Source organism: Brassica napus, chromosome A7 (assembly GCF_020379485.1).
Source record: "Brassica napus cultivar Da-Ae chromosome A7, Da-Ae, whole genome shotgun sequence".
Lineage (NCBI taxonomy): Eukaryota > Viridiplantae > Streptophyta > Magnoliopsida > Brassicales > Brassicaceae > Brassica > Brassica napus.
In genome coordinates, this window is record NC_063440.1 from 23,267,898 (window position 1) to 23,338,848 (window position 70,951).

The 70,951-nt window shown below is 31.4% G+C and overlaps 10 protein-coding genes across 13 annotated transcripts in view; 7 read left to right on the plus strand and 3 right to left on the minus strand.

Annotated features, from left to right (window-relative positions):
* The first annotated feature begins 1,046 nt into the window (after nucleotides 1-1,046).
* On the plus strand, nucleotides 1,047-3,189 carry LOC106357161 (putative two-component response regulator-like APRR6). 3 transcript variants are annotated; one of them, XM_013796840.3, is made up of 6 exons: nucleotides 1,047-1,373; nucleotides 1,903-2,049; nucleotides 2,133-2,456; nucleotides 2,538-2,614; nucleotides 2,703-2,841; nucleotides 2,934-3,189. In XM_013796840.3, exons 1-6 carry the CDS (start codon nucleotides 1,235-1,237, stop codon nucleotides 2,951-2,953), a joined length of 846 nt encoding a protein of 281 aa, XP_013652294.2. In that variant the 5' UTR covers nucleotides 1,047-1,234; the 3' UTR covers nucleotides 2,954-3,189. The 3 variants fall into 3 exon arrangements, with proteins under 3 accessions (XP_013652294.2, XP_013652292.2, XP_048591987.1); XM_013796838.3 differs by having other exon boundaries at nucleotides 1,050-1,373; nucleotides 2,133-2,465; XM_048736030.1 differs by having other exon boundaries at nucleotides 1,051-1,373; nucleotides 2,133-2,461; nucleotides 2,537-2,614.
* Nucleotides 3,190-5,240: 2,051 nt separating this feature from the next.
* LOC125576190 (putative two-component response regulator-like APRR6) lies at nucleotides 5,241-8,443 on the plus strand. Its single transcript, XM_048735608.1, has 7 exons — nucleotides 5,241-5,379; nucleotides 5,856-6,002; nucleotides 6,097-6,555; nucleotides 6,628-6,726; nucleotides 6,825-7,097; nucleotides 7,641-7,795; nucleotides 8,366-8,443. Exons 1-7 carry the CDS (start codon nucleotides 5,241-5,243, stop codon nucleotides 8,441-8,443), a joined length of 1,350 nt encoding a protein of 449 aa, XP_048591565.1.
* A 1,664-nt stretch (nucleotides 8,444-10,107) lies between these two features.
* LOC106357163 (nicotinamide adenine dinucleotide transporter 2, mitochondrial) lies at nucleotides 10,108-12,929 on the plus strand. Its single transcript, XM_048736031.1, has 9 exons — nucleotides 10,108-11,339; nucleotides 11,401-11,484; nucleotides 11,594-11,700; nucleotides 11,786-11,834; nucleotides 11,931-12,034; nucleotides 12,104-12,198; nucleotides 12,281-12,369; nucleotides 12,447-12,541; nucleotides 12,620-12,929. Exons 1-9 carry the CDS (start codon nucleotides 11,255-11,257, stop codon nucleotides 12,851-12,853), a joined length of 942 nt encoding a protein of 313 aa, XP_048591988.1. The 5' UTR covers nucleotides 10,108-11,254; the 3' UTR covers nucleotides 12,854-12,929.
* On the minus strand, nucleotides 12,880-13,681 carry BNAA07G27110D. Its single transcript, XM_013796841.3, has one exon. The coding sequence runs from the start codon at nucleotides 13,481-13,483 to the stop codon at nucleotides 13,055-13,057; it is 429 nt and encodes a 142-aa protein (XP_013652295.1). The 5' UTR covers nucleotides 13,484-13,681; the 3' UTR covers nucleotides 12,880-13,054.
* Nucleotides 13,682-18,779: 5,098 nt separating this feature from the next.
* Nucleotides 18,780-20,121, plus strand: LOC106354013. The gene has a single exon (XM_013793853.3). The coding sequence runs from the start codon at nucleotides 18,986-18,988 to the stop codon at nucleotides 19,892-19,894; it is 909 nt and encodes a 302-aa protein (XP_013649307.2). The 5' UTR covers nucleotides 18,780-18,985; the 3' UTR covers nucleotides 19,895-20,121.
* A 1,965-nt stretch (nucleotides 20,122-22,086) lies between these two features.
* LOC106354014 (probable xyloglucan galactosyltransferase GT17) lies at nucleotides 22,087-24,086 on the minus strand. Its single transcript, XM_013793854.3, has 2 exons — nucleotides 22,927-24,086; nucleotides 22,087-22,576 (listed from the first exon to the last, which is right to left on the minus strand). Exons 1-2 carry the CDS (start codon nucleotides 23,913-23,915, stop codon nucleotides 22,165-22,167), a joined length of 1,401 nt encoding a protein of 466 aa, XP_013649308.1. The 5' UTR covers nucleotides 23,916-24,086; the 3' UTR covers nucleotides 22,087-22,164.
* Nucleotides 24,087-34,690: 10,604 nt separating this feature from the next.
* LOC106357164 (zinc finger protein JAGGED) lies at nucleotides 34,691-37,093 on the minus strand. The gene is made up of 5 exons (XM_013796843.3): nucleotides 36,274-37,093; nucleotides 36,088-36,182; nucleotides 35,745-35,873; nucleotides 35,461-35,545; nucleotides 34,691-35,353 (listed from the first exon to the last, which is right to left on the minus strand). Coding segments are annotated over exons 1-5 (750 nt in total). The 5' UTR covers nucleotides 36,276-37,093; the 3' UTR covers nucleotides 34,691-34,914.
* A 10,937-nt stretch (nucleotides 37,094-48,030) lies between these two features.
* LOC106354015 lies at nucleotides 48,031-50,032 on the plus strand. 2 transcript variants are annotated; one of them, XM_013793855.3, is made up of 4 exons: nucleotides 48,031-48,234; nucleotides 48,437-48,616; nucleotides 48,690-48,756; nucleotides 49,289-50,032. In XM_013793855.3, the coding sequence occupies exons 2-4, from the start codon at nucleotides 48,483-48,485 to the stop codon at nucleotides 49,583-49,585; spliced, it is 498 nt and encodes a 165-aa protein (XP_013649309.2). In that variant the 5' UTR covers nucleotides 48,031-48,234; nucleotides 48,437-48,482; the 3' UTR covers nucleotides 49,586-50,032. The 2 variants fall into 2 exon arrangements, with proteins under 2 accessions (XP_013649309.2, XP_013649310.2); XM_013793856.3 differs by having other exon boundaries at nucleotides 48,091-48,234; nucleotides 48,470-48,616.
* A 10,953-nt stretch (nucleotides 50,033-60,985) lies between these two features.
* LOC106357165 lies at nucleotides 60,986-61,547 on the plus strand. Its single transcript, XM_013796844.3, has one exon. The coding sequence runs from the start codon at nucleotides 61,103-61,105 to the stop codon at nucleotides 61,364-61,366; it is 264 nt and encodes an 87-aa protein (XP_013652298.2). The 5' UTR covers nucleotides 60,986-61,102; the 3' UTR covers nucleotides 61,367-61,547.
* Nucleotides 61,548-69,825: 8,278 nt separating this feature from the next.
* Nucleotides 69,826-70,951, plus strand: part of LOC106357166 (LOB domain-containing protein 42) — a 1,250-nt gene continuing 124 nt past the window's right edge. The window contains exons 1-2 of the mRNA XM_013796845.3: nucleotides 69,826-70,186; nucleotides 70,380-70,951. The exon at nucleotides 70,380-70,951 is cut by the window's right edge and continues 124 nt beyond it. Coding sequence (XP_013652299.2) covers nucleotides 69,997-70,186; nucleotides 70,380-70,903 — 714 coding nt within the window. The 5' untranslated portion in view covers nucleotides 69,826-69,996 and the 3' untranslated portion in view covers nucleotides 70,904-70,951. The remainder of the gene's footprint in view (nucleotides 70,187-70,379) is intronic.

A 70,951-nucleotide genomic window follows, 5' to 3' on the forward strand; every position in this document is an offset into this window, starting at 1 on the left:
ATCCGGCAATGCTCGTTCGCTTTGAAAAACAGATTTTCACCCACATTGTTTTATAGTCTACATGATCATATGTTAGACTTTAGTCATTTAAGACGTAACCATGTGAGAAAACTTATTTGTAAATGTGAGTTGCATGAGATTAAATTTCTAGGTAATTTCCAAGCTAACTGTTTTTACCGTTATTTGAAAAAGCAAAGTTGGTATCATGTCTAAGCATAGCATACTATAAAAGTCGGGTAAATGAAATTCACATCTTTATCTATAAACATTAAAATTTAGTTGTTTGTATATACCAATCTGAAAAATCCTGCTTTTATGGCCAAGTCACTTTCACCCTTTGTAATGAATTCACTTCAACATCTATAAGCAATCCCAATTCAGGGTTAACTTACACTGCTAACTTCCATTTGTCTAAATTTAATCACAAACTCATTTTTATTTATACAACTGAGTTGTTGCAAGCGCCAAACAATATAAACTTGGACGTCTTACGAATGTGTTGTTGACGATTACCAGAAAATAATATCTTCGGGAAAGGCTATTAAATACATATACATCAATCACAGTATCTTATGGCAAAATAAGAGAGAAAGCAATCAATCATCTACATAGATGATACGTAAAAGCAATTAATTTAAACAACTATTAGTTACAAAAAGAAGAAATTAAACAACTATAAGTAAAACATTCAAATCACAATTAAAAATACATATCTGCTGATAGCAACTAAAGATGGTTTTGGGAAGACAAATTGAAAAATGATACGTAATTACGTATACCTCAAAGTGTGTATATATTTTTTCAAAGTGACCACGTAAGATCTAGAGAAAGGCAAAGATTGAGTAATTTTGGAACTTTGATGTACATTCGAACCTATGTTATATGGAATAAGACTTGGGTACGTAGAAGTGAAATCATATGGAAGTGTAGAAGCAAAACTTTGTAAAAAGTTAATAAATGGATATATCTTAGAAGCATATATCCATATATATATATATATTTATGAATAATTTTATAAAACATGTGACTAAGAAGTATATGATTTAAATTAAAAATTAAAATCACTTATTCATATGGTCAATTAATATGTTGCGATAAAATTAAGATACAAGTTTGGTTCATTATTTATATTTTGTTCTTCTATATATGTCCATGCAATTGTTTCTCTCTTCCTCATCTTGATCCTTCTCTGGAACTCTCTTATCATATATTTTTATAAAAAGTTCTACAGAAAATGGCTGAAAATTTTGCTTTTGTTTTGTTCGGAACCAAAATTTCTAAACACAATGGTGATACTCCCATTCTGCTAATCGACCATGATACTGCATCAATCGCTTCTCTCACTCCAATGCTTAAACAACATTCGTACAAGGGTAAAAATCTAATTACCTGCTTTAACTTTTCTTTTATTTATTTTTATATATATTGTAATTGTTATTATCTATTGATTTTTCGGTCATATTTTTTTTCATCTATAATGTTAACATTATGATTCAAAATGGTTGTGAGATAATACTTCAAAATATTTGAACTAATTTGATGAAAATATTTTGAAAAATAGAAAAAGTATGTAAAAATACAAATTTTCTTTATTTTACACTTACTGATTACTGATTTGTTTGAAAATACATATTTTCAAATTTTTATTCATGAAGATTTATGTTGGTCCATATTTTTTTTTTAATTTGTTGCTATATAAAAAAATTTCGAGTTTTGCTAAAACCTATCATTTATCTAACAATAAATATTTATATATCAAGTATCCTCTAATAAAAATCCATAAATTTTAATTATTTTCTAAATTTTGTAGAGGATTAAGAATTTTAAAAGAAAATTTTGATTTTTTATTCAACCCTTGGTTTTTAAAATTTTCCAACAACTAATATATAAATTGATATTTAGTGATAAGTGTGAATGTGGCAAGTGAGGCTGTATCAATGCTCGAAAAACAGAAGGACATCGTACTTGTCATCGCCAACAATGAAATGCCTCATATAGATTCGCATTCGTTTTACACTTCTTTGCTGACCAAAGATATTCCTTTGATATGTAAGGCGTCCTCTTTCTTATTACTATTTTGCTCATTTGCTTAAATTATAAATTAACTTTTTCATCTTGTACATGTTAAAAAGTGATCAGTTCAGAGGGGAAGAGAAACAAATCATCAAACTCTTTGGAAAAAAGAGCGTGTTATTTCCTAACAAGGCCTATTCATGAGAAAGATATCAATAACATGTTGCAACATGTCTTACCTAATAAGAGCCAGAAGTTAGAAAAAATAAGCATACCTAATAATGCTGAGGCCTTACTGCGTATAAATCAGATGAAAGCTTTCAGAGAAAATCTTAGGAGACAGAGAACAGAAGTAAATAATATAGAGAGTAAAGTTAGAAGACGCAGTAATTTATGGACTTGTGAGAATCACTTGAAGTTCTTGTCTGCTATCTCTAACTTGGGTGACGAAGGTACAGTTTTATTTCATTGTTGACCATTATTTTTTTGCTTCATTCATATTCTTCTACTCTTTTATTCTACAGATTCTCATCCCAAATCCATATTGAGTATTATGAATGTTCCAAATTTGACTCACCGGGAAGTCGCTCGCCACCTTCAGGTTCATATGTATACTTTTTTTATTCAACATGTTTAGTGTTTTTACTATGTTGATCTTATTATATTATTTTCTTCATATATTTCTCTAGTCTTACAAAGCTAAAGTTGATCGAATGAATGAAACACTATCGAGGAAAGAGTGGATACCAACAAATAAAACATTTGAATACCCTTCAGACTACAAATATCCTTTCACATTATCCAACATAGCAAAAAATTTATTTTCAGGTAACTCCATGCATGTGGTATTCTCTCAAAGGAAGAACTCTTTTTCATCATTCATCATTCAAAGTAAATACGTTTCTTTTTATCTGTTTCAGGTAAGAACCTTATTAGGTAAAGGGATACAAAGCTAAAGTTTTATCTAGGAGGGCAAATGGACTTAAGCAGTAGCCAGTGGCAGAGGTAGTGAAGCAGTGTGGGGTCATATGACCCCCCTATGAAATTAATATTTTCTCTATTGTTAATGTAATTTTGAATGAAGTTGGTGAAATATTCAGATAAAATTAATGTCCCCTATGTATGTGTTAAATCTTCCAAATGCACTTACTATTTTATTTATTTTGTTTTATGAGTTATAAGGAATTTGTCCGTGTTTCATTCGTAGATTTTAATTTTTGAAGTGTTTGAATTGACATTTGTTTTTAGTTTCAAAATCCTTATATATTAAATTAAAACAGAAAGACTTTTAAAAAATAACCTTAATTTTGTATGTTATTAACAAATTTTTTATTATGCTTATGTATCATCACCACGAGCCTTCTAATACTATATATATATTAACTAACCCTCTACTTATTAGAAATATTACGACATATGTCATCGACATAATTATCTATCATTTATTCTTTATATTAAGTGTTATGTATATTTGGTTCTACAGAAGGCGACAACATATGCAATAAATCAAAGTTATTTTCTAATATTTTTAAAAGCCAACCGTATGAACATCTACAAATATTTTTCCAGATGAATCATTTCAACAATAGACATATATACAACCTTTTATCAAATATATTATGATAAATAATTTAGAAAATTAGATTTCCGAACTCAATTTTCTTAGTCTATGGAAAGAAAAATCATTGCAGTAGATGATGAGTATATTATTTATTTTTATTATAATACATACAGACTTCATTAAAACCATATATGTAAGGAGTTGATGTAACCAATTTCAACCATTTAGTTTATTTGTTACATGATCAAAAAGTAATAATATAAAACATATTTAAAAATGTAACATGATTTTATTTATGCACATAATATTCACGTATAGAAATATTTTAGTTTAGATTTATAGTCATATAAAATTGTTAAATATAATTGTAATTTTAGTGCATTTCCAAAAAAATTTGCTGCGTATTAAACATATTAGCGCAGTAATATATCTATGTGATTTTTGTTAAATATGTTAACTCTACGATAACATCAATATTCTATATTACTTTCAAATGGAATACACATCAAAATTGCAAAATCATATTTTCATGTCAAACTGCAAAACCACATTTTTCCATCACTAAAATGAGTGTATTGATTCATTTGGAATAATAACGATTTAGCTACTATTTTCAGCCATGACGCTATAATCAAAGATGTTTTACTTTTGTGGCTACTTTTCTATAGCCACAGATTTTCGCTTTATAACCACAAAATCTTGATGGCTATGGCGTACATTTTTACCATAGTAATGAAAGCTATAATGGTTGAAGCTATCACTAGTGATACTTCAGTAACACTTCTTTTAACTCCATCAAAAGATTTTAAGTACTTTTTTGCATTGATGATCATATCACTAAAATAAGTAGATTGTTGCATTTCAGCATTTGGAATATGAGAAATTGAGAATGCAGATTAAAACAATATTAATTTATGGATAGAGAGATCTGGGTTTAAGAAGAATGGCTGAATGGAAAAATGAAGTTTTAAAGTAAGCTGTTAATCAACCCCTGGTCACGAGGTACAAATCAACATTCATTCAGAAGAATCGTGTTAAGGTTTCTTTAAACGCTCGCTGTCCCGAACATCGAGGTCTCGCCGCATCCCGCTTTGCTTGACGCTGGCGGTGCCCCTGTCCGTGCTAAGCCCTGCCGACGAGCTCCACTGTACCTCCGCTCGTTCCGGTGAGATTTTGGATGTCAGCACTCGAGTATCACACCTGACGAAACTCTAATCGTTAGATTAGTGAACTTTTGTTGGGTATGGGCTTTAGCAAGTGGGTTGGGTTTCAGGCCCAATTGCAGGTCACACACCTTTTTGTTCTATCAACTAGACATCTGTAAATCATCCAGTTGGAAAATACAGTATAAGGTCAAATAGTAGAGTAAATATGTTGCAATAAAAAAGAAGACATGGTTGTTGACCTTTCGGTTTTAAGTTGGCAATATAGTTAGTGTTACAAAAAAAAAAGTTGGCAATATAGTTAATAATATGTGGTCAAATGGTCAATTAATATTTTACTGTAAAAATTAAGATACATTTTTTTCTTTTGGAAATTAGTTTTAACCTTAGTTTGACCATAATTTTTTATATATGTCCATGCAGTTGTTTCCCTTTTCTTCATCTTGATCTTTTTCTCGAACTCTCTGATCAGAATTCTTTTTGTATAAAACATTTCTATAGAAATGGCCAAAGAAATTGCTTTTGATGTTACCGGAAACAAAATTTCTAATTCCAATGGTGATACTTTCATTCTGCTAATCGATCATGACATTGCATCGATCTCTTCTCTCACTTCAATGCTTCAACAACTTTCTCACAAAGGTAAAGATCTTGTTACTCGTTATAAATTTTCTTTTATTTCGCTGTTTATATAATAGTTATCATTTTTCTATTCACATATTTATTATATCCATTTATAAATGATTTCATCTATTATGTTAACATTATGATTCAAAATACATAGATTTGTGGTTATTAATATTTGAACTAATTTGATAAATCTATTTAAGCTATAATTAATTATTTTATTAAAAATGTATAAAAAAATATAACATTTTATCTCAATTTTAGTTATTCATTTGAATTTTTATGGTATTCCATTATAGAAAATATATGAAACTAAATTTATCTAAATATAATATGTTAGATTAGCATGAAATATAATCAACAATACAAATCTTAACTATTATTTTTATTTCTGAAGATAACTAAAGGTCTAATAAGAAAAAAATTGCTTGTTTTCTTCAACATTTGGTTTTGAACTTTTCAAAAAACTAATATATAAATTGATGTATTAGTGATAAGTGTCAATGTGGCAAGTGAGGCTGTATCGATGCTCAAAAAACAGATGGATATCGTACTTGTCATCGCCAACACTGAAATGCCTCATATAGATTCACATTCCTTCTACACTTCTTTGCTGACCAGAGACATTCCTTTAATATGTACGCTTATTTAATGCATCATCTTACTATTTTGTTCATTTGTTTAATGTATATGGTAACTTGTTTTTTTTTTTATCTTGTACATGTTAAAAAGTGATCAGTCCAGAGGGAAAGAAAGCTAAACCATCAAACTCTTTGGAAAAAGGAGCGTGTTATCTCCTAGAGAAGCCTATTTCTGAAAAAGATATCAACAACATGCTGCAGCATGTCTTATCTAATAAGAGCCAAAAGTTAACAAAAATCAGCATACCTAAAAGTGGAGGGGGCAATATGGAGAAACGTATAAATCAGATGAAAGCTTTCAGAGAAATCCTTAGGAGACAGCGTCCATCATCTTTTCTAGGAAAACCATTGTTAAAAAAATCAGCGTACCAAGAAAGAAGAAATATAGCAAATGTTGAAAGGAAAAACAAAACTGTGTATCCTGTTGAGTTTGAAAATAAGAGAAATGAAGGAAATAATATAGATAGTAACACTGGAATACGCAATAATTTCTGGACTTATGAGCATCAGATGAAGTTCTTTTCTGCTGGCGCTAACTTGGGTGAAAAAGGTACGATTTTTATTTCATTTTGACAATTTCTTCTTTGTTTCAATCATATTCTTTTACTCTTCTATTCTGCAGATTCTCATCCAAAATCCTTATTGGGGATTATGAATGATCGAACATCGAAGAATGAATATCCTTTCACATTATCCAACATAGCAAAGAATTTCTTTGCAGGTAATAACTCCATGGGAATTCTCTTAAAAGGGAGAACTCTTTATCATCACTCATCATTCATCACTCAATGTAAATATGCGTATTTCATAAAATTTCAGATAAGAACCGGATTAAGGAGAGGGATACAATGGCGCTAAAGTTTTATCAAGGAACAAAAATGGACTTAAGCCGTACCTCTTGGTTTGGTAATATACCAAACAGTTCATCCATGGAAGCAGATCGTGTACCTGCGGCCACAAGTAACATCCCACCTTGCAACATTTCTCCCACTGATACTGTTAGCCATACCAATCTGGTTTCAACTAGCTTAAACGATAACAATTTTCTTGACCATTCTGGCCTGCCATCAAGCGTTGGTACATCTAACTCAGGTGCGTTTGATAAGTTATATGCTTCAATATAATTCTAGCACGTTTCAGTTTCTAAACTAGTATAAATTAGATGTTCTTCCTAAATTTAATTTGAACTTACTCTTCCGCAAGACTAATCCAGATCAGTTGGGTTGTGTTTCTTTAGGAGAAATGTGTGCTACTTCTGAAGATATGATTCTATCTACAGTTCAAAATGATGTTATCCATTGCGAACCAAGTCATACTTCTCTGAACAGTGAGGTCACTCTTCAAAGCAATATGACACTTCCTCAAACCAATATAATTGATATAGGTAATACTTCTTTTAGAGAATGCTATGTTATTCCTAAAGATATGATATCATGTGAAACTGATATGACTCTTGAGAGTTTGGTCTCTGGTGGATTAAATTGTGGAACTTATTAACTAGTATGACCATTCTTGGAACCAATATAAACATATGAACCAGATTTCTTCTTAAAAGGTTACGTTATTCCTAAATATATGATTCCTCTAAGACTAATACAAATTTATTTCTTTGTGAAATAAATTATGCTGCTCTAGGTAATGCGACTCCTCTTGAAACCAACATAGAAGATATAAGCCAGTTTCAACAAGATGCATGTTATGATTTGCCGATTGAAGATTTGATTTCTTTTGACACTGACGTTCATGAGATGGACATGCAGCATGTGTTAGGAAATAATGGTTCTTCTGAGGTGAATATTTTGCCCAACACTCATGTCGACCATGAGGATTGACGACAAGTTTTAAATGATAAGTATATGTTTATTAGTGATAGAGAATAAATGAATAAACCAAGACATTAAATGATATTGGACTTGTTTTATATATTGCAAGTGCATTTTACATAAATAAAAAAACAATATATTGCATGAACATTTTATATTCGTTTTGTATGTCAAAAATACATATCATACTAGTGCATGTGCATTATTTACATATATATAATAACAATGTAGATTTCATAATTTCTTTAGACTCTCAGTAATCTTCAGGTAAATGCGTATTCAAACACTTAGTTATAATTATATATCTCATTAACTTTGGTTTGTTCATATTATATGTTTTCTTGGTTGTAATTTAGAACGGATGAAGGCTATCTACTGTCAAAGGGTTCGAATGCATCAAATTCATTTCAGTATCAAGTTCTTTGTGTTGTGCAACATATATTTAACCAAAAATGCAAATCATAGCCTCCCACAAAACTCTAACTAGCATTGTAAATTCATTTCTGTATCAAGTTTCTTGTCTATATTATTTTGCAGTACCTTGAAGAAGTTGGATGGCCGAAGCAGGCTGTGTTATGCTTGCACACAGCCAAAACGCCTGGTTGTCAAGGTTGATTTTCTCTCCTGCACCACATCATGCAGCTAAGTCTGAATATTAGAGTCTCGAATATGGATATTCGTTAGAATTTTTGGTTAATCCCACACCTAATTTAACAATTTGATTACTGTTGCTCCAAGAGAGTTGCTGACGAGATGAGAGTCAAGCTTGAGGACGAATTTGGTTATACCATTTGATTCATAGGCTATACAACTTCGGTAGGGATTCTTATTTTAAGCTTAAACTAATATCAACAGGAAGCTATGTTCAGGAAGGTTTTTGCAATCATCAAATTGGATACAAAAATTTATATTAAGACAGCAGCGGAACTTCTCATGCAACGTAAAATATTTCGTCTCTGAGAAGATCTCTGTGTATATGTGTTATCAGTTCATGAAGCTAACTGCAAGTCTCGTTTACAGGTGGGATTTTAAAGCTCTTGAAGATGCACTATGTAAACGTATTATAATCACACCCGAGGAAGTTAACAAGTGAAGTCTTGCTAAAGACCGATTGTTCGATTGGTAATGGATCTTTATATATTTGATGCTAACTGAATATCCCTAGTTATGTGTAGATTGATAGACAAGATTATAAAAGCCAATCGGGCAAGATGCTACTGCTATCATATTTGGAACAAAATCAGAATCCCAAACATAAATGAATACCAAAACAAAGTTAAACTTCAAAAAATATCTACAAGTAAACTACACATATCAAAAGCATATATGAACCTAGTAAGACAAGACGGTCTGTCAATTCTCAATGCCTTTTGAGAAGATTAGTGACTAGGAAAAGAGCAGATAAATCTCTATTACACATTGGGTCTAACTACTGTTTTTTCATTAAAAAAACAACGGGCTTATACATCAATAACAAAACCATCTCTGGTTTATTGATTGAGACGTGTTTCCAAAATCAATCTCTTTTATTTACCTTAGAGTTGCACCGATCATCAATACACAAACTTGTCTCACTCAAATCGAATTGATTCAACAAAACAGACAATCAAAACACACACTTCCTAAAAGAGCCAAATTACCAAATGTTGGAAAGAAACCCTAACCATTTTCCACGGTAAAGGGCTGCGACTTCCTGAACTCACGCTCCGGGAAGGATATGGAGAAGAAGAGCGCGAAAGAGACCTAGACGGACTCGAAACTGAGCGGGAAGAAGATCTGGAACTGGACCGAGATGACGACCTAGAGACAGAAGGAGAACGACAGCCTCGGCTTTGAGAATTCTTTTTTCTTCTTTTCTTAGTTTATAAATTATTAATTATTAACTAAATATTAATTAATCTGAGGGTAAAACGGTATTAATTTAATTAAAATAGTATTAGGACATTTTCAAAGGGAAAAGGTTTATAGGGACGAGAACTCCTCTTTTTTTTACCTAGTTTAGCAAATTTTTCAAAAAAAAAAATCACATTTAAATTTTGGTGGAGATCATTTTGATGAGTGATCATAGGTCGTTTTGACATATTATTCTGCTAAATAGGTAATATTCAAACATATAATTTACAATTATCATTTTCCATGTAAATCCAAATTTTTATGTAATAAATTAATTGTAATTTAAGAGAATATAAATTTATTTGTTTTTTCCTGCTATGATACTCGTTTTTTTTTTTCCACTCGAATTTTATTGAATGGGTTTAAGCCCAACAGAAAGATTACAAACAAAAGGTCAAAAGATCTGGCCAAAGATAAAGCCCAACACACGGGCCGTATAACGAAAACTACCCCATGGGCCAAAGCCCAAACAACGAGAACCCGTTGAGGAAGAAGAGACACGTCCACCCCACGTGTCCGATCGCCCAGCGATCAATGAACACGCGTCAAAACGCATACCATCTGCTTCCACCGGAGCCAGAGAAAGTCACGACGGAGCTCCGCCGACGGCGGAAACGAAGCAACGAAAACCGATCACCCAGAGCGGTTTACCCGAAGCTCAACCGAAGAGACAGACTAGCAGATCTGCGAAACAAAGAAGAACAACAACCGCCTACAATCGATTGAAATCCTCCGACAAGATCAGAGAAATAAATCGAGAGGCAGTGAACGAAAGAAGATCGGAGACACATATCAAGATGAAACCGGGATCAACCCGGAGGATAGCCAGCGAGAACGATGCTGACGAAGCCACCGTCTCCCGGAGACAAAAGCCGGCAAAGCTGGTGCCGAACGAACCACCGCTATCCGGAGACAAACCGGCCGACCACTGATGGAGATAGTGCGACGCCGGAAGCAAAAACCGATCGGAAAAACCTCCTTATTTCTACTCCTTGTGAAAGATTAAGATTGAGAACAAGGAATATAGAGAGAAAATCCTCTCTCTAAAAGAGAGGAGAGAGGTCAAACCGTCCACACGCGAGCTTTTCACTATGATACTCGTTCTTGTCATGATTCTGATGAGTAGTTCTACGGAAGAAAAAACTGTGCTAGATAATAGATTCATATGAAATGCGAACAAAACATATTTTCATGTATAAGACCTCCAAGAAGCAAGACGTGGAAGATGTTGACAAAATATATGTATATAGTCCATTTAATGAAAAGAAAAGTCAACTCAGCAAGTGCACCATCATCGAAGTTGCGGCTTATGGAGTGCACCACGTGTGTTGTAAACGCCAGACAATTTGCCGCCGTTTGGAAGAGATGGTAATAACAAACTTTAGCAGAGGCGAGAGACTCTCCTTCACTATTTTCTTGAATCATATTATAATGCAACCAAGAGCATCAACGTTTGTACATATACAAATTGAACGATTCAAGACTCGTTGAGTTTATCATTTTAGTTTACTTTAATTTTTGGTTTATGCTAAAATGAGTGAAAAAGCTGGGAACTCTGCCGTTGATTCCAAAAGCATTAGAGACACCATCTGCAACGCCGGTGCCGGAGCCGCCGCTGGTCAGTTTTCGGTTTATCTCATCTTTATCTTGATTCTTGGTTGATTTTGGAACTTTCTCAGGTGCAATCGCTGCGACTTTTGTTTGCCCATTGGATGTGATCAAGACGAGGTTACAGGTTCATGGTCTTCCTGAAACTCGAAGAGGTATAAAAACATGAATAAATTATAAAACATATATTCTCAGTAGATGTTTTCCTTTTGAGGATATATGAGATGTGTATGCTTTTATCATCATCTGAATATATTTTATCAGGTAGTGTGATCATTACAAGCCTAGGGAATATACTAAAGAAAGAAGGTGTTAGAGGAATGTATCGAGGCCTTTCACCAACAATCATAGCTCTCCTTCCCAATTGGGCTGTGAGTTTCCACTTGATTATAACTTGCTCTCTTTGTTACTTATGATCATTGAGATGGCATAAGAGGTCTTCATGTCTTTCCACAGGTGTACTTCTCTGTATATGGAAAGTTAAAGGATCTGCTCCAGTCAAGTGGTCTGTGCCCACTACTCAATGTTTGCCAGTATTAATTTTTTTTGCTTAGTTTTGATTTTTTTAAATCTTGTATCTTTGTTAATATTCTTGTGATAGATGGAAAGCTAAGTATTGGTGCAAACATGGTAGCAGCTGCTGGTGCTGGAGCTTCCACATCTATTGCAACTAATCCACTTTGGGTTGTCAAAACAAGATTAATGGCAAGTTTTTTTCTTTTGTTGGTTTCAGTTCCATTCCGTTGAGTCCCTAATGTTTTCCCTATTTTTCAGACACAAGGAATGAGACCAGATGTTGTACCTTATAAAAGCATGTTGTCTGCATTTAGTAGGATTTTTAGGGAAGAAGGATTCCGAGGGTTGTACAGGTCAGTATCTCCAATGAAATCGCAGCTAAAGTTTTTAAAATTTATTAATATTTGTATTGTTATTTGCTTTGTGCTGAAACAGTGGCGTTATACCTTCTCTGGTGGGAGTTAGTCATGTTGCGATCCAGTTTCCAGTATATGAAAAGATCAAGCAATACATGGCAAACGTAGGTAAGCAGTGATCTCTACAAGTCTTGTTATCTTCGTAATCTCAGTTGTTTCTGATCATAGTTAGTTCAAGTTCTCAGGTGATAAAAGTGTGGACCAGTTAAGCCCTGGTGAAGTCGCGGTCGCCTCTTCAATATCTAAAGTAATCGCCTCTGTATCAACATACCCGCACGAGGTCACTTTCCCATCCTCTGTTTTTCTCTATTTCACTTCTATTTCATCATTTACACAATGCTCTCTGTAAACATTTCAGGTTGTGAGGTCCAAGCTTCAAGAACAAGGGCAAGTAAGAAACGCCAAGGCTAAGTATTCGGGTGTCATTGACTGCGCAAAGAAGGTGTTTAGAAATGAAGGAGTTCCCGGGTTTTACCGAGGCTGTGCTACTAACCTACTGAGGACAACACCGTCTGCGGTTATTACATTTACAAGCTATGAGATGATCCATAGGTTTCTTGTACAAGTACTCTCTCCAGATAAGGAAAATTGAAGCAATAAAAACAGATAAGTTCAACGTGAAAAAAAAACAAACCAGTTTAATAATAACATAAGATTTTTTTTTGGTCTACATAATAACATAAGATTTGTTGCCAAGATACGAGAATTTTATAAAAAGGATAATATAATTTGTTCATATAGGAAACAAATTGTTTCCATTGTCACATTAAAAAGAGAAGAAATAGATTATACGTTACTCAGTAATGGTACCAAGCTTAGGACGCCAAGCTCGCTTGAGAAGCCTCTTGCTGAATCCGAACCAAACCGATGACTCCAACTGTGAACTAGTAGATGCGTTTAGTTTAATAGCTGCCATGGCTGCAAGAACTTCTTCTTTTGTTTTCCCCTTCGGTGGTCTCTCCTCTTCTTCTTCTTCCTCTAGAGGAGACGAAGAGACGAATAAGTCTCTCAGTTTGCGTCCAGCCACGTCCTTGTCAGCAGTCTGATGAATCAGCGGCTGCTCCCGGCGGCTAGGCGATCTAAGACTCAGAAGCATCTTTAAGGTTGTCTTCTTGCGACGAAACTGTACCAAAGGACTTGTACTAGGGCTTGGACTTCGTGTGGGGCTTTGTTCAACTCCACACTGCGTCGCTAGGAACTTGAATCTCTGGAGCGTCGCCATTGGTTTGGTATTATTTCAAAAACCTTAAGAGTTAATAGTTGTAATGGTGCCTCGTATGTTTCCAAGTGATAATCAAAAACCTTATAAATGCAAAAGAAAATTGTTCTTTTGATTCTTTTGAAGCAGTCTTTGTTCTCAAAAGTGCGTGCTTTGAATGGAATTTTTGTGGACCTTAAGGACGTAGTTTCCAATGAAATTCCAAATGTGTCATTATTGATGGGTCTTTGCAGAAAAGATTGAAAAAAAAAAAAAAAAAAAGTGTTTTGTTTATTCGATTCCTTTTTCTTTCTCATGTTGTGTGCACTTTTACTTTCTTCAATGTGCATAGAAGGAAGGAATCGTTTCCTCTGTTTTTAAAACCTTTTTTGAGACAAAAGAAAAGGAAATAATGTGCGAGCTGGTGAGAGCTGATGAGAGCCACGTGTTTCTGGTGTTAGATTCATCTTCCCAGCTTTAAAGATTCTTGTGTTGTTACTGTGTGTTTCAGTGTTAGAAACTTAGAATGAAGACAATAGTACCTGTGTTACAAAAAAAAAAAAGAAAAAAAAAGAAGACAATAGTACCTTTTGTGATTTTGGTGACTACTAGTTAATTCATTTGCTATAAAACTGTCTTACTAGACTACACTTGGAGAATCGTGTGGAAATAATGGCCTTCATTATGAATGCATTTTCATTAGTTTTTAGGTGGTTTAGCTCTAAAACTCTAAAACAATAAACAAGAATGACTGATTTTAGTCTTCAACTCCACGATCAGCACTAGCGATACGTGGTATTGTTATACTTGAAGCCTATGGTCGTTGTTTCTTTCTGGTCATCATAGCATATGCGCTCCTCAGTCTAGATTGCCTTTAGTTCTTGTAAAACCTCATCTATTGTTAGTGCCATGGCCTTGTCTAGCGAAAAGCCAACTCTGCCACCATTTCTACAAATTTCCTAACTGCTTCACCCGTCTAGTAGCCAAGGCTCTGATCAATCATTTATGGAGAGTGATTTTGCATTTGTAACATACTTTAAATATGTTAGCTCAACAAGAACAATCCCTAAGTGGTGTATGTCACAAAGTGTTGATTATCCTGTGGGGCTATTGAAACAACTAAACAAGAGTTACATTATCCATAACTATGACACAAAAGTTCGTAATTATGTATTTAAAATTTTAATCAATAAAATATATATTTATTTACTCGGTTGAGACGTCTTAATTATCCGCACCAGCCCTCATCTACGCGTAGGAATCTTGTGCTTATACATAAGGAAAAATGAAGCCGACCAGGTCTTCGGCCATAGAAAGACATACCCATGCGAGAGATTTTTGCGGCACGAACATGTTGCATATAAACAAGTTCAGTATGTGTGTGAAGACATCGTTGAATTGATTTAGAAAGTGTCAATTTTGTTGAACTTTATATATGAAGTATGACGTTGTGTATCATATATATGGCCAGTTATGGACATAATTATCTTCCAAATTTTAAAGAACTAATATACATAAGTTTTGTGATCTTCAAACTGTATAAAAAAAAAAATTCTTAATATGTTTATAACTCCTTAAATTTCAGAGTCGTCCCTATCAAATATTTTCATAAAGTAATAATTGAGTTGTCTAAGTGCCTAGTATAAAGTATAAACCAACATAAAATTAAAGCAGTTAAAGTCGACATCGTTGCAGTCCAAAAAGAAGACAATCTTCATCTAAGGAACAAAAGAGATTTGATTTGGAGTCCAAGGAAGAACAGTTTGGGCTCAAAAATAAAAAGAAAATGGGTCGTTGAATTTGCGCCTCCTTTAAAAATTAGGTTGGCCCAACTCCGATACCTTTCAGTTTTCTCAAAAACGTTCATTCGCTCATCATTTTAGGGTCTGTTTGTTTCTCCGTCTGCATGGACCATCTGAATGAAAATAAGAGTTTTGTTTGTTTAGGTATTAAAGTGTAACTCATTCAGATAGATCATCAGGATGAAAATTTGTATTTTCCCGCCAAAACAAAAAAATCTCGTTTTCCCGCAAAAACTGTAAAAATGTGTTCCCGCCAAAAACGTGTTTTCCCGCTAAAACCGCAAAAAACGCATTTTCCGCCAAAACCGCAAAAACGTGTTTTCCCGCCAAAACCGCAAAAAAAAAAGTGTTTTCTCGCCAAAACCGCAAAAACGCGTTTTCCCGCCAAAACCGCAAAAGCACGTTTTTCCGCCAAAATTGCAAAAAACGTGTTTCCTTCCAAAAACGCAAAAAATGTGTTTTCCCGCCAAAAACGTGTTTTTCCGCCAAAATCGCAAAAACGCGTTTTCCCGCCAAAACCGCAAAAATGCTTTCTTGCCAAAACTGCAAAAATGCGTTTCCCGCCAAAATCGCAAAAACGTGGTTCCCTCCAAAACCACAAAAACGTGTTTTCTCGCAAAACCGCAAAAACCTGTTTTCTCGCCAAAACCAAAAATTTGTATTTTCCCGCCAAAACAAAAAAATCTCGTTTTCCCGCCATAACCGAAAAATCTTGTTTTCCGCCAAAACAGAAAAAATTTGTTTTCTCGCTAAAACCGAAAAATTTTGTTTTTCCGCCCAAACCGCAAAAAGAAAACTCGTTAATTTTGAAATAATTATAATGTAAATATATTAAACTAAATAATTAAATATAATATAGTTAAAATTAATATCAAACATATGATTAAATCAACACAAGGTATTTTGGTAATTTGCTTACTAAACTCATTTGAATGGAAATGAAAATAAAGAAACAAACATAAGATCTATTTAGATGATTCATCTAGATGAACTATATAGATGGACAAACAAACAATCACAAAAATCTGAATGGATCATTTGAATAAATCATACAAATGAATCATTTTGATGAAGATGACAAATGGTGAAACAAACAGCTTCTTACTATCCAAATCATAAAAATATTTTAATATACTCTAAATAGTAAATTCTAACAGAATACTTTCTTCACTGTGCAACATGCTTGTCAACTTGATTTCACTTTATTTTCCATGCATAACAATCAAATTACCTTCACCATCATCATTATTATACCGAAAATCAACGTTTTATTATAATTTATACTATCTGAATGGCTCTTCTATAAACTATACTGAGGGATTAAGACAATCTGGTGGTTGAGAATAATTACTCCATATACAGAGTATCGATTGTAGTTTTATATTATAATAACTAGTGTCCATTCCATTCACTTTGATGCATACGTAGAGTAACCATATTCAGAGCTCTAGTCATCTAACCAACTGATTATATCTCTAACACAAAATACAAACATCATATCAAATTAAAGAGATTATATTTTAAGGAAAATAAAATGAATCTCAAGTACAGCGTGTATATTTTGCATATTCAACATATTTTGAATATGCATGTTCTTTCACTGTGCAACAACATGCTTGTCAACTTGATTGCATATCATTGGCCGTGCGTAATAATGAAATCACCATTATCATTATCAGACCAAAAACAATCATTTTATTATAATTATTATCATACTAAAACCAACATTTTATTGTATTTAGTCTTCATCTGAAGAGATTAAGACATTTTGCTGGTTGCCAATGATTACTCCATATACAGAGTGTCGATTGTATTTTGATAATATTGTTGTTGTCTATTTCATTCACTTTTATGCATACGTACGTAGAGTAACGATATTCAGAACTTCTGTTATTCAACCAATTGATTTTTAATCTCTACGCACAATTTTTATTATATCAAATGAAAAAGAATATATTCTACGAAAAATAAAATAAATCTCAAGCGCAGCATAAATATTTGGCATAAGTATTACAATTGATATGTTAAATATTGGTTAATCATATGTTTAATTATTTTATGACAGATTTTTCTATAGTAGTCAATAATACATTAATGAGTGTAACCCTTTTAAATCAATAACTTATCAGTTATCACTGTTTTGTGTGAAATAATTCATAACTGTTCAATCCATTTTATTCATTATGGTTCAAAAATAATACTTAACAGTTAAAAAAATACTTAATCAGTTACACTAATAAACGGATTGAATCGGGTCAATTCACCATCTTGGCACATTCTGTGCGTAGGGATAATGTAGATAGTACCATCATGAAACGATAAGCTTAATTAGCTGTTCTAAATTAGTAGTCTTCAAAACACAAGTTGCACTAAAATCCAACTCTATCCCAAAAAAATCCAAAATCTAATCAAGTAAAACAATTTAGACTTTGCTTTGGAGTCTTTTCTAGAGCACCGAGCACATACGTTTTTATACAAGTCAATATGAAAACGTAACCGGAACGATAAAGCCCCCAACTAATATTCGATCTCATGCTGGCATGCTGCCGTCTTATAAAAGAAACAGTGGCGTGCATCTAACTGATGCCTGATGGATATGAATTTGGACCAAATCTATCTCCAGCTCATTCTGGTAGTTTTGACCTTATAACTTATGGCTATAAATGGTACATTGTTTTCCCGCTCATTCAGGAGAGACACGTGTGTGTAAATCTGTGGTGAACATGTCGTTGTTCTTACAATACGAAATTGCTTCAGACAGGGCCCACATGAGTTTCTAGCACCTCTCCGGCTTTCCCTTTTCTCTGTTTAAAGAAACAATTTAGAAAAATTCCGACTTTCCTAGAATATTCATATATCCCAGAATTTTTTGTAATTTAAAATAGAATTGACTATAATTTCTTAATTGTATGAGAAATTATTTTGCACCATATATTATAAGATAAAATCTGCTATGTAGACTGTTACGATAACTACCACATAAATCTATGTGATATCAAATTTACTTAATTGTATATTATAAGTATATTTGTAGAGGTTCATGTCTTTAAAATTAATGTTTCTTTTATGCATTGCTTGATAAGAAAATAAATGTATTTGGGAACATATCATAGTTGTCACATACTATATATAGCGTATTCTTGAACAGAAAAAAAAAGAAACAAAAACAAAAATATATATTCATTGAGGACCTCGGTGATCCTCTTCTTAACAAAGTACCACCAACATTCATAAAAAAAAAAGGTAACCACCAACACAATTATTTTTGGACGGCTTAAAATCCACAAACCTTATATCAATAATAGTGTAGAAAAAGGCAAATACTATACTGTGGTAGGTGGTTCGAACTTCTCATCAAATAGTTATGATTTTTAATTACTAGTAATAAAGTAATAAGTAATAACAACCCCAGGAAAGAAAAAACAATTACCTTTTATTGTGGCGGAGAGAGAGTTCAATAGTTAAATGGTAGACACAGAGAATACATCTGTCAGAGGCTGACTCATTGTGATTGATGCCTTATCTTTCTCACTTTTTCCTACGTGTGCCCCAAAAGACTCTCACGCATATCCACTACTTAGCTGACACGTCAGCTCTCTCTCTCCATCACTTGCCTCTTTTTAAGGCTTGCTTCGTCTCTTTACATTCAACCCTCTCTACTCTTCCTTGTCTTAACAAAAACAAAAAACAAACCCTAATTATTTCTTTTAAAAATTTCTCCGCTATGGAAGTTCCAATGATTAATAGAATTAGAGATTTCGAAGTGGGCATAAACTCAATAAACGATCCTTCGTTCCTCTCTCGATCTGTCGCTGTTTCCGGTATCGGAAAGCTACACCAAGCTTACGGTTTCTGGAAATGGGGAGCTTTGATTATTGCATTTTTAGCTTATTTCACAAATTTTATTACAAGACTCAAGAGTTTAGTTGTTAGGTTAAGAAAAATAGATGTCTCCATCTCTTCCCCAACTCTTTTCGATGATTACGACAGCGACTCAGACGTTTCTTGTTCTTCGTCCGCTTCTTCAGACGATGAAGATGAAGATGGAGAAGAAGATGATGATGAAGACGAAGAAGACGTTGACTCGATCTATAATCGTGGATGGGTCAACGGAAGCTTCCGCGTGAGAGGATCCGATCAGGGGCAAAAGGGTAATTTCACGTGTTTTAATGGTAGCTTCGGAGATTTGTTCTCGTGGCCGGATCTCGGCGGGATCGGATCGAGCGGAGTCGTGAAACTTTGGGATCATTTAGATGTAGACGGCGGCGATGAGGACGGAGACGGTGAGAATGTGGTGGCGTCGTTTCTCAGGAACTGCAGCTCCTCCGCTTCGCCGTCGTCGTTTTTTCTGACGGCGGAGAAGAAAGGTAGCGACACCGTCAAAGTGGATGCGTGCGATCCACGCGCGGGTTTTCGGATGCCGGCGTTGCTGGCGGAGTGGAGGCAGCCGGGGAGGTTTCTCGGGAATATACTCGGAGTCGACGTCGGCGGGGTGGAGAAGATATACGTTAGGGATGATGTCAGCGGGAAGATCGCCGTGGGAGATCTGAGAAGGTTTAACGGTGCGTTGACGGACTTGACGGAATCGGACGGTGAGACTTGGTGGGACGCTGACGTCGTTATCGGAGGCTAAAGGCTTTTGTTGACAAGATGCTTTAAATAATTACGATTTGATTGTGACGGTTGCGTCTATAAAGATTCAAACGCGAATATGAAAAACGAGAACGACGAACGTTTTGTAAATAATTTGTCTGTTTGCTTCTCTTCAGTGCTTATTTTAAATTTTGAATAAATCATCCTCAGATGATTTTATACAAAAATTTTAAAAAAATCGTGTGTTTGGTTTGGTCGGTTACTTCACTTGGTGTGAGTGGCTCAATTATGCGAAGCTGGCCATGTGGCCGGTTGCGAATTTCTAAATGGTTTCTGGAATTAATAATGCTTACGAGATTAAAATACAGTCTAGGGAAGAAACAACAACGGAGTGTTACAAAAAAACAAAAAAAAAAAAAAGGGAAGAAACAACAACGGTTAAAAAACAATTTAGAGGATAATGTCGTGAAAAATATGGATAGGACTCTAGGACTTGTGGAACTGTAGCTGAAAAAATGGTAGTACAGTATTGTCATACTAATTTTATGAATCAAAAGCAAAGCAGAGAGAAAAAGCACATATTTTGTTATTCGATAAGAAAATATACAAAGGAACAAAACAAGAAGAAACTTTAATACATGTGGGAAAACATTAATAATAAGTTAATAACTATCACTTGCCACTTTTTCTTGTGAATCCTCTTGTATGTGTTTCTATCCTCTACTTACACTTTTTAGTACTAATATGATGGGAAATTTGAAAACTTAAGTTCACTAGCCTTCTCTAGATTGCTTTCGAGTACATTTCTATATCAAAATACATGTTTTGTTTTATGAGGATAAAAATCTAAGTCATCTGACTCATCTCAGTCCAGAAATATACATTTCCATGGATCATTTAGTATATAAAAGAAAACAAAAACATACCCAAACTTTTAAGCCAGTGAAAACTATCTAATTTGTTTCATTAGAAGCATAACATTGGAAAAAATAAACGGAAAATGCAAGAAGGAAGTGGGAATACCATGCATTAAGACGCCATGAGTTTTTCTGTTGTGATCCCTCAAATTTTGACATGCCAAATTGATGTTTTTTTTTTTTTTTTTGTCATTATAGAGTTTTGAAAAAACATAGCACCATCAAAGAATGGGAGGAGGATCAATGTAGCTAATCAAAATAGATAAAACCAAAAAACAACACTCCAGTAGGAGAAAAGAAAACCAGAGATAAGGAGATCCAGAGAAAGCGTAAGCTCTACGTAGGAGAAAAGAAAACCAGAGATGCCAAAATTGATGTTTAATGAAATGATTATAGGTAAACTAGCAATTATTGAATTGAGATGGTTTCTCAAAGTCAACATGAGAGCCACATATTTGGTGCTAGTAGACGTAGTAGGAGTTTCAATGCATTTCATATGGAGATGGACAGTCTTGTGTGAACTATCAACTATGTTTACTTGTTTAGTCTTTGTACAGCGTTCCAAAGAAAAGTCTTTGTAAGAAGAAAATATTTTTAGTTTGAATTAAAACGGATTGTGCAGATTTGCTAATTATGATCAAAAATATGGTGGATTGGCCTTCTATCAAGTCGAAACTTAACTTACTTTGTGTATTAAACATTGATTCAGACTTTAGGTTTGTTTTAGTTTCTCATAGTTTAAATGTTTATATGGATTATCGTGGCTATCGGAAAGTTCTCACTTCACACCAGCATTTATTCGTCTGGTATGGATTGCCTTGCTCCTGATTCCTGAATGATATAATTTGATGGGATATTTTATGTATGATATGCTACAATTTTGGTAAACTGAATTAGAAATGGGATTAAAATGAGTCAACAATAAAAGACCACATATTAATGTTTAAATTCGTTTAATTTTTATATTATAAATTTTCTTGGTTTATGAAATAGTATTCAAAAAATATATATATATACATTTATATATATGTTAAGAAAAAAACTTAAAATAAAGCACACGGGGAGTACTTTATGTTATTTTCCAAAGTATTTTACATGAAAATCATTAAGGAAGATTAGTTTTTAAATTGTGATCATATAAACATTTATCTGCGACTTCATCAATGTTGGGCTTGTACCCGAAAAAATCGTAATGGGCTATAATTATTATTATATGGACATTCACATGGTTCGCGCTTTCCTTTTTGAGAAACGAATCTCAGATCGATGGGCTGAAAAATGATCTCCCTCGCAACATGCCCATGTTCATTCTCAGTATTTGGTAATTCTCGAGTCATTATGATTAAGAGTATGATTAATTACATCCAAAAAGGAGCAAAAACATAAGAGCTTATTACAATGAGTACACAACCTTGGCCTTTGCTTGCATAGCTAATGCCTCTAACGCTACATCAACCGCATCTGGCAAATTATAGTTAGTAGCGTTTGGGTGCGCATAAGTCATTTTCGGGATCATTGCAATAACAGCTTCCCTCATTTGAACCACGTCACTCTCCGAGATCCTCGAGAGTTCTTGTTCTATTAGAGTACTGTTCTTTTCGTCCATAAACACTGAGTAACTCCTTTTGTCGTCAGGAAGATACCACATGTATTGTGTATACATAGTGTGTGGTGAAAAAAACACCGGTATGCACCCGGCTAACATTGCATCGAATGTTGACCTACGTGTGAACGAGTCACCTGGTGCTTGTAGGCAAAACCGTGACCGAGCCATCACTCCTAATACCGTCATCGGGTCGTGGCACCTACATTAATTAGCCAAATAATTAAGTTTAATATTAATAACATTTTCTAATGAATTTTACCCCCAAAAAAAACATTTTCTAGTGAAGACAATTTAAATGAATGCACGAAACACTTCGAATACGGTTGCACACCTAATTTTATTGTTGAATAATTGACAGAGAGCTAACCAATGAAAACGTAACGTAATAAAGTAACCGTTCGTGGCAGTCGTTGTCATTTGTAAATACAAATTATGTTGAAATTGATGATTATGGTCCCCGTCAATATTGAAATCGAAGTCCAGGGTAATAAATAATAGAGACAACTGTCAAATTTACAGAAGTAGAAAATGGAAAAAAAAATATCTAACCTGGACCCTCCACTTTCACACTTGAGAAGCTCACAACGGCTTGAGTCAGCGCATTGTCTGATCAGCTCGTCTCTAATGGCTGCTTTCTCCAAGCCCTTTCTCGGACCACCGACAAAACTAAACAAATGTGGTCTCTCAACCCTTCTCATCTTGTCTTGCCACGTCAACATCTCTGCTGACGTGTACGGGTGAAAATACGAGGGATACGGTATACCAAACTGGTTGTCACCGTCCCACGGTTGCCTCTCCACAGTCAGCACCGACATGTTCCTGACAAGTGGCACCTGCATGAGTATGTTTGCACCAAAGTCAGTGCTTGCTTCGTCACTAGATCGCATGAAATCCCAAGCTGTTCTCCCAAATGCCAAGAAATGATCTCGACCGTTGCTTCTCCCCCACCATCTTTGACCACTCATGTAGTCAACTAATCCAACGGCTAACTCGTCGCGCTTCGTTAGGTTTTGTTCTCGGAACACGCTTGATGCGTAGAGCCCACCGTAAAAAGGAACGTAGAAAATATCGGCATTGTTTGGCTCCCACGTGCGGCACGGATGGTTTTTAACACGTGCGTGAAAAATCATCTCGGCTATGAACTGGTGCGTAGCGAACCATGTTTCGCTGTCGCCGCCGCCCGGGTGGAGAGGTTGGCCGAGACCGTTGTTAGCCACGTGAGGACACATGTCGGTATATATGTTTAAGTGTCGGCAGTTTTGGAGGAGGTTGGTGTTAAACTCTTTGGGAAGATCGTAGACGTAGACGGTGAAGTTTTGTTCGCACGTGCGGGGGGGTGATGAGGCTGCAAATGATGTTGTTTGCGGTGGAGAAGTGAATGGGGAAAGGAGAATCAAAAAGATGAGACAAATGGAGCAGAAGAGAAGAAATGTGGGGACTGTTAACTTAAGGGCTTCTCTGTTTTTAGAGTATTTTTTCTCTTTCTCCTCCTTCTCTGGCCAGAGATCGATCTTGACATGCTTCTTGTTGTAAGCCATAGCAATTAGCAAATGGAGAGGAAGAGAGAGGAGAGGTGGAAATGAATAAGTAGACGTTAAATAGTGAAAGAAATAAGAGCGTTACTTTGACGGTGGAACATGTAATCTGGGATGATTATATTAAATGACATAACATTTTTGTATGCTGTCCTGCATTATTCACGGAAATAATGGGCTTGACTATATGTGTTAATTTAAATAATAATGAAATTATAGAACAGTCGAATGATTTAATAGCGAAAATAGAGGAAATAAATAGTTTATTATTCACATAGTTGTTGATTTCTTGTTCACATTCACACTAAAACGCCAAAGTTTTGGTTTGGTTTTGAAATGTTTTAGTCTTTATTTTACGAAAACACCACCAAATCTTTATGAATGTCTTAAATAGTAAAAAATATTGTATATCATTCACCAGTAATACATTTCAAAAATAGTATTTGTTATTGTGGCAAATACCGATTTTTTTTCTTACACGCAACTGATAAGAAAGTTTGCTGGGTATCAAACTATAGAAATCCCAAATGGTGGTTGACGAAGACAAATACAAAGAAATGGAAATGGTGTATTGTAAGGACATTACATCTGTAAACTAGTATCTAATAATAAATTGGGAAACGAATATTGCTGACAAGATACATGTTAAGGGAAATTATCAAGACAAAAGAAATCAAAAACTACTAGTGATAATTGTGCAACCTAGAGTTTTTATATTCTAATTGCAATTATTTTAATCGATAGAAAAACGTTTTAAATGTTACAAATTGGCTTCTAGATTCGAGGTCTCCAATATAATTAGATATTTTTAAAAATATGATTTCATGCATTAAATTTTGAAAAAAAAAATATTTTGGCATCTGGTCTAACCAATAGTTGATTTTTAATTGCCTGTATTTTGAAAAACGTTCAGGCATTATATGGAAATTTTTTTGGCGTTTTTGTCATCCAGAAATAAGAATGCATTTTCCTCATAGATATATGATAGCATTTCCATAAAGCCCATCATTCTGAGTCCAAAGTTTGAGGCCTTCAGAAATGGGGGCCTTGTTATTTTAAAAGATTTTCATGAATTTGAAATGGTTAATATTACGCTACGTTTATGAAACAAACTATGTATTATTTCATGTATCCGAACTAAGTAAAACCTCTATAAATTAATACTTGATAAATTAATAATCTCTATAAATTAATAAATTTTGTCGGTTCCAATTTGGACCGGTGTAAAATATGACACAAATCGATAAAATAATAAGATAATAATATTATTAAAACTCACATGTAAATATATATAGTACCATTAAAATCATAAATTAATAATATATCTCTATATATATTTTATATAAGTACAGACTAAACATTATATTGTTGGTTTTATATTCACAATGAAAATATTTTTATTTTTTTAATATTTTAATATATTTTAATAATATTTCGTAAAATTATATCAAAAACCACATAACAATTCTATGAAACATAACAATATACACCAAATAATATAATAAAATAATATGAAAGTCAATTTTTAAAAATTTAAATAATTTGTATACGGTAAAATCAAGTATTTTTTATTTTATTAATAAAAATAGAAAAAATCTAAAAAAGAAAACTTTTGTAAATTAATATCTCTATAAATTAATAAAATTTTAAAGTTTCAATATTATTAATTTATAAAGGTTTTACTGTATCTTCGTTGTTCATTTCGATTATGAATCATTGTTTTAATGATAATATTTAATTACCTTTACCGATGATATCTTATTTGATCAAACTGAATAATACCAAGAAAATCAAAATATTTTATTTAATTAGGCGAGGAGAAGTTTCTCTTTGAAAAAGGTACTGCAATCATAATTACCAAACTTGATTTGTATCTTTTAAGCCATTTTTGTATAAGAACTCACAATGTTCTCTTTTACAATACAGATTACAGCAATAGTTAAATATGTAATCATTTTGTATTTAAATTAATTATAAAATGTAATAAAATAGCAAGAAGAGTATTGTTACAAAACTATTTGTTGCTATTTAGTGTTGTAGCAAGGGTTTGATTTATGGTAAATTATGATTAATATAGTTACAACTTACAAATATATTTGTAGATATGGCGTGGGAGGATAGCTATAATTATCCATGTTTGGACGATATTTATAAACTCCTACAAAAATATTTGTGGCTCGACATAGCTATTGATCAAACAGCCACACATTTTTGGTCATATGTACAATTAACTTCAATTAATTCTTGTAGTGTAACCAAGACAATCAAAATGTTTTATTTAATTCCTTGTTCAAGAAAACTTGTACACCTAATCAGAGGCGTGCCTACAGTGTATTGAAAAAGGCATTCGCTTTAGGCCCCCGAATAATATTACATTTTCTAGGGTTCCAAAGTTTAAAATAATTTCTAATTTAGTTGCTTAAACTTATTTCTAAAAAAAAACTTTTCACGAAAATTGAATAACTCAATTTCTAAATCCATATACTTTTTTATAGGACATAATATAACATATTTACGTAATAAATTTATTCTTGTAAGTGTTAAACTTATGTATTTTGCGAAGGTAATATATCGTATTAGGAAATTGTATTCTTTATAGTTGTATATAAATTTATTTTTAAAACTTGCCTTAGGCCCCCAAAACCCCCTAAAATCCTTCGCATGGCACTGCACCTAATAGTTTACTTCCTTTTCATCTATAGTATGGCATTGCTTTATATACAGGAAAGGACAATGTTTAATGAGAGTTCTTCTGCGTGTTTCAGAAGAAAACAAATGAGAAAAAAATTTGAACCAAAAAAAAAACAAATGAGAGGAAAAAAAAATTGAGCTAATTAATATATGGTATATAGAGTAGCATGGTTGCATGCGGCAAGGCTAGTGTATGTCTATTTATAATAACTGTTTCAGATCTTCAGATATCAAAAAGGAAAATCTCTTCTTTCCTATTTTCATATCATAGGGTATAGGTAAAATAACATAAATTACTGTGACAGATCTTAGTATCGACAACGTACCTCACTGTTTTCACATTATTTTCATCAATTTATTTACATACGTATATGTTATAAACATAATTAGGTAGATGTATAGATTGTACTTGAGTAAGAAAAAATGGAGATATATATATTGGACGGTTTGATGAGGGCGTATTTAGGGCGTATTTATGTATACACATAACCTACCTCCTAGTAGACTTCTAGTCCTAGCTTCAGTAGGAGCAGAAAGATACAAAATTTCGAGTTACATCAATAAATATATTTACCAATGATAACAACAACTCGGTCTTTTACCCTTGAAGTCTTAACTTACAAATATATTACGAACAGTACATTTAAATGAGTAACAATATCTGATTCAATCTTTCTAAAATAAAAATAAAAGATTCTGATACAATCATCCACTATAACCACAAATCAAGATCAAGTGCACGTGACTATATATAATCTTATAAAAGTTTCCAAGAGATTTTAATCAAGTAAACATAGACTTTTTTTTTTGAAAACAAAAAGTAAACATAGACATATGAATTAAACCTAAAGGAAAAAAAAGAGAAGAGCATGCATCAAATGTAAATGTAAAATGCAAAATGAGAAAACAGATACTAAGGCAGCAACTTTAAACATTCTTCTGTTTCTTAGACTGCACGACGGTCCAGTGTGTTTTGAATCGATGGCAGTGTAGATTGATTGCTATTTAACAGTTAGCTGCAACATTTTTAGTGTAGTTCTGAGCCTATCACTAGGTCCAAATCATACCGAGTTCTATACATATTGCATCTATGTATTCATCTATACGTGTTACATTTTTCGTATGTATTTATCTATACATGTAGATGTGGTAGATAGCGGACGTAGAATCCCGAGATAAATCGGAAGAAAGGTACGGGACGAAAACGTTTTTGCTTGACGGATCTGTCTCTGCGTGTGTGCTTTTGGCTTTAGCGATGCGAAATATTTGTAATTAGTTAAAGTTGTCTTTACATTGCTTTATTTTTCTGTTTTTTCCTCTCTTTCTCTCTCTCTCTCACTCATTCTTTGTCTAAAAACCGTGACTTGTTCACATCTTTCGTTCGTGCTTCATTTTCTTAGCTTTCTTTTTTCTTTATTTTTCATTGAAATGATGATAATATTCTATTGTCTTTTTTTAACACCTCCCGATAATTTTTTTTTGTTGCAAAAGACACCTCCCGATAATATTCTATTGTCACAACCATTTTGTTCAATTTTCCTTGTAATCACCGTTTTACCTATATATTAGGAATTGTACAATACGCGCAACTATTTTCTAATATTATCACGTTTAACATTAAAAATTGCATTCATCATTCCTTTTTCTCTATCACGTTTAATTTATATATAATTGGATTTGAGGAACATATATATTATTTTACATTTAATAGTGTTTTTATTAATTTTTTTGTTGATTAAAAAAAATTATAGTGATGAAGTAGTATGATCTGTAACATCTATTCTTACGGTAGACAGATTATTAACCATAATTTTGAATTAATTGATTTATTTAAATAAAAATTTAATATCATTTGAGAAAAAAAATCCTTACAAACTTTAGACAAAAAAAATATTTATATAAGTTAATAAATATTTTCTAACTTTATATAGAGGTTCACCCATTTTATGACTAACTGAGGTACAATAAAAGTAAAATAAAAATAGGCTATGAAATATCGTGTTCATTTCGATAGCCAGTAATAGCCAAACTGATTGCGTTCATGCCTGATTGTGTTTACCGGGAAAAATTTGGCTGGTGCATATATATGTAAGTATATAACCACGCGATTAGATGATTCCCTAAACCTTGGCTATTATCCACGAATTAACAACCAAATGGGCACAAAAGCACACAAACTCTTACACCTCTTTTTTTGTGGTAATAAAATAATGAGAATTTTTTCATCCGAAAAAAAATTAGTAAAGAAAATATCACAATACTGGATTTGAGTGATTTTGGTTTCTGACTTTTATTTCTAGATTAGTTTTTCTAAAATTTGATTTGTAATTTCATTTGGTTCTTGGTTTTGTCTATATATATTATATCGTTTTAGTTTAAGTTTTCATAAGTTTAAATATAAATATTAATTCACAAAAATATATATAAAGATTATCAAAATTTATCAACAACATAATTAAAAATAGTTAACATTAAGTTAATTTTATTGATAAATTCGAAAATATATTTAATTTTCTGTAATTGTGTTTATTAGATTTTAGATATTTAGAAAAAAAAATTTAGTAATTCGGAGTAGTTATTACCATTCTTTTTGTTTTGTCATAACTGTATTCATATCTATTAAATATACATTTGTAATGAGAAAAGAAATATAAAATTGCGACACTTATTGGGATAAACTTATTATACGGTATTGATATCCAAGGAATTTCAAAGCTCTTTCGTCCAATATTTAATTTTATTTTATTTTATTTTTTGGTCAAAAATAAATAAAATAAAATAAAATATTCATTTGGACAACATTCTTTTGAGTTGACATAACCCTAGAGGATTCAATCATGAATTAAACAAACGATAAAATAATAAAGTATTCATTTGTATTTTGTAGGATCGGCCGAAGCTACATAAGAAAAATGTCCAATCAGGTCGGACTACTGATAGACTGGTTTGGGTTAACATATATAGCGAGACAAAGATATAAAATTTGGGGGCTGAATGTGATCCCGTCTATCTCAAATCACATCCCATTCCTTAATTATCTAGATTGTTTTAACATTGAGAAATATAATTAGGTCGCACATACTGAATCTCTGGAAATCATGAACATTTCTACAGTTATATTTGTCAATTTTTTTACGGTATTACGAAATGAATGAATGATAGATTTCAGTAAAAATTGTTACTGGTAGAAATTTTGAAACCAATAGATATTATGTTATTATGCAGCAAGGACCAGTCTAGGACTACAATACAAAAATACCGAATAGTATAGCACATTTGTTTCATAAATGATTTTGCACTTTTTGCACATCTGATCATAATTCTTAAACCATCTGAGATTGTATTATCGTATCTCACATGGCGAACTACGTTACAATATATTATCACCATGTATAGTTACATTTATAGTACGTGTAGTAACACTTATTTAATTTCAATATATACATGTGCATGTGCATGTGCATCTATACTAAACATACGTGAAGACAAAGAGTGATTCGTACCCATCACACGTTGCTTCGTACGTAGAGACCCATCTCTGTTATTACCTACATATGCTTCTTCAAATAGTTTTCCGTACAGTTAAACAATGCTAGCTAACTCATGACATCACAAAACCAATTAATACATGTTATCTCGAGGCTTGACCCAATTTTTTGTTCGGAAGATCAAGTTAGAGATTCGCCTACACCTCATCTATCTCTTTCTCACACACACTCTCTCTCTATATATGTAGTTATAATTTAGGTATTATTGGTCAGACTAAGTTTTTTTTTAAAACCATTGGTCAGAATAACTAAGAAGCGGTAAATATTTAAATATGCTCGAGGCCATTAAATATGTATACATTAAGTTTTATATAACTTTTTACATTCCGTGTATACAAAATTTTGGTTCAAAATAATATGTTAATAAATGTTGTAAATCATTTATATTGGATCGGACAAATGATCATCATAGCCACTAATATGTTGTAGAAGGCTTTTGTGATTTTATTTGTTGTTACTGTCAAAGATACAAAACTTGCCGACAACAACATAAACTATATCTAAGCATTTTCTTTCTATTCAGTAATTGGAAATCAATGCTACTGTATTTATTTTCTGCTAATGAGCACAAAATCTTAATTTGGCATACATACTAATTTTAAGTAGGAATGGTTAATTAAGGTAATATTAAATATAACATTTCTAATGAAAGGGTTCAACAACTTCTTTTAAATAGATTTTTTGGAATAATTCCCTTTTCACATTATATATTTTATCTTTAATTATTTTTATTTCAATAATTTGTGTAATTTTATCAAATTACATATAAAATACATTTGTCTCCTATCATATGCATTCAACATATATAAAATACATCTAATAATCTTATGAAAAGGAAATATTTTCATCTTTTTAATAAAAATATTTTAAAAGTATAATCTAAAAAGATTTTTTTTTTGTACATTGATAATTATATAAATTAATAAATTAGCATAGTCTCAACAATATTAATTTATAAAAAAATATTGTAGCATATATCTGATCCCTTTAGGGCTTGCAAAAAGTCCATTCTTTTTGTCAATTGCTGAAATAAATACTAATAACAATAATAATAATAATAATAATTTGTCAAAAAATGATTTTTTGTTTCGAATCGTTATTTTTTATATATTGACACTGACATATCCGAACACGATTTTCTCACCACAAAAAACATCGTCGACGCAATCATGATTTACTTTAAGCTAGTAATACATAAATTAGCTGATTATGTATAGCAAATAAATACATATGTTGCATATAAAAGGCCCTAATCTTTTTTTATGAGAAAAGGCCCTAATCTTTTTATTTTTGCACAAAAGAGCCTAATCCAAATCAAAGAATCTGAGTTATTTTTTTAAAGAAAATTATTGTTTTAAACGAAGCATATATTTTTTAAGAAAAAGGGAAGATTAGCTGATAGAATAGTAGAGTGCAGAAAATGCAGAAGGGAAGTTTTACTGGTTAGGGGAATTCAGCTGGCATCTAACGGTCTCCATTGGATCTAGTTACTTCGTGCTTACACTTTTATAACTATATAATAAATGTTATATTTATATATATATATATATATAAGCAAATGGAAAATCTTTTTTGATTTTTATTTTGAACAAACCAACCACCAAAACCCAATTCCCTCCAATCCCCAATCCTCATAGCTAGGTTCAGGCCAAAGTAGCTGAGAGTTGTAGATGAGCTCAGATAAATTAAGGCTGTTCCAATCTCACTACACAATGTATCATATTTTAAGAACACAATCTTTCTCTCTACTCTCTCTCTTTCTGACCCATTTGTCCGGTTCCTATGTCCTCTCGTTGTTATCTATAATATACATTGCAAAAGCTTTATTTTTTTTTTTTTTTGAAAAAGGGCTTTCATATTAAAACATAAATATTACAAGGATAAGACCTCGGGTCTTATAGTGGAAAAAGTTTGCACGAAACAAGCTTCGTGTAGTGTTTAGACCCTATCCAATGAACAAAGGTAGTGACTAGTGAAACCATAAAATGGGATAAGAATCAGTAGCTAATGAGATGAACCACGGCCACCACGGCCGCGCTTTCCCCTCCCTTGCACTGTCTTCCATTCCATGCTCTGGTACTTGATTGGAGGTTTTGATTCCCTCCCACCTCTTGTCAAGCTGATTGAGTTTGGAGGCTCAATCTCAGCTTCATCCACATTTCCTAACACTGAAAATCGAGAAGAGCTCTCAAAAGCACAATGTATAGGTGTTGTGGTCATCAGATCAACAACTAAAGATTCAATGACCTCGTTGTTGGTAATTTTTGATGGATAACAATCCATAATCGGAGTAGCAGTAGGAGTAGATTGTGAATCTACTAATGTGTCGGGAGGAGTAGCTGAAGTAAGCGGAGAAGCAGGCTTCTCTAGTTGTGAGGGAGAAGAAAAAGATAATGTGGTAGTCTTTAAGTTGGATGTGCATACCTCTGGAGACGCAGTAGGATTTAAAGTAGAGTCATGAGCAGTATCTATTGGATCTTGGATAGTAGCAGTGGGATCAGCTCCAATAGAATCTTCTGAATGTTTACTTTTAAGAATATGATCAATATCCACTACCGGGACCTCATTGCTAACAACAATCGGATGCTGTGGCAAGTTTTGCTCATCTGCCGGCTTTGAAGGTAAGAGACACCTCTTCTCTTTGTGGCCTAGGTTACCACACCTTTCACACATAGAAGGAATCCATGTGTACTCGACCTCAACAAGAAAAATGTTTCCTTGTTTATCATCAAGTGCAATTATCTTTGGAAAATCTCTATCCAATTCCATCTCAACCAAAACCTTTGCTTCACCCATACTCGTGGGATCAAGTCGAGGTTTGTGAGTTAGAATGGGTTCTCCAAGGCCTGAAGCAATATGACTAATCCCTAGTCTAGAGTAGCAACAATCAGGAATCTGTTTCAAGTTGACCCATACCGGTAGTGTTGATATTTCTGGGATTTTGAAAGAACCTTCTGGAGTCCATGGAAGGACGAAGAGCAAACAGTCGTCAATATGCCAAACTCCACGCTGAATAACCCAATGACGAGTTGGTTCATGCGGGATATGAAACATGTAAGATGATTCTCCAATCTTCTTACAACTAATCTTACAGCTCCTTCCCCAAATTCTATTAACCACAGCATGAATTAAACCACCTGGCGGTAGAGAACACTTGTGGAATTTTCCTATGATGTACTCGTCCTTATTCTCTGGACCAAGCTTAAGGACCTTAGAAGGAATAGATATCTCAGGAGTACCATCAAGTCGATAAGTCGGAGATGCTGCTCGATAAAGATTCCGTGATTGGGGACTCAATCTCGCAGCCCACGGGAATCGAAGACTACCGTCAGGTTTTAGCTCAGGAAGCGGAAGTTTCTCAACCGGAGGCATTAAGGTACGAGTTGGCTGCTTGGTTTTTGGCTTCTTGTTCAGAATCGCATCATTTAAGGTTGGCCAAAGAGCAGCTAACTGATTACCTACTTTTGCCAGTTCATTATCTGTTGGAGTACTTGGGGTCGTAGGTGTTGCTGGAGGTTTAAAGAGGAGGGGTTTTGCCCAAGCACCTAAGGTAGGGACAAATACCGTTTCTTGATGAGAAGATTCCGACTGCGTATTCTCCGTGATATCAGTATCTACAGATCGCGTCCTCACGCTTTGTAGTTGTGGTGACTGGGTAGAGTCGAGGCCCGTGTCAACAACTGGAGAGACCATAAATCCTTCTCCTTGTCCTTCGGAGTTTTCCAACGTACGGGAAGGGTCAACGCCTGAGAACACAGCCGACGGTGAAGAAGCGATATCTGAGCCTATGGTCTGGACTTGAGACATTCCAGTAGTTGTGTTCAACAAAACCGACGACGCGGAAGGCATCGAAACCAGAGACAGCGAGCCTCCACAGACCGAATCCGTCAGAGCCGGTGAGGACACGGTCAGCAGAGAAGAAGAAGACATGGCCGACGGCGAAAGCAGAGACAGAGGTTTGACGACAGGCTCATTTACGTTCTCTGAAACAGAAATTTCATGTCCGACGACGTTTGATGACGAAGGCAGGGGAGCATCGATCCCTGACTCCATGGAGATAACAGGAGAGAGGTTGGTGGAGAGGAGAAGAGAGGACGCTGGAACTTCTCTATCGACGACGATTCACCGCGGCCTCGCCGAATTTCAAGTCGGAGATTTGTTAGGTTTCGCCTTCTTTGTCGCAAGTTGGGGGCGCGTGGGGTTCACGTGTGTTCTTAGAAAACAATAATTTTCAATCTCAGAAAAAATCAAAAGCTTTATTTTTCCTTAGATTAATCACTTCCCTTGTGTATCCATAAATGGAAACATTGTTAAACGTTCACCTTTTTAATACTATCCAATAGGTTCACTCCCCCCATAATGGTCCCTCGCATATTCTAACTCTTGTTAATATGAATTGATTTAAGATCAGTTGGCATCTGCGGTTCAGTACTATAGTTTTGATGATTTTTATTCATTCCGCACTAAAATGTAGCATAATATAAATCACAATGTTAGGTATATCAATAAAAGACATAAACAAAAATGTGGCCGAGATTATTAGATCCTAATATCTTTATTTCAACTAAAATAGAAGAAAAAAGAACAACAACAACAACAACAAGCGGACAATTGGCTGACAACACATGTAGGATCCGTGGCGTTTAGACAATTCGAGACCCTACTTTCTCGACGACTTAAACAAAATAAGAGAACAAGAAAATACCCTAAGAGAAGAAAATAAATAAATAAAAGAAGCAGAAGCAGAGGGAACATGTTAAAACTCAGAGCGAGTGATGATCTTGAAACCGGTTCATTGGTAACCTAAGAGAGTGATCCAAACGCTGCCGTGAAGCGTCACCATCACGAACTTGTGGCGGTTCCAGCGGGGGCGCACGGACTATGGCGGAGCCACGGTTAGAAAAACCGGTCTGATCAATGGGTTCACCGACGCAAGTGTAGCTTGATTCCACAGGACCACCAGCCATGTAATTAACGGTTGTTGTTGTGGGAAGATTAGGGTTTGGAGAGATGCTTCTATTGCCTCGAAAGGATTGGCTGAAGTAATAATCATTCATGTTGTTGTAGGGCGAGTATTGGTTTGAAGAGTATTGATATGGTGGTTGAAGCGGTTGGGGAACCAAGTTTGTTGAGGAGCTTCCGGTATATAGCATCGGTGAAGAGTAAACCGACCGGTATATTGTTGGATCTGCGGTTTGATATCTGCCAATAATTCCAATTAATTACACTAGCATTATTTATCATAAATAAGTACATTTAGCAATGTTTTTTTTTTCATAATTTGAAGTCAGGATGAAGAGAGTGTGTACCCGAAAGGTGTAATTCCTGGTGGGGTTAAGGTATCGTTACGGTAGACCAATTGACGGGCTTGATTCAATGTCTCCGTCTCCCTCTCTTTAAGTTTATAGACCCAAAAGAAAAAAAGGACATCAAACTAAGTCTTTAATGCAATATCTACTGGTATGAAGGTATAAGCAAGTATGGGACAACAAGCATCAACCAAAGAGAAGATTTATGAAAACTGTTTTTTTGTTTTGCACGAACTAAAAAGTGTGAATATAAAAGTGGATTATATGAAGCTTAGTAGACATGCCTTGTCGGTGGCGATTCATGTGGCCACCAAGAGCTTGGGATTTGCAGAACTTCAGTGAACAAAATCGACATTCATACACCTTCCCGCTCTCATCTTTCCCTTCTTTACTACCTTTCTTCTTTCTTTGACCTAATTAGCAACAAAACATCCCACGGCTTAATATATAATTCCACCACCACACAAGTCATTTGGATTCCACGTGTGATCCAAACTTTTACCAATAGACACAATATATATTACCAATTTAGTTATATATGCCCTTAATTATGTTTTGCCTGTTAATGATATATATATGTATAATATAACGTTGAAGTAATTAGGGTTTTCCAAGGTAAAAGTATACCAGAGGAAGAACCTTCCTCCAGGGTTTGCTTATTGCCATCTCTATAAGAATCATCTGGCAGATTGTTGAGGTCTAGGTAATTATCCTCATTCCTCCTGCCAAAAAAACTCAATAAAGAGAAGTGTGAGTTTAAAGATTAAGAAAATGAAAGATATAATTAAGAAAGTGGTTTTGTGGGGCATATACATAGTGGGAAATGAGAGATTGGCGTGAGATAAGACTTCTCTCCAAGAGCTAGAATAATTGAGGATATATCTTATAGGGGACTTTCAGTTGGAGGCTGCACCACAAAAGGAAGAGAAAAATGAGAGTAGTAAAAGTTAAAGAAGAGAGGTTGGGAAGTTTTCTATCAGTTTATCTGCCACAAACCCTCTCATTTCTCTCTCTCTCTTCTCCCTCTGCGTGTAGAAACTAAATAAACAAAGTGGGTCTTGTGACCTTACAAAGATATAGGTAGTGTGGGCTTAAGGGGTTTTAACTAAACCAAACCAGAGTGAAAGTGTTTGTGGTTTGTGTATGTGTTTGTGTGTGTGTGTGTGTGTGATGAAAGAGAGAGATGAGAGGGACATTTCCTGAGTGAAAGGAGATGCTAGGGCTACTAGCCTAGAACCCTATTACTGTGTAATTAATTCATGTTAAAAAGACAAACTCTTAATATTTTAAACTCTTTTTTTTAAGAAATCAATGAGTTTTGGACCTTCTCTGTGTATATATCTTCATATTGAAATCAAAATCGAATACATAAATCTTCTTTCAACATGTTAAGTTAATTATCCCATTCGTAAATCGTTTATATATATTTTTTTTTTACCAAAGGTCTTACGGACTTTATAAATTCTCTAGGTCGAAGATCAGAGAAAGTAACTCGTCAATAATACTCAAAATTACACACATAATGGAAGGAACCCTAATTAAGTGTAAGTTACACTTGTTAATATAATACAAAGCATCTAAAAAGAAGCAAGATAGTACTTTGTCAACAATGAATTAAATGTGGAAAGCCACATCTAGCGAATCATTGTCTCTTGATAAAGAATCTTTCATGAATAGTTTGCAGCTTCAAGATGGTCCTTGATGGACTTGTGATCCTCACTTAAACACACAGAGGAAAGAACAAGTAACTAAAAGAGAATGGATTTTATACTTTTAAGGACAATCCGAGACATGGCTAGCTCTATGGTCCTGCTGCTTTGAACATTACGTTTTGAGAAGTTTTACAATAAATATGTGTATAACAAATATAAATGTAAGAAAATAGTTAGTAATGGTCCCCCATTTATAGATGTAATGTAATGGCGATAGGCCTCTCCTGGGGCATCCACATCAAAAAAAATTCAAATTGTTTTTTGTACCCTAGGGTTTTGCAAATGGGACATGCAAGTGTTGCTATCACATAACTAATTATTAGGGTCCTTTGTGATCTAAGTTGGATATGTATGTCCTCTTCTACATATCCTTTCCAATTGTGCTCCTAAATATTACATGCTTAATCTTTTTGTTAATAATATCAAATTTATGTAAAACATTAGAATGATAACAAGGTTTCTCCATTCCTACCGATATTTATCTTGTGGACATCTTACAGAGTGATCGTAAGGTTAGTGTAAGATCTTAGCTATAACACTGTCCTTGAGAGGAACACCTAAAGGTGTACAAAATTCCCAGTCACGGAAGCGTGCGAGTCACGTGCCAAATGGTTCGAAGGTCAAAAGACTCAAAACTTCAAAAACTCGTGCTCTCATGCCGACCTACACGAAATAAAAAGAATGTTGTCCAAAAAGTCAGGCTTAACACACCGTTATTTCACGGCGTTATATTTATCTAATACAGTGAATGGTGACGGACTGACGGGACGGAGATTTGATCGTTCCGGTTCATCAAAGTAAAACCAATCATAGTCGACACTAGCCATCTTTGGTTTCCACTTATTTTTATCATGAGACATGCAATAACAAAAGAAATTGCAGTTAATAAATGTGTAAATCGAACAAAACTAAACTAGTTTAAAGAAGTCTAGTTGTTGAAGAATTCATATTGGCATTAGGGGACCAGAGTTTGAATCGTTCCACTATAATTTTACATACGAATGGAAATCATAAAAGTACCAAATAGCCAGAAGTGCCGAGGATTAATATGAATTTTGGTTACGTGTCCCAAGACAAATGTTACGTCGGTATAACATACATGTATACGTATAGAGTACAATTATTATTTTTGTATAGAGTACAAATTTGAGTCAGGTACTACTTAATTAACATGTTAATGACGGGGCACCAAAGATATCGAGGATCTTATTCATATTGAGGATGTGCATGCTACTTATGAGTGGGAACAGAACCAAAAAAAAAAGTAGCGAGTGAGTGAGTGATGAGGAGAGAGAAGGGATCAGGTGAGAGAAGGACCACACTACTACTCCAAGACTGTCACGGCTAGTAAGCTAGGACTTGCAATCTCACCCTCTTCATGTAACATCTGCAACTCTCTTTCGGACAATCATACTTTTTACTCCTTTCTCTTACGTGGTCCTCCCCCCTCTCCCCTTTTCTTTTCAATTGGTTTTTTACCTTTTTCCTTTTACTTGTTTCTTCTCTCTCTTTTTGAACTTTTTATTGTGTTAAATTTTTTTATGTTAAACCTGGTCTAACCAACAATCCAAAATTTGGTTTTGTTAAATTTCTGAATTGAGAATGCGAAATAGAAGCTAATCGGCACAAACTATTTTTGTCCGGTTGAGATGATGATTACATTAGTTTCTATATTACAACTCCAAACAGGAAGAGTAATAGTCAATGAATTTATGTAGTCATGTCTTTTTTTTTTTTTGATCAACCAGTAGTCATGTCTTATACACCATAACGTACTAATATATAATGATCACCGTGATCAATGTAAAATAAATAAAAGAAGTATAAACGATAGTAAAACATAATCACAGTGCTTAGTGCTTACCAATTAGCACTATCCAATATCGTAATAATTAACTCCAAAAGAAACGAAAATATTACAAAAATCATCGAACTATGGGAACAGTTAGAAAAATAATTTTAATAAATACTCGTCAAATTTATCAGTTTTATATTTCACTTGAATTGTTCCCAATGTACTTATTTCTCTTAGTTACTCATCAGAGGATGAAGATGTACATCTGATGAGTGTACATTTATAGGCTAAAAGTACCTAGATGCTTTAATTCCAATTTCCATAATATTTAACTATAATATATATCTAGATTTTTATGTTACAAATATGCTGGCTTTCATATAACTATATATAACTATATATATATATAATAGAATCTTCTCTTTGTTTTCTTCTTTTTGTCACGAAAATAATAATATAATAGAATTCTCTAAAACATTTAAAACTGATATCCTAGTCATTTTTATACACTCTGGGAATTGTTTAATTTGGGGTTAGATCAAAGACAGCTAATTTTATCATGGATCCAGAATTAACTTCGATTCAAAATTAAACTTAGTTTCAATATATACCATCCCCTCCCCTAAACTTGATTTTGGCAACTTTCAGGATACTGCTCAAAATAACTAGAACTGCTCATTTGGTGATTCTGTAAAGATGTATGCATCCCATATCTTAGATTTGATCCTCTCCATTCGTAGCATTTTACTAAAGGTGGACAAAAAAACCGAACCGAGTCAAACCGAACCAACGAAACCAAAACCTATCGAAACCAAACCAAAGTTTATTATCAAATAGTTTGGTTTAAGATTTTCTCAACCCAAACAATCCGAACCGAATCAAGAAATCAATATGTTTTTATTATTATTTGAATTAAACATACTAACAATATACAATAATACTAAAATCCTAACACTAAATTCACTTTTAACTTTATTAACGATGTTGTATTTTTTAAATTTTCTATCTACTAATTTAGTTAACATTCGTTTGATTGTGTTCTTATAAACTCTTTGTGTGGTTTTTAAATATTTTTGTTTCAGTTTTATATTAGATCTAATTTACATAGTTTAAGAAGCATTATTAACGATGTTTAAAAAAAAATTATATTTACTTTAATTAACTTTGATTTGATTATGTTCTTATAAACTTTTATGTTTTAAAAAGTTTTTATTTCAGTTGTATATTGTATTTAGTTTATATAGTTTTTTTTATAGTCACAACATGATGGTTTCATGACCATGTGGTTATGTTTTAAAACATGATTATTCTTAAAAAAATTAAACTAAGAGAACCTGATTAAACCGAACCGAAACACAAATCAAACCGAATAAAAATCGAACCAAAACTGATCCAAACCAAATTAATTATGGTTTACTTCAGCTATAAAAAATTCTAGAACCGAATTGACCAAACCAAACCGATAAAATTACCTAAGTGCCCACATTTGTTACCACATGATTTAATACTTTTATATATCCCACACATCTAAAATAATAATGGCCTGGGCCTATTTAAGTTTAATGAGAAGTATATGTTGCACAAAAAAATAATATCCCACACATCTAAAATAATGTTCGAGCAACCAACTGTGCCTAAAACCTATCAATTATTCCACCAACTTTATGTGTACTTCGATACTTCTCTTTACAAAGGGAGTCGAACCTCATTGTGTTTCAAAACATAATCCCAAGTTGCATTGTTTATAAGAGTCGAACCTCCTTGAGTTTCAAAACATAATTCCAAGACGCATTATTTAGGAGCGCATTGATTTGTTTATATATAACATTTTCTCATTCCCTAACACTTTTTGCTTCATCATACGGTAATGATTCATCCTCGTATAATAGTATGAGTACATTTCAATAATTGATCTGAAATTTTCTACCTCTAATCTTCTTATTTTCTACCTCTAATCTTCTAATTTTGGTTCCATCTTGATTAAACCCATCAAACGTCTCTGACTCTCTGTCTCAAATCTTCTTCTGCTTGCCTCCATCCCGATTAAACCACACTTCATTATTCTTGGACCCTGGTATTTGTTCCCATCCAGAAAATTTTGAAGTCTTTCAGATTGATTGTGATGACTTAGCAAGTACACGACTTCACACACTTCACAAATCACTCACGAGTGGTTCTAGCACACAAATACATCTTTTAGTTTTTTCAAGATCATTGATGATTGAATACATCTCGGCTCAGGAATCAACTAACTTGCTTTCGAGTTCCAAGAAAGATTGATAAAGGAAAACAGAAAAATATGTAAATCATTTAAAATAGTCAAATAGCAACAAACTTCCTTAATTAAGTTAACCACTGAATTTGTCTAATACAATATGGCACTATCTTTTCAACTCGGTCTCTTGAACTTTGCTTACTGTTAGACAAAAGGAAAATTAATGTTATCAATTCTCAAAATAGAATACATAAACAATCTTAAAAACTTGATGAATATGAAATAATACTAAAGCATTTAAGATCTCATAATGAAATTAATTTCATACCAAATAAAGGTTGAGTTCCAATCCCTTTTCTCCTGACATCTGAACATTTTGTGGCTTCATTCCATTACTTATGTCCCCATATAAATTCTGACCCTCCACAATGCAACAACTCTGGCTGTTTGAATTTTACAAAAATGCTAAAGTAGTGATAAGCTCAATTCACATAATGGGCCATACCAAAGGCAATAAAGCCCAGCTTGTTAAACACCAAATATTATTTCCCAAACTCGAGGAAGCATCTGCGTACAAATTCTCATTTTATAGTTTATCATAGTTTGAGAGGACAAAAAGGTGATGGCTTCATAAAAATGGAAAAATGAAAACAAAAATGGGCTAGTTCATGATCCATAATAGAATACACTTTAATCCCCGATATTGATATCTTAATTTGGGCGTATAAGCCCACTGGGTGGGCTACGGAAAGATAATATGATTTTATGATTATTATTATTTTGGTCATTTAAATATTCAAAGGTATTCTATATGTAATTAACATTATCTGTTATAGTATATAACAAAGGACTAAAAGTATAGTCATTACAGGTAGCCAAATTGAAAGTATTTCTGAAAGTCGATATGCTTATCAAGTGGAGGTGTGATACTGAGGGGACCCATAAATCAAAGGCAATATACGCTGACGATGTTCATTCATTCATTACAAAAAGAGAACCATTTTTTTTCGCTTCTTCTTTTTAATAACAAGTGGTTGGCTGGTCCTTAACAAGTACACTTAACAGTTGCCGCGTCATATATGATCAGAATAAAGCAATAATATTTTTCTCTGTTTCCAAAAGTAAAAATTTCTAGATTTATTATTTGTTTTAAAATAAAGATTTTCTAAAATTTAAAAATATTTTTATTAGTTAATGTTAATAGTATGATCTCCCGTGCTCTGCACGATCATTTTCAATATGGAATCGAAATGAATATAAATATGAAATAATTTTTCTTTTCCATAACAATAAAACACTATTAGATATGAAAATTCAAGGAAAGCATCTAAAAAATACAACTAAAATATTAATATTATTTTGTAGATAGTTGACGTCTTTTTATTCTTCTCATGTATGTTTTTATTTGTATTACTCTTTTTCATTTTCAATGTTATATTTATTTCGAAAGTTTTGTTTATGAAAAAATCTAAAAAATAGTAATATTATAAAATAACATAAAAAAAAGTGTTTGTTGATCCGAAATTGTTTTCTATAAAACATTTTTTGGTGTAATAAGATTATAAAACATCTAAAAATAAGAAAAACCAACCTCAGGTTTGGTTTGATCTAAAGAGTAAAATGAGTCTTCGTTTCTACCACCGTTTCTTAATTCCATTTTCTGCCTTCTAATTCATCCCACATCTTTTGCTTGTAATGTTTCTCAAATTTATTCAGAGTCTTGTATATCTGTTTTAAGATGAGCTTTCCTTACTCTAATTATCATCACCACAGCCAATAAATATTTCCTAGAAATTTATAATTAGTTTAGTCTATTTAAGAGTATGAAAATATTTAGTCTCACTAATCTGGATTTTAATCTTCATCTGCCAACCTTTCACTAAGCTTCACCATAAAAAGTGTGTTTTTTCTTAATCCGAGAAAAATAATTCTCTCGAAGAGTATCATGAGAAGCCATTGATCTGTATGGTTAAAAATTAAAATTTCATCACTCTTTTACGGGAAAGATTGATGTACCAATTGCAAAGAATTATAGAAAATTACATTGAATGCATGTAAAGATGAACTTTCTCAAAAAAAAAAATTTGCATATGCAGATGAAGTTATTGCATCGTAAGACCATCTCCAATGGTACACAAAAATTTTATCTACATTTCACTATAAAGTAGAATAACTATATAATGAAATTGAATTTGCTCTAATGGTTCACTCTATAATAGAGTTACTCTATAATAGAGTGAAATATAAAGTAATGTTATTTTTTTATTCTATATTTGGAGTAAAAAATCAACATTACTCTATATTTCACTCTATTATAGAATAACTCTATTATATAGTGAACTATTGAAGCAAATCCAACTTTATTATAGAATTACATTATTCTAGAATGTAATATAGAAATAATTTTTATATACCAGTAGAGATGCCCTAAGTCAAACCCTCTGCAGAAAGAGTAACAGTTTTGAGATCGTGTGTGTGATGATGAAATAGTGGGACAAATATAGAGATTTTCGTGTTAACTAAATTTTAATTTATAGCTGTTTCTTCTGGATTTATTTTTTTTTCTGTAATTTCATTTTTTTTTAAATTATTAAACATATTCTATGTGTTAAAATTTTGTTGGTCAAGTGACTTGTGCTTTAGTATATAAGAGATAAATTGTATATTTTTAAAAAACATTGATTGAAAATATTTAAATAGGTTAAATACTATTGATTGAAATTTATTAAAAAATATATAGTAAAATAAATAATACTCTATAAGCATTTATTGTATTTTTAATATGTGTAAATACTCTATAAAAAACTTCTTTTCATGAACGTAGAGAGTACTGTGTTTTATTATAATTTGGGAAATTACCACAAATACCATATTCATAGTACTACTTTTCATGTTTCTAACCACTTTTACCCTCACTTTTAATGAAGGATAAAATACAATTATACCCCTAGGGTTAACTAATCTAGACTTAGGGTTTAGAGTTGAGGGATGGAGTAGGATTTTTGGGATGTGAAATTTATGATTCTAATAAATATATAAATACTTAAAAAATATATTAAAATTTTTTTAAAAATAGTTTCAAACATAATTTTCGTTTTTCAAAAAGAAATTTGAAAAAAAAATAAAAAAAAAATCGAAAAAAAAATTCAAAAAATGTTTTTTTATAAAAAAGTTCGAATTTGAAAAAGTATAATTCGAAAACATAAAAACAAATTTACATTTTTTTATTTTTATTTTTTTTTATTTTTTATTTTTATTTTTTTTTATTTTTTTTTAAATAATAATTTATTATATATATAAATAACAAGGACATAAGAGTCTTTTGCCACTTAATGAAAAATATATTTTTGAAAATGTCTCATTAGTGGTGGTAAAAATGAAAAGTGGTACCATGAAAGTGGTACCATGAAAGTGGTAAACATGTAATTTCCCCTTATAATTTTAATTTATAAATAATCATCAAATTTTATTTATTTAATTTTTCCGAATAGCTAGATGGTATATTCGTAACTAAAAGTAATTACAAATAGTAAAAAATTAGGAGCTCCTTCCTTAAAGTAATTTTATGGCAAGAAAGTTAAACAAATGTGCATGTTTCTGTACAATTTTTGTTTAAATATTTGGTTAACTATGAACTTTTTTTTTTTGAAACATTTTTTTTAAGTCAACCGAGTTAACATTTTTTTGAAATATTTGGCTCATAACTCCTTTTACAGAGTTAATCTTCAGTCCGAAGACCTATTTAGACACTTTACCATATCAAAAATCATGAACCTCTATCCCACCACTAGTTGACTATGAACTTAGAGCATCTTCAAAAATACTTTCTATTATAGATTTTACAAAATTCTATATTTGAAGTTTCAAGGTATTTTTCTCCAAAATCAAAACTTTAAATTTAACTTTAAAATTATTTGTAATTTACAATATGGTCTTTATATTTGTAATAATTAATATAAATCCATAAAACTTTTATAAATAACTATTACATATATAAAATATTATAGTAATATTACTTAATAAAATCATACACTAAAAACTAAAATTATAAATAGAAAATACATAATTAAATATTAAACAACAAGCAAAATACCACATTATTACATTAAATTATTTTCTTGATGCTTCATTTCGGTTGCACAAAAATTGTTTGGACAATATTTTAGAAGTTCTGGAGTAAATTTACTAGACTATTAATGTTTGTTGTAATGTTTAATTTTGTGTAATAATTATGTTTTCATGTGTATCTTTTTTTAAAAGTTATTAAGTTTCTTTTGTAATATTCTTGTTGTCTAATTCTACTTTTAAAATATTATAAATCTTTTTAAAATATTTTTTTTAATTTTATGTGTAAAATTTAAATTTATAAAAATAAATTTGAAATATTTAAAATATAAAAAAATTTAAAAATTAAAACAATGAATGAGACAATTCTAAAGAATGATAAATGTGACGTATAATTAATTCTAAAAACCAAAACGTAAATAAAAAGATAAAACTTCAAATTTAGAGTCTTAAGAAGTGAAACTTCAATATGGAGATTTCTTTTTGGAAAACAAAAATCTCTATATTTGAAGTTATAGAGTTTTTTTGGAAATGTTTTTGTAATTCACATTGTGATTATTGTTTTTAGGAATGCATGATGCGCAGCAAAAGTGAAATCTTGTTCTTAAATACAGCAAACTCATAAAGTCATATAAATAGATAGATCGATATGTTGATACTTGGTGGAATATAATTTGGATATTTAAAAACTTCAGTCCCCGCCAAAAATAAAATAAAAGATGATAAAGAACGTTCACTCGTGTCTATCGAACATGTAAAAACCGCAATTTAGTTATTAACGGTGCCTCGAAACGTGGATCGCCAAACGCTAAAATCAACACTCACGCAAACGATACAAAAATGCTTAAACCATGGAAATAAATCTAACAGGCGTTTCCTACCATACACGTGTCTATATTAAAGCGGTAGTTTGACGATCTGGCGTGTAATCGAAGCAAGGCATTTCGCGTTTCAGGCGGTGACCCCTCTGATATTTTTGGTAAAGAACACTCAGAAAAGTTGAAATAAAAAGAGTATTAAAATTATAGTATTATAATAATATATCGACAAGATCGCTTATACCGACGAGATTTCTCACGGGAGCAAGGGGACCGCTAACGTGGGTAGATGATAACAAATTGAAATAATTATGTTTGGAAATAAAATATACTTACATTAATATTAATAATTTATTATTTTTTGCTACAATTGTAGTGGTGGAACCTAAGGTCGATTGGAAATGTAAAGATAGTGGGAACTATTGTTTCGTTTTTAATATTTGTTCATTCTTACACAAGATCTATAGTTTTAAATTTAAATTGTATCCACATGCCAATAATATTTTTTATTATTGATTGCCAAAAACTGCGGTCGTTTACGACTAGTATTGTTAGATGGAGTTGATGAATGGCACGTAGCTTATCCTCGATATATTAAAAGAAAATATTACAAATATTTTTTGTATTAAATTTATCTTAAATTAGTTATTAATGTTTTTCATTGTTTTTTTAGATACAAATAACGAAATTGGAAACCTATACAGTCGTGTTTCAAAAAAAAAAAAAAAAAAAAAAAAAAAACCTATACAGTAATATGGTCTGCTAGTTCTTCAGTTTTCTATAGCTAATTTGTAATACATGTCTTTTATTTTTTTGTTAATATACATGAATTCATCTTGAAATAGTTTTTTTTAAACAACTTTAGCATAGGGTAAAATTCGACTTATTGAACAAATAAATAGTTGACAAAAATGTCTATCTTAATCTAAAGTGCAACCATTCAGAAAATAAAACAAATGGAAATGAACAAATCCTACACCGTACTATACGCTAATCTAGTCAAACTCTGAACTAAAACCACCATAGATAGATATATCAGATAATATAATCTTTCTATTTTATTTTTACCTAAAAACATGTTCAATGTTTTTAAATCTGAACCGGAAACTGAACCAAACAACCAAACAACTTTACAGATTATTAAGTTATTAAATCGACCGTGGACGATTAATAAATAAATAAAACTTATTATATAATAATGTATATATTAACTATTAAAAATATAAGAAATATTTTTGTTTTAGAAAATTAGAAAAATACTTAACTTTAATCTTCTTTATTTTTTTTATTTTACATGAAAAATACCAAAATAAACTATTTATCAATTCTTGTAACAAATTAAGAGTTTTGACATATAATAAAAATATTATCATGACACAAAATCCTTAAGTATTTCAGTGTCTAATATGAATAATAAAATTAAATTTTAAATTCAAAATAAACAAAAAATAAAACATAAATTTGTAATATATTATCAATAACAAAAATAAACTAATATCAAATCACATTAACTAGTTTTGTTAATAGTCCCATGATCAACATGATCATATGATTTTTTAAATTTTTGAAAAACTAAAACTTGACTTTTTAATTAGAATAAAATAGATTCTAATAATGCAACTGAAATAATCTAAAAAAAAAAGAAATAAAAATTATGTACTAGTTTAACCAGTAGCCAAACCAGATTTTACGGGTTTATCAGGATTTTAAATATATATTTTTTAATAAATCGAAACCGGATTATATATCGAATCATCAGATTTACCGGTTTGATTATAGATTCGAATCAGGTTTAAAAATACTGAGAACATCTAAACTTATATATAAACAGATATTAAAAATAAACTATTTAATTTTTATGCCCAGCAGATCTAGGAAAGGGGGGCTTCTTTGCGGCGGGAGACCTAATCGAATTTTTTGGGGGCTTTGATATGGAGTATTAAAAAAGAAAATATCAATGAAAAATATTAAAAAATTAGTAATTGTTTGAAATGGATATCATAAGGGATGCATGGCCCTATAAAAAGAACAAGGGACAACTCCATGCCCCGTCTCTTTTCTCTCGTCTAACAACACTACCCTCACGCCTTTCATCATCTTTTCTTTTTTCAATCTTCTTATCGCCATTAGCTTCTAGCTTGCAATAGAAGCTGTACAGTTTACCTTAAGGTAGCCTTCTCCCTTCTCTCTCGCTCTGTTCACTCTTATATAGATTTTGCTATTTTTATATATAGATGGACGATTTGATTTGTAGATCCTGTTTTGTTTATCTATGAAAATTGACGGATCTGTTCTTGGGACAACGAATTGATTTCTCCTTCGTTTTGTTTCTCTCAGATTCATATATACTAATTTGAATTTCTGTGAACAGGTTTTTATTAGTTTTTTTTTGTTTGTTGGAAAGAAAGAAAGAAACGATGAATCACTGGGCGGTCCAGCCAAGCGCTTTAGCTGATCAGAGTGTTGTTGTTTGCCCAAAACCACGTCGTATTGCTCTCCGTAACCCTTCCCTCTACCACCATCCCGCTCGCTCTCTCCGTTGTTACTTCAGGTTTAAAACAATCTCTTTCTCATCTTGATGATTCGTTTTTGTGAGTTAGTTTTGATTCTTTATATTTTTGCAGCCATCAACAAGTGGAGGTGTGTGAATCCGAGGCAGAGACTGATATCTTAGATATCATACTCACAAAGGTATCATATAATTTATCTTAATTACCTCTTTATAATTATTATTTAGTTGTGTTCTTGGTTGGTGAAATTTGGTTTATCAAAATTGGTTACGTCTTGGTAGATCTCTCAATCAACAAACCAAACAAATCAGTAGAAAGTCGGTTTCTACGTATTACTTCTTCTTTTTTTTTTCATATTTTAAAGTGAACACAAGAAAGAATACAAAATAGAGCGTATAATCAATCGTTCGTGTACGATTCTTGATTATTAAAAACATGTGAACTTTCTTGTTTTTGAGACTTGTCGAAACCTTTATTAAAAAAAAAAACCAGAAAAATTTAAATTAATAAGACGTCTCGTGTTAAATCCTTACAGCACATAAGTGGGCCAGTTTCCGACCTTTTTAAAAAATATGTCTCTTCTTGAAACCATGTAGCCACATGATTTTGTGAATCAATCACTTACTCACGCGTTATCATATCTGTAAAACAATTTTGCATTCAATTAAATATTTTCCAATCAATAACTAATGATGTTGTGGTGGTGATCACAGGATGGTAATGGTACGGAACAAGTTCAGGCTCAGTTATTAGACTCGCCGTCCCCGTTTTTATGTGGGTCGCCGCCGAGCAGAGTCGCTAACCCTTTAACACAGGATGCTCGTTTCAGAGATGAACTCTCACTGGTCTCTTCACCCTTCCCGACTCCGCTGGGCCAACCTCATTCCTCCTCGGGGAGGAAAGGAGGGTTTGTTAGAGGCAGTTTTGGTAATAGCCCAGCGGTTAGGATTGAAGGGTTCGATTGTCTCGACAGGGACAGTAGAAACTGCAGCATCCCTGCCTTGGCATGAGAACCCCAACCTCAAAAACCACCAATCACATACTCTGTTGAATTAGCTCACATAAACCAATTAGTGCGTCGTACATAATGAGTTAAGTATATGGAGAATTTGTGGAAATCTTTGAGGGAAGTTGAGAGAGAGATAGATCCTTTTGGAGTTTTTCTAAAGAGTGTATGTAAATAGGAGCAATTTTCTTGGCTAAGTTTGTAGTAATGGTCATTTTGTAAAAAGAGTATTAAGGCAGAAAATCAATTGTTGAGGAGAGAATAAAAAGATTATTAGGTTTTGGATCAATATTGATATTTGGAAAGGTCAGGTCATTCTGTAAAAAGAGAGATGGAGACATGAAAGAAGTCTTCTTCAATTTTCTTTTGGTTCGGAGTCTGTTTAGGATATGAGAAAAAGAATTTGTAAAAAAGGAAAGAAATTCAAATGATACAATGTTTTACTTTGAAATCAAATCATATTAGTGTAAGCTGTGAACGGTAAGGTGCTAGGCTAAGTTCAAAATATCTCTATTCTTTTTTAAAAGTAAAAACAGTTAATAAAAAGAAAGTAAAAACAGTAAATTATCATTACTTTTTAACAGTTTTCTCAGAAAGAGGAGTCTTCTTATTTTATTTTTTTGATCAACTGGAGTCTTCTTATTAAGGGCTAACTTCTAAGGTTGAAGTTGCTCAATAGAAAAAAACTATTTTTTAAAAAATATATCTAAAAAGAAGACTTCTAAGGTTGACAAACTTATGTTAAAATCAAGATCCAATCGTTTAATCCGCAGTATGACTTCAAGTTGTTAAAATTAAAGTGTGTGAATATATTCGTGTTAACATAAAGGGTCTTTTAAAAAGAAAATATATATTAAAATATGGAAAAAAGGAGAGGCAGAAACAAGAAAGAAACATGCGGCTTCGGCACCTTCTGCGCTTTTGGTTGGAGCATTTCTAAAAACCCAATCTATTTTAGAGTTTGCAAAAAAACTTTTATATTTAAAGTTTAAAGGTGTTTTTCCAAAAACAAAATTTTATATTTAATTTCAAAATTATTTGTAATTTACACTAAAATCTTTATATTTATCATAATTAATATAAATTCATAAAAAAATATAAATCACTAACACATATATAAAAATATTACAGTAATATTAATAAAATCTTATATAAAATATTACAGTAATATTAATAAAATCTTTCACTAAAATATAAAATTATAAATAGTAATATATATATATATATATATATATTTAATATCATTTAAATTATACTATATACCATATAAATTTACATAAATATTGAAATTTCAAATTTTGTATTGACAAATATTGAGAATTTAATATTTTAATTTCACAATTTGCATTAAATTTTTAAAATGATTAAATTACTAAAACTATTAAAACCTCTTATTGAAAGTTTTGTTATCAATGATTTATTTTTTTTTATCATAAAATATATTATATATCTATGCTAAGATCATTTTATTTTAATCATATATCATATAAAATAGATAAAAATAATTGTTTGAATTTATTACCATAAAATTATTGTAAATAAATAACATTGCTTGTTTTGATTTATACGTTCGCACCAATTTAATTATATATGTAATAAGTATTGATTTTTCAGTTATTCAATACATATTTAATATTTTATTATTTTATAAAATGCAAGCAAATGTAAATAAATAATATTATATAAAAATATATGTATATACAATATTTATTTACACGTACAAATTTTAACCTTATTTAAAAAAAAATCATGTAAAAGTGTGCGTGAACTGTGAATTGGTCCATTTATACGAGAAGAGCCTATTGCTTCATCCCTGTTTGTATTCCCCCTACCCCTCCATCTCTGATGTATATTTTGATCCAAAAGCCAAACTTCTTGAAACGGACAAAGCAGAGCCTTGGGCCACAATTACCTAACATGTCTATTAGACTATTATTGTGAACATTATTGTAGTCAATATCCATAGGTCTCTCTACTTTCAGATCGAGTTCGAGTCTCAATTTATTTATAATGGGCTCTAGTTTGTATGGGCCGTTCAGATATGATTCTAAATCATTTCAGCTACATTGTAAATTTAAGTAATGGCCGTTTAAGTTTAGTACCGTTATAGGCCATGAAAAGCGAGTTGATGTTTACAGATGGATTCAGGTTAATATACAATGGTTTGGAAAACGAAGTTTATATTGTTCTAAACATAAATTTGTAGTTTAGAACATGTTTTTTTTCTTTTGATTACCCAGAGTATCCCAATTTGAAATTCCGACTAATCTTGTAAAAGCTGACTGACCCACTAGCTATAATCAAATCTGGCTGCTTTACGTGAAAATTAGAAAGTCATGCTGGACACTTCGGTTATTTTCTCGGTTCGGTTTGGGTTTGGTTAGTTCAATTCTAGTATTTTTCCAACTGAAATAAACCATAGTTAGCTTGGTTGGTTCGGTTTGATTTGTGTTCAGTTTGGTTTATATTCAGTTTGGTTTGTGTTTACTTCGGTTCAGTTTGTTTTTTGGATCAGCTTAATTAGGTTTTTCTTAGTTTAATTTTTTGTAAGAATTTTTTTTTAAACATAAATTATGTAAACATAAACTATGTGAACTAAATTCAATATAAACTGAAACAAAAACCTTTACAAAATCACAAAAAGTATATAAAAAATTAAAACAAATGAAAGTTAACTAAAATTAAAAAATCAACATCATTAGTAATGCCTTTTATATCATTATTAAAAAACCTTCAGTGAATCATCTTCCATGTGACGCTATGGAAAAGAACTTTTGTTTTTAATAAAATTTGCTTTAAGTTTTAGGTTTTAGGTTTCAACTTAACATCTACGTTTACATATAGAAGAATAAAAATACAGATTTTTCTATTTTTTTTTAATCGAATATTTTGATGATTACATATTAGGTTAGAAAATATATGTTAGTGAATGAAAAATGGAAAATATGTGGTTTGGTATTAGAATTTTAGTATATTGGCATTACTAATATTTTTAATTTAAATAATTATAAAAACACATTGGTTTTCGATTCGGTTTGAAAAAAATCTTTAACCAAATGGTTTGAATCGGTTTTGGTTCGGTTGGTTCGGTTTGACTCCATTCGTTTCGGTTTTTTTACCCATCCGACCATACAAATGGTTAAATCTAAATGGTAAGTTTCGAATTTAGCACTTTTCTGAGTCCGTCGTAAGTGGACCACTTCTGCGTGATTTAGTTCAGTGGCGGACGCAAAGCCAAGGGTATGGATCCTGTGCCCCATCTCTTTTTTCTCTCTATAGTAATTAGTATAAGACATAAGAGTACCCCAATTAAAACAATAGATATGGTGTATAATTTTCATGTGCCTCCATCTACATATTATCCTCGATCCGTCCCTGATTTAGTTTAGAACATGTTTAGGACTCAGACATGAGCTGGTGGATAATTGTCAGTGAATGGAAGCATGAATAACGTTAGCTAGTGAATATTTCAGATTCGTATCAACTCAGCCAATATATGCATTGGATTTGCCGTAGGAGTTAGAAAAATATGAAAGAAAATTAATGATCATCACATGATATCAAGCGGAAATTTAAAGGTATTCACGACAATACCGTTCTATACAAGTTCTGATACATATTGAGGTTAAAGGTGTTAAAAAAAAGTTGTTGAGGTGAAATTCTTTTATACGCACGCGGTGCACGAAAATGATATTTATTTGCTTAAAGGTTAGATATGACAAACTTGTAGGTGGAATGGCGGATAAAAAAAGTAAGTCGGCAACCGTGATCCATTTTAGGTTTCTGAATCTGTCAAAACTATACTAGTTGTATTAAAAGTAGTTCAATTTCTTTTTAACTTCTGTTTGTTAATTATATATGTATTCTAAAATTCATCATTGTTTGACTTAATATTTCTAATGCATGTTCATTGCAATGTTGAATATGACGGCATGCCGCAGATATGATTATATTTCAAATATGGATGATAACCGTGAATTTGATCATATAGGTAATACAAATTTTAAGTGCGTAACCATACAATTGCAGTTCAGCGTTATTCGGAACATGTATGATTTTTAAAAAAAGTTTAGTTTAGTATTTAATTGGTGACAATATTTTATAGTATAGAAATATTAGTATTAAATTTTGTTTAATTTTATAAAATATTTTGGCTGGCTAAAATTCAATGATTTTATACCCGATTCGGACTACTTTTTGGTTCACCGGATTATCGATTCAACCATTGACAAACCGTAGAACAATAAAAAAAAATTAAGATATCTAAATTTTATTTTCATTTCACATGAAAATATCAAAAATTAATTTGAATTACTAATTAAAAAAAAACAAATTAGGAGTAAGGACATATATAAAAAACATAAAAATTTAATATTCATAAGTATCTAAATTTATTATGCAAATAATAAAATTAAATTTTAAATCCAAATAAAACAAAACAATTATATCAAAATTGTGATAGTGAATCTTCATCAAAATCTAAAAAACCAAAAATAAAATAATTTAGTGGATATTATATACGATTAAAAGAAAAATCAGAAAGTTCAGTTAGAATTGTAAAAGGTATAATCAGGATTTTATCATTTTTTCTTCATAATATTTGGGATTTGTTTTTCTTTTAAAGAAAAATCTATGACTTAATTAAAAAAATTGTAAAAAATAATTTAAAGTTACTAACTGGTAGTCTAGTTCTGAGTTTTAGCAAAAAAAATACGGGTTTATCGAGTTTTTAAATAACAAATTCTTTCTTACAACCAAATCGGATTACTTATCGGATCAACGTGATTCACACACTCACATGCTTATCTATATGACTAAACTTAGCTTTGGCCAAGGCTTTATAAGACCCTTTGTAATCATGAACCATTTCTGCAAATAGCGGATGCAAGGCCACATAAATAGGAAACATAAATGTTGTCAAAAAAAAAAAGGAAACATAAAAGGTTTTGTACCAAAAAAGGTTAAGTACGTCTAATGTGATACAGAATGTGGTCGGAAAACTCTGGAAGCTCAAATTACAATGAGAAGATGGAAAATTTACTATTCACTGTCCATTGATTAAACATCTATCTACTTTTCTTACACCGGATCCGAAGAACAATGATTTGCCTAAATAAATCGAGGCCTTAAAAATAAATGGATAGAAATGCATAAATTTTGTTTGGTTTCCTTAATCTTAAACTAAATTTTGATTTGTGCGACCACGCTCAAATATATATCAAATTTATTTATAATTAATTATGTTACTAATTTTATATATTTATGTGTGTACATTTTATTAGTATTGTAATGTATGGTGATATATGGTAAAAAAATATTATGTTTTTGTGATTTATTTTTATAATCTATCTTTTCTTATTTAAAATTATATAAATTAATATTTATTTTTCACTTGGTTAATACTTAGCGAGGACGATCCAGCGGTTTTGAAAGAGTTTCGGCTCCAGTAGAGATCTTGGTTCGAATTCGGCTGGCTACTGGAAGCAAAATTTAACATCTGGGTTCGTCCAATGTTCGGTGACCGAGACGTAATCTGACCGATAACATAAGCTGTTACGGATACTCGCCGCTAATCTGGATTCACCTCGGTGGAGGCTAAGATACATTTGATTATCCAAAAAAAAAGGACTAATACTAAATAAGCAATGTTGACAGAATATGTTATATATATATATATATATATATATATATATATATAGTTTGACTGGTTAACTAAAAAGTACTAAAACTGTCATAGGAATGGAAAATGTAATTATGGATGGATGTCAAATGGAGTTACGAATAGATTTGGTTAGTTGCTATATGAGTTAATAATTAATTAATTATAACTAATGTTTGGTTATAAAGGGTGTATTCAATTTAAATTTTTTACTAGACCTTGATCCGCACAACCGCGAAAAATTTTATTTTATTTTTTTATAAATAAACATTTATTTGTATAAATGATACTATGTAGTTTTATAATTTATATGTATTAAATATTGTTTAATATGTCATTTCTAAACACAATAATTTATAGTATATATATTAAATAATTTAATTTTCTTTTACCGTCAATTATATTACTCATATTTTAGAGTATGAGCCGTGCATTCACACAAATGTGTTTTTATTTTTTTATGGATCAAAATTTTATGTTAATGTATAATAAAAAAATTTATATACTATTTAAAATCTTGTGCTATATATTTTATATTCGTCAACATTTATCAATTTACATTGGACTATTATTTATAGGGGTGAGCAAAATAACCGAACCGAACCGACTCAAACCGAACCGAAACCGATTCGAACCGAACCAAAGTCTATTTCAAACCATTCGGTTAAAGATTTCCCTAATCCAAATGGTTTGGTTCGGTTCGGTTTTAAACCGAACCGAACCGAAAGACCGATGTGTTTTTGTAATTATTTAAAGTAAAAATATTAGTAAACCAATATACTTAAATTCTAATACTAAACCACATATTTTTATTTTTTATTCATTAACATATATTCTTCTAACCTAATATGTAATCATCTAAATATTTTATTTAAAAAATTTCATTCATTGCAGGCTTTTTAATTTTAATGATAGAAGATACATTTCTAATAATGTTGGTTTTTTTACTTTAGTTAACTTTTATTTGTTTTAATTCTTATATACTTTTTGTGACTTCTTAAAGATTTTTGTTTCAGTTTTATATTGAATTTAGTTTACATAACTTATATTTACATAATTTTTGTTTTAAAACATAATTTCTCTTAGAAAAATTAAACTAAGAAGAATCTAATTAAACCGGTCCAAAAAACAAACCAAAACAAATACAAACCGAACTGAATACAAACCGAATTGAATATAAACCGAACCGAACACAAACCGAACCAAACTCACTATGGTTTACTTCAATTGGAAAAATACTAGAACCAAACTAACCAAGAACCGAGAAAATAACCGAAGTGTCCACCCCTAATTATTTATATGAAAACATACGTAAAAATATATATTTATATATTAATTTATATTTTATTTATATATATATTATAAATGATTTTTTAAATTTAGGTTTTTTAATGGTTGTTTAATTTGATAAAAAGATAATAAATGCTAAATGTTAGAATTGCCTAGTTTCCTAGTGGCATTAAAATATAATTAAGTAGTTGTTTTAGTTTAGGATCAATTTATTAAAGGAAAAGATAAAACATATTTAAATATAGGTTCAATAATTACTTCAGCGGTATTTTAGTGTAAATAAGTTGTAAACTAAAGGATATTTATATTTTGTACTTCTCTTTTGATAATATAGATTAAAATATTGAGTCCAAAAAGATATTTCTGGTCTAATAAAAAGACCTTTATTTTTTTTTATAAATATCAAAATTTAATTCATTTTTAGTTTTATATTAAAAAGAATTTTTTGTTAATGATACAAAGTATGTACAAAGTTTATTGCATGAAACAATTTGTCTGTGGATTTTCTAAATTTTGTTCGAAAACGTTTAATTTAAATAACCTATAGCTGAAAGAAACTTCAAAACAGTCCAACCCAATACTTTACTGAGCATGCCTAATCTAAGAAAAAGAGATTAGTTGAACTAACCTTTCACAAAACGAGAACGTGGCATGGTGATAATGACGTAGAGAAGGTCCACTTGCTACTTGTCCCTTTTGTCCACAACTCAACTTGGCCCTTTGGCACCTTTCCTAAAATTCTAAATACAAATATTTTGTCTTTTTGTTTACCATTATCAGTCTCCTTTAAGAAAAAAATATTTTATTTCTTAATCCATTTTGGGTAGTTAAGTTACATTCCACTAGAAAGCCACAACTTCCTTTTCCAAATGATTACGAATATTAGTAAAAACCACTAAATTATAGGGGATTTTTTAACATTAATTATAGGGAAACTATACTCAATAACTACAACACTTAACTAAATTATAAACATGACCACAAAAATTAGCTAGAATAATCTAAATTAACCGCCATTTTCCCTTGATAACAACACACCCACGACATCTTGGCTGCGTTTCCTTTTCTAATTACTATTATTATCAAATAATTTATCGTTTTTTCTCCCATGGTTAATTTTTAAATTCTTAAAAATGCTATTCAACTCATAATTTTATTTAAAAACACAGTGTAATCTTTACATGACATGTTTTCAAATTTTAAACAGATATATGAAGAATGATATATATATATATATATATATATATTCATAAAAATGAATATATAATTTTATGAAGAAATATATATATATATATATTGTGCATATATTAATATGTTAAATGAAACATGTCATTTTATTTAAAATGAAAACACATTTTTTATCAATTGTTGGATTTGAAACAAGATTTATATCATATCAATCAAAGACATTTAAATAGAATTTATATTCATATATTAAGATGTTAAATAGAATATACGTCATTTTTTATAAAATGAAAACATATTTTATTCAATTGTTCGTTTGAGAACCGAAAATTTATAGTATTGTACTATTATATATGAGAAAGTAATATTAAAATCATACAGCTTAATCAATATAGAATCTCTATTTCTAGGTTATTATTTAAACGTTAATAAATTCTTTGAAATTGGTAATTATTACTTTTTATTTATCTGTATTTTCAATATTTGATGTGTATATGAATTTAGAGCAAATAACTCTAAATTATATAGATATAATATATATATATATATATCCAACGTTATAAATTTTTGAATTATTATTTGTGTGTGGATAGCGCTTAATTTTTTATTATTTAACATCCATGTCTAATTTTGGGTATCATATATTTTAAACGATATTTTTAAAAATTGTTTATTGGAGTTAGGCTTTGATTGGTAGAATATTAACATTAATATTATGCTCTACGTTATCTAATCAATATTTGTTAAAAAATATTTAGAAAATCATTTACTAAATGCTAATGCTTTAAAAATGTTATGGTCAATGCTCTCATATGAAATTTTTAAAATATTATTACAGTTATAATTGATAAAATTAAAAATATATATAATTAATTCATTTATTTTACTTAATAATATCATAAAATTAATTTTATATCCAGCAAATAAATTTTTCATTTCTAAAATAAATTTTCAATAATTTTTTAAATAGTATTTTGCATTAAAACTATAATTTAGTTATATAAATTAAATTATATTTTAAATATTATTTTAAAATAGATATTTTAATTGTAAATTTCATTTTTATAGTAATATTTTTGATATAAGCATAATTTTTGAAATTGCTAAATAAAATAAATTAATTATATATATTTTTAATTTATATATATATATATATATATATTAAAAATATTCATAAGAAATGAATATATTATATCTTAATTTTTATAATAATTTTAAATTGAATGTCCATACTATTCTATCAATCATTCAATTAAACAGTTTGAAAAACATATAGTTTCTGCATCATATTACTTTTCTAGTATACTGGTATTGTTTTATTATATGCTCTGTCAATCAAGATCTTAGCGTTTTTATACCGAAAGATAAAATACACAGATTTTGGTAAACTTTTTTTTTTGGTAAAAAAGATTTTGGTAAACTTATTAGGGACATGTATATTAGTTGTAGACTTGGAAAAGGCTGTCCACCAAAATGACGAAAATGAAATCAATGTTGTTCGGTGCCGGTTTTACAGATCCCGATCACGTGACGTAGAAATATATTCGAGAAGTGAGGGAGAATCATACTTGGACAAGATAATCTTGCATGCTCTTAACATGACACAAAATACAAAAGTCTTGATTTTGTGTTTAAAAAAAAAAAACTGTTTGCCGACAAGAATTTAGCTTAACAAGCAATTAAATATGCAACTACGAGAAGAGATGGAGTGAGAAGTAGGCAACATTGTGATGACGTGGCTGTATTTCAACCGAACAGAAAACGCCGTCGACATCGATTGCATTCGAAAACAATCATATCGCATTGTTTGTTTCTCAGAACTTGTGCAGTGATCTAGGCACTATGTAAGGATTTCACGTTATAAAATCTAGAAATACATGAAAAGAATCTAAATCCAAAAAGTTAACACAAACCTTCAATTTTATTTGATCGGCCAACCAGATTTCACAGATTATAATCTAATTTTTATAAGCCTTTTGACTTCGTTAGTTACTGCTGCCTGCCGATCTTTTCAGTCCCATTTTTTCTCATTTGTTTCATTAGGTCTCTAATAATTAGATTGTAAGGTTTCGTCTAAATTAACTTCGTGGAAAATAACATCAACAAAGATTATCGGCATGTTTTGAACAATCTAAGCGAATGTTTCTTATTTTTCAAAGAAGGAAAACCAATTCCTTTAATATAAGCTCATTCAACATTACTCTTATGTTCGCCTAATTTTTGGGTTAGGCATTATCTATTTTAAGATCATCCCCAACCGATATCTATTTTTATTTTTATATTTTCTTGTAAAATAGAAAAATTATATTATAGAATTGGATTTACTCCAATGTATGTCTCTATAACAAATTTTTTCTATTTTAAAAAAAAAGTATAAAGAATTTTATTTCCATCTCTAAACATAAAAATAAAAAGTAATATTTTTTACATTTTTTATAAAATAGAGAAACACTATTATAGATACACATACATTGAAAGTATATTCACTTTTATAATCGAGATTTTTTTTTTTAAAGAAAATATAAAAATGTACATTTTCAATACTCTAACAAGATAATACTTCATCTCGAACTAATGGATTTTTCTTGATTACGATTTTGTTGATGGTATTCACTCCGCTTTCTGGGACATGCCAAATAACAAGATCTCACAGTGCTTTGGTTATCTATTAATGTTACTATCCTTTCCGATGAAGACATGATGACATTAGCCAAGTCTAGAAACAGTATACATATACAAGTTAAGAATCATTTATTTTTACTGTATACGTTGATAAATTTATTTCATAAAATGATAAATTATTATTTTAATCATTTTTGACACTTAAGTTTGACGTATATTTTATTTAATATTTATACTTTTTAAAAAATCGAATATACTACTAACCATTTCCAGTTGATGCATGTACTTTTGATAAAAAGAACTATAGCGTTTGTGGTGATTCAGATTATTTTTTTGTAACATTTTTACATCTTAAAAAAAAATTACATCTTTTTAAAAAAAAAATTATATCTTTTCAAATTTATATGTATAAAACATTTGGCATCTTTTAATTTAAAAAAACATTTGACATCTTTAGATATTTTAGTTTAAACTTCAATCTTTAACTCCGCATATTAAATTTGGCGGGCGGAGGAAAAATACAAAAGAGTAGGACACGTAGGGAAAAGTGAGCAGACATATGTGTGAGTGTGACGTTAGGCAACTGAGTTACATGTAAATCCAATGTCGGCAAAACAATTCAAAAAAACAACTCGTCACGTCTCTCTCTATCTCCAACTCACATATGTCTCCTTGCACTAACCACTTCCTCTGCTTCTATCTCCTTATAAATACCCTCCTGACTTCACTCTTTAACAATCATCATCACCACCAACACTTCAAAGTATGAAGAGACAGAGAGAGGAGATGAAGGAAGAGGGGACTGACTCATCATTGGCTACTGCAGCCATGGCAGTTGCGGTTGCTGCAGCGGTTGCGGAGGAGGATAAATTGTGGTGCGGTGGAGTGGTGGAGGAGATGACGTGGAGCACCGTGTGGTTGCCTTTTTGGGATGTTGAGTTTGTTGGCAGAAACTACAACTTGTTGTTCAGTGATGTTGCTTGGGACGATGATATTTGGAACCTCAAGAACCTAACTCATTCCTCATAGTCGTTTTCCTTGGAAAAAATATCCAGTTATAGTTTATTCTGTATAATTTTCGTTAATTATTGTCCATCGATGGGGTTGGTTTGAAAGTAATTATCTTTAGATCTAAGAATTAGTCCGTTTTTAAAACTGTGTTCATACCTTAATAATGGTGCACTATTAATTAAATTGTTTATTGCATATATATTTACATGCCGTCCTTAGACTTGTTTCAAGATAATGCCTCCCATAAAGATAAGTACGTCCTCATCAGAGTGGATCGATATATCCGGGTCAAAGTCAACTGAATGTTTTTTCGGTTATGGGTTGATCGAGAGAAGTCATACCCAATTGAAACCAAGTTCTTAGTTATGTTTCGTTCGGGTTAATTGTATATATTCTTGAGTTTATAATTGTCATGACCGTGATAGATTGTTTCCGGTTCGGTTAGAAAATATATGCTTTCTTTCAGATTACGCAAATAATAAGTAATAGCATCATAAAGAGAACATGTTCAAATAGACAGTTTTACAACAATGAAGTTAAATGGAGAAATCAAATAAGAAACAAAAAGAGAAGAATAAGTGTTAGAGGCGAGTGAATTTAGAAGCGGAGAGCTTGTAAGCAATATGAAGCTGATGCACTGGAATTGACGTGAATTTTCGAATCGGATGATACGGGTAAAGGCGTTGGAGTATTCTGTTTGCACTCAACTGCCTTCAGCACTTGAACAGATCTGTGCATATGAACAACGTAAGCCTCCACATTGTCCAGGGATGTCATCTGTCATCTTGTTTATGAGTGTTAGAAATTAGAATTTAATTGGTTTTGTTAGTACCACCTGCAAATGCTATGTTTATAGATAGCAGAACTGGTCCTAGATTTTACAAAGTTAGAAGCAAAAACCAAACCACATTTTTAAACAAAAATATCGAGTAAAGAAGTCTTGACCCAGGTTACAAATGTCAAGACCATGTTTTTGAAACTATTAAAGACAAACAATATTTTGAAAACTTGATGCCGCATTTTATTAATAAACAAGAAGCTCGGAATTTCATGATTCTTTGGCTTGAACCAAAGCTCAGCTATGGCAGGTGGTAACAATTGTTATAATCTGACAATCATCACAAAACATTGCCAATTGCTTTGTACTATGCCAAACGTTTGAAAATAAACAAGTATTAATCAATATTTAATTGATTGGTCTAAAGTTATTGATAAAAAAATTGTTTAAGTTACTTCGTTTTTTTTGTCCAAGCCAAATTGCCAGAGTCCTATACCTTTTTGAATCCAGTGTTTTGCGGTTGCACGCCGGTTAAAAAAAAACAATTTCATTTAAAAATATATTTAATTAATTTAAAATTAAAATTTAGGTGTTATGTTAAAAAATATAACCATTTGATATTTTCTAATTTATATTTACTAAATAGTATCAATTTATATTTATAAAAACTTCAAACCAAAATATTCTCTATAATTTTTTTCTCTGCCACTAATAAAATAAATATATAGAAATCTAATGCAATATTTTTAAAAAATATAATATTATTTTTATAAGAGAATTATTAAAACATAATATTATTATTATTTTATCGAAACTTACAAAAAAAGATCTTAGTACTAAACTAATGAATTTTTATTTTATTATAATAATATGACTTTGGATATTTTTACAAGAATATAATATGTTAATATCATTCATTTATTATTAACCGTTGTTATATCTACTATTTATGACGTCCGCTTAGTAATTCTAAACGCTAAGCGTAAGGAATCATCCACATCTTCAAACATGCACAGTTATAAATACTGCATTTAAACCAGTTATGTTTTAAGTGTAACTAGGAGGTTTCCTACGAAATGCGCAGTGATAATAATTTTTTTTAAACTATGTTATTTTCTAATGTAACAATTAAATTTTAATATTTTTTAAAATTAGGTTTCTCATCATAAATATAAATGTTTTTCCTAAGTTATATTTTTTAGGCTAATCAATTTTTTTTTTATCCTAGAAAATAAATTTTATGTATTTCAAATTGTATTTTAGTATGTATATATATATATATATATATGAATGCATAAATTTTAGTATTTTAAATTTTATTTAAGACATATTAAAATAATAAATTAATCTATTTACTAACTCAATAAAAATATGAATTATATATACATTTAAATGATATAAAGTAATTTATTAATTAGCTCAATGAGTCGACTAAAAACCTTATAACAAAAATATTTTATGGTTATCATATATGAATTAATATAATAGTTTAGTAATTTGATTAGTTGTTCTCATAATAACTAATGAATTAAAGCATAATTTGAACATTTAAGTAACAAATATATCCATGATTAATTTTGACAAAAATATAAATATAAATATTCAGATATTTTTATTTTTCACTTCTAAGTTGATTTGAAAATTTATATATTTATAATTATATTATCAGTTTAAAATCTTCATTAATGGTAAAAAAATCTAAGTTATGGTTATATTTTTAGAATCTTACCAAAAATGTAAAACATCATAAATGATATTTGACATATCATAATAAAAACTAAGACATGTCATCATTTTTACCAAACCATGTCATTTTGTTTTTTTAAGAATGAATGTGGTAGTGACACATAACCAATTTTAAAAAATAACTTCACAAATAATGTCTAGAAAACTAGTGGATTATCCAATAGAAGAAAAAAAAACTCCGGAATCTGGTGCAGGTAAATAAAATTTGGACCTTGTGCATTTGCATCTCCGTCACACCTTTAATTGTGAGCATCACGTGATTGCATTAATTCAATTAATTGGTTACCTCTCAACTATATGGTTACAAGGAAATGATTATAGTATCGACATACAACTAGTGCCTAGTGGGGAGTATAATTTTATAATAGGGAATCTCAAATGACCTGCATGAAATGGACTTTTCAACGGTTACTAGCCAATGAAGTGATATCGGAATTACTGTTCCGGGTCACAGAGAAGACGGTGGAAGACTTTAGAACAGTCAATGGAGCGACCTTGTTGGCCTGAGCCGGAACCTGGTTCACGCCGGAAAATGTTGCTGCCGATCGAAATCGGGCTTTGGGCCCAGCAAAAGAAATTCATGCTTCTAGTCAATAATTTATAATTATATTTTAGCTACTTGTTTTCAAAAATTGTTTAGTCTAGTGGTAAAGTTTTTAATAGCAAAAGAAAGTTGTAAAAGTAAATGTCAGTTTTGTATTTCCAACCCATGTGTAATTATTTAAGTGATTTTAGAACACCTTTCTCGAAAAAATGATGATTTTCAAATGAGAATGAAAAACTCATGAGAACTACAGAAAAACATTTATCTTCTATAGATTGAATATTATCTTTGAAATTGTTGGGCGTGTTATGTTTTTTTTTCTATTCTACAATTCCAATGGTTTTAAATGAATTGGAGATGGATTAGGCGTCGACGGCCACACGAATCATGATTAGAAACTTTTTGTAAGTGATTAGAAAATTTCTTGAATCGGCGTCGACCATTAATCGTAAAATTGCTGGACCATAGATTCTGCCACGTCGCACAAGCCCGTTATCTTATCCCATATCAACTTGCGAGACGGTAGCCCTCTTTTAGCCCTTCATTTATTTAGACTCTAAGTTCATGTGTCAAAGGTATGCATCGGTATTGGGGGTCTCAATCGAATTTTAGTTTAATTCGATCAAGTTTTAGTTTTTCAAATTTATCAAAACCAGTCACATTCGGATTATATAAAACTTTGGTTCATGACCAATTCAGGTTTTATAGAATTCAAGTTGAAGTTAGTAAATCTTCAAAGAACCGATAAAACCTGATGTAATTTTGGGTTTGGGTCCAATCGATTCTTCGGTTTAAAAGTATCTGATTTGTACTTGTTTTGTAACCAAAACATAAGTATAATCGATTCTTCGGTTTTAAAGTACATGATTTGTATATAGTTTGTAACCAAAACATTAGTAAAATCGATTCAAAAAATAAGAAAGGAACATCAAACATGATCATTCAAAATCAAATGAAAGGTAAACATAGTTATTAATAGAAATAAAGCCAAATAAATGAAAACATAAAACGAAAACCAAAATCTCATGAAATAAAAAATATTATTCAATGAAAACAAAACTAAAATCTAAAAACTTCAAACTTTAACCGCCACATTCAACCATCAAATTTCATGTAATAAATAATTATTTTAGATGTTCAATAATATCTTAGTGTATTTTGGATACATATTATGAATTGAGATCATGTTTGGTACAAATCTTTTTTTGAAATTTTGAATGTTTTTGATTCTATCGGATATCTATTTAGGTTTCAATCCGGTTCAGATAATATACATAACCTAAAATGCCATAAACAAAATCCATTTAGTATTTATATTAGGTTCAGATCGATTCAGATTCATTTTTATCGGGTCGGGTTCAGTTCAAATTATTTGCAGAGCCCTAATAGAGGGGAAACAAAAGCATACTTTCTTTTGAAATCATACTTTATTAATCTTATTGTTTCACTGCAAATCACGAAACGAAATCAAATCAATTTTTGGGTTTTGTATTCAAGAGAAGTTTCTAACTTTTCCGTTATAATAAAAGGGGATACTTAAACTTTACATACAGAAAATTCTTTAAATTAATAATGTTATAATAATCTATAAAGTTATTAATTTAAAGAATTCTTTTTTTTTGTGTTTTTTTAAAATATTTTTTATTTGATAGAAGGAAAGAATCTTTTATTTCATAATATTTTTATATTATGTTGAAATTTTATAGAATTGAATATTATCTTTTTTTATGAAATTATTTGATAGATTTTATGTATGTTGAATACATATATATGGAAATATACAAATGAGTTTTTATATGTTTTTATTTCAAATTTATTACTTTAGTTTGAAAGGACCCGAACATTGAAGCCCGTCCAACATTCAATAAAGAAATACTAAAATATTGATATGAAAAATAGAAATTAGAAATACAGTTTATTTTGAAGATTGATAAACAATAAACTGTTTTATTTATGTATATATAAAATTTATATGTATCGTAATTATTAATGTATAATTTCAGTGAGACCATATATTTAGCTAGGAGTTTTCTAAATACTATTAACTTATTATTTTATCGAATTCATATTTTACACCAGTTCAATTTAGGACCAAAAAAATTTATTAATTTATCGAATATTAATTTATAGAGTTTTCATTGTATAATGAGTACTAGTTTCTGACTTTTTTTTTGTTTGAAACAGCTAGTTCCTAGCGCTTCAGATTGTAAGTCCGACCATTCCAAAGTTATTTGTTCTCTCAAATGATTTTTGATATTTAAATGGCTACTTGTCCCCAAATTATAACAGAAAACAAGTTGCAAATGTATAACGGGTCGAGCAATCAAAGATTCAAAATTCAAGGACCACTTGTTCATATCATAAGATCCACTTGTAAGACATTAACCACTTGTTCAAAACGAAGCTTGGCTATTGAAAAACTGAAAGCCTTTTATACCAATATGGATAAATCTGTAAGCGGGTTAGGTTATTCGTAGTCGGCTCGACTGGTATAGAAAATAATACTTGTGCACAATTAATATTAGAAGTCAACCAACACTTCATCATCACTACTAAAAGTTGATGATATAGTTTTGCAACATCATTTGTTGTCCTACCACGTATGTTTTGTAGATTTATCCAACAAATGATAAGTATCCAAGACTATGTAAGACTCGGCTAAATACTTTTCAAAGAAAATACTTTTAGGTTTCTGTAATTGTTTTCCATAGGAGTATGCAACAACGTAGTAGCAATTTTTTTTTTTGACACATCGTAATAGCACTTTTTATTATGTTTTTTTTTTTGAAAAAACATTGGCTCCAGGTGATTTCAGGAACACTGCAGCACATTTTTAGTAGGAGAAAGTCAGAGCATTTGGACCGTTCACGTTCACCTCTTAACTCCTGTTCTTCCAATGACCATGTAGCACAAATAAATGAATGGTTTCATGTAAAATGTTATGAACAACATTTAACCTTAAAAGTTGAAGCCTTCCAAATTCTTATCAGCCCACCTAGATATAACATTGGGGGTGTCCTTGAGCTCTGGTCAGAACAACACATTTTTTCAGTTTGTTTATGATGAATTTGCATTCTATACTCAATACACCGAAACAGACTTCTAGTCCAAGAGATTTGAGAACAACTTAGTTATTTAATCTGCAATCATGAAAAGCATCATTTAAACTTCCAAAATCATACAAACTTGTAGAATAATTAAGTACGATGTTTCTAGGTCAAGTGATTCTTCAAGATGACGAGATTGTTATCATTTTGCTCAACTATTAGAAATAATGAGTTCAACCAAGTAACAATAATGGACGAGGATTACTTAAAATTAGCAGTTGTTAAGCTTAGAGACAAAGTGTGCAGAAAAAGAAAAAGCTTAGAGACAAGTAATTGGTGTATACATATGTCATAAGCGAGTACATTTTCGGGAAAAAAAAATAAAAAGGTCAACGGAAAAAAGAGAAGATTCGACAAGTTAATTGGACTCCAATACTTAATAAATTAGTTTAATTGTGGACTCTGGATCATATAGAAAAATACCACAAAATGATCAGCCAACCTGCAATCTTACCAATCAATTATCCGCCCCTAAACACAACCAAATTTAAAGTGTTTCACCGTTGATTAGAAGTGTTAGATTATGGTTGCAAAGCTACAACTGAGAAATAACTTTAACTTAGGTGCAAATGGAGAAACTTTGAAGCTTGATACACAATTTGAGCTATTTCAAGTATGGATGGAAACAAATCTGGAGCAGCTGTTTCAATCTTGTCAGGATTGGAAGCTCGACAATTTTTTTGGGTGAACCGGGAAAACACCTTATCTCTCCTCCTACAGATTAAAAAAATGAGATACATTACAATTAAAGAATCTTATCGTAGCTTAGTAAGGTCTTGGATTGTTCTGTCTACCAATTAAGATGTTAATCTTCCCCCCCCCCCCCCCCCCCCCCCCAAAGAAGTGATGCTTTGAGTACAATTAAACCAATACAACTTGCATGGACTTGTACTTTTGTTATTGATAAATTGGTAAGATAATCCTACTTTTTTTTTTGCAAACATGATAATCCTACTTTTCTAACGTCAATATGTAAATATGCGCTATGGATGTGAAACAATAAGAAATGAGGTAGATAATCAATCACGTTTCGGCTTTAGTCTCCACTCTCCATCACCATGGTACGTGGATTATATAACAAAACCATGTTCTTAATTAAAGATTTAGTCACCTTATTAATGAGGTAAAAAGATGCTACACCTTTTCTGCAAGGCCTGTAAGGTGTAACATACGTTTTTCTGAAAAGTAAATTTAATAACTCCTAAAATGAAATTGAAATAGCCAATAAACATCAAACTCCCTTTTTCTTGTACCATAACCAGCGGGCAATTTTTTTACACGCGTATCCTGTTGTTTGTTTTCTTCTTAAAAGCAAAACCGTAACGTTTGTAATTTGCTTTGGAACAAGAGTTAGGAGCTATGTAGAACTTAGGCTCTACTGAATACTGTATTTTTACAAGTAAAGTTACAGTCCAATCCGTATAGCTTCCCTAAAATCAGGACTAAAAGGACGCTTTGGTGAAACAAAAAGAGGCATTATAGGCACTACGTGCTGAACATGAACATAGCAGTTTTGCCTCGTGTGTAATTCACGTGCCACTGAATTATTTTTTCTCAATATTTTTATTTTAATAAATATCAAAACTTCTTTTGGTTTGTTTATTGAGTTTTGTCGGTATCATCTCTGGGTGGTTCTCGTGCATGTCTCCCACTTTTCATCTCCAAAGTTTCCTCGTATCTCCACCCCTCTGGACCTCTGCTAACACTCAATTACCTAAATATCCCTCACATTTATAATCTTCTTTTATGTGCTTTAATTTGAAATTTGAAAACTAGTTTACGTTGCATAGACTCGTGAGCACGTAATTTTGAGCATATAGATAAAGGTGAGTGGTAAAAATTGTTTCACGTAACCCAGCGATGATATGATGAGGATTGACATACGATGATGTGAAGATTAAAGAAGTGGGCTTGATTGAGTGAGACGTAATTGCGAATATAGATAAAGGTGAGTGGTAAAGTTCGTAATATTGAAATGCATGGAGGGCAAATTCCAAAGAAGGAAAAAGTGGAAGAAAGAAAGAGATATTGGCATTCCCGAAGAAGGAACTCCCCAACTTTTGCCAAAACAAAATGCCAACTTCACTGAAACACACAACCTCCTTTCCACCACCATTTCTTGGTCTTTTCTTCTTTTTGGTAACACTAAAACAGTTAAAAAAAATGAAAACTTATAAATAAAAATACAAATCTCTAGTTAAAAATAATAGTTTGTCGAGAAAGTAATCGTATTAAAAATCTTTGTTTTAAATCAATGTCATAAAGCCTGGAATGCACCAGTTTTTTCCACCACTTTCTCCAAGAAACGCAAAAGATTAAAATTATACCAACTCACTTTAATTTATGACTCAGTAGTAACTTCTTCCTTATAAATACAAATTGTCCACAACTTCTCTGAGTTCCACTTCCAAGGAAACTCACAAACACACTTCATGCCTTTGAATGTCGCTTATAAAGATATTATAAAGGGATAATGAGAATCAGCTGTAATGGGTGTAGAGTCCTACGCAAGGGTTGCAACCAAGATTGCACCATAAGACCATGTCTTCAATGGATCAAATCCGCAGACTCCCAAGCCAATGCCACACTCTTCCTTGCCAAGTTCTATGGTCGAGCCGGTCTCCTTAACCTCATCGAATCTGGTCCTGACCATCTTCGTCCCGGTACACACTCTAAAATCAAAATCTTCCTTTGAATTATCCTTTTCATTCATAACGTTCACTGAATTATCTAACAATGCATTTGGGATTAGATTCTGTTACATGCACACACACATCACTTCTAAAGTGAGATTTTTATTTTCATTTTCTGTTTAATTTCATAACCTTGGTTGTGTTTTTTTTTTGTAATCTCTAGCAATATTTAGGTCACTTTTGTACGAAGCGTGTGGACGGATCGTGAACCCTGTGGATGGTTCTGTGGGTCTGATGTGGTCTGGAAACTGGGCCCAGTGCCAAGCAGCCGTTGATGCCATTCTCAACGGCTTACCCATCACTCACACGCCTCTCCCCAGTGCATCCTCGTCGCACCAGATCATTCCTCCTCACAGGACATACGACATACGCCACGTGGCGAAAGATCCAACAACAGGAGGCGACAGTTCGGAGAGTCTGGCCCTTGCCCCACGTGTTAACGGTAACAAGGCGAAGACACAAACTGGCCGGTTAAAACGCCTAGCAGAGACCGTGGACTACCAACTAGGTGAATGTAGTCACGACACGTGGCAGCTCCAGTGTTCTGGTGCAACGCATGGCTATGGTCAGTTGGCGTTGAAGAACGTGGCGAATCGAAGGGAAGATCCATTAAACCAAAGCTCGAATCTTGGGTGTGATGATCAAGTCGATACCAACGAGGTTGGCTTAGAGCTCAGACTTGGTTAGAAGCTAAAAGGACAAAAAAATGAGAGCATAATTATTATCGTAACTGTC

Bases quoted from the DNA above. Each gene is read 5' to 3' on its own strand.
- LOC106357161 (XM_013796838.3), top strand. From the start codon at position 1,235: ATGGCTGAAAATTTTGCTTTTGTTTTGTTCGGAACCAAAATTTCTAAA. The intron at 2,615-2,702 runs GTTCATATGTAT...ATATTTCTCTAG, and splicing joins AAGTCGCTCGCCACCTTCAG to TCTTACAAAGCTAAAGTTGA. The intron at 2,842-2,933 runs GTAACTCCATGC...TATCTGTTTCAG, and splicing joins AGCAAAAAATTTATTTTCAG to GTAAGAACCTTATTAGGTAA.
- LOC125576190 (XM_048735608.1), top strand. From the start codon at position 5,241: ATGGCCAAAGAAATTGCTTTTGATGTTACCGGAAACAAAATTTCTAAT. The intron at 5,380-5,855 runs GTAAAGATCTTG...TTGATGTATTAG, and splicing joins TCAACAACTTTCTCACAAAG to TGATAAGTGTCAATGTGGCA. The intron at 7,796-8,365 runs GTGAATATTTTG...ATTATTTTGCAG, and splicing joins GAAATAATGGTTCTTCTGAG to TACCTTGAAGAAGTTGGATG.
- LOC106357163 (XM_048736031.1), top strand. From the start codon at position 11,255: ATGAGTGAAAAAGCTGGGAACTCTGCCGTTGATTCCAAAAGCATTAGA. The intron at 11,485-11,593 runs GTATAAAAACAT...ATATTTTATCAG, and splicing joins TCTTCCTGAAACTCGAAGAG to GTAGTGTGATCATTACAAGC. The intron at 12,199-12,280 runs GTCAGTATCTCC...GTGCTGAAACAG, and splicing joins GGATTCCGAGGGTTGTACAG to TGGCGTTATACCTTCTCTGG.
- BNAA07G27110D (XM_013796841.3), bottom strand. From the start codon at position 13,483: ATGGCGACGCTCCAGAGATTCAAGTTCCTAGCGACGCAGTGTGGAGTT.
- LOC106354013 (XM_013793853.3), top strand. From the start codon at position 18,986: ATGGAAGTTCCAATGATTAATAGAATTAGAGATTTCGAAGTGGGCATA.
- LOC106354014 (XM_013793854.3), bottom strand. From the start codon at position 23,915: ATGGCTTACAACAAGAAGCATGTCAAGATCGATCTCTGGCCAGAGAAG. The intron at 22,577-22,926 runs GTTAGATATTTT...TAATTAATGTAG, and splicing joins TGTGAAAGTGGAGGGTCCAG to GTGCCACGACCCGATGACGG.
- LOC106357164 (XM_013796843.3), bottom strand. The intron at 35,546-35,744 runs GCATGTCTACTA...ATAAACTTAAAG, and splicing joins CATGAATCGCCACCGACAAG to AGAGGGAGACGGAGACATTG. The intron at 35,354-35,460 runs GTACACACTCTC...AATTATTGGCAG, and splicing joins CCAGGAATTACACCTTTCGG to ATATCAAACCGCAGATCCAA.
- LOC106354015 (XM_013793855.3), top strand. From the start codon at position 48,483: ATGAATCACTGGGCGGTCCAGCCAAGCGCTTTAGCTGATCAGAGTGTT. The intron at 48,617-48,689 runs GTTTAAAACAAT...ATATTTTTGCAG, and splicing joins TCTCTCCGTTGTTACTTCAG to CCATCAACAAGTGGAGGTGT. The intron at 48,757-49,288 runs GTATCATATAAT...TGGTGATCACAG, and splicing joins TAGATATCATACTCACAAAG to GATGGTAATGGTACGGAACA.
- LOC106357165 (XM_013796844.3), top strand. From the start codon at position 61,103: ATGAAGAGACAGAGAGAGGAGATGAAGGAAGAGGGGACTGACTCATCA.